Source organism: Lissotriton helveticus, chromosome 7, assembly GCF_964261635.1.
Source record: "Lissotriton helveticus chromosome 7, aLisHel1.1, whole genome shotgun sequence".
In the NCBI taxonomy this organism is placed as follows: Eukaryota; Metazoa; Chordata; class Amphibia; order Caudata; family Salamandridae; genus Lissotriton; species Lissotriton helveticus.
The window spans coordinates 479,712,163-479,784,251 of NC_136068.1; the positions used below are offsets into that span (position 1 = coordinate 479,712,163).

The following is a 72,089-nucleotide window of genomic DNA, read 5'->3' on the forward strand; positions in this document are numbered from 1 at the left end:
GGCATTGTGTAAATTATTATTGATGTGTGTGTTCCATCTCTTATACATAGTTGGTTGCCACATCTCTGAACATTCAGCCAGTGTGCTGTTGAGGGGATATATTATTTTGGGAAGGTCCGTTGTCCTGTTTTGTGCTGCCTTTGAGGTCGTAGAGGGGGAGGGGTCAGGAGGGGTGCTTGTAGTGGTGGTGGCGCTGGGTGTTCTGATTTTGTTGTGTGTTGGAAGTGCATAATTAGTACTTCTGTCACATATTCGTCTTTAAATATGGGTGTGAGTTGGATGTAATTCACGCAGTACATAGCCGACGTCATTACACTAGTTAAATGTTGATGTTAATTTGTTAGTGGTAAATGGAACTATCGCCTGTTTTTTTAGGTAGCATTGCAGATTTGCCTTGTTGTTGAAAGTATAGGGAAGTGGTGTTTTCTTGTTTTTTTTCTATAGGAACGCCTAGTTTGTATATTTTTAACGTTAGTTGTGGTTCTGGTATGTAGCGATTTTGATGGAGGAAGGAATCAATTGAAGAGTGGTAATATTAGCAGTTTTTACTAGGTTGAGAATGGGATGATAATTAAAAAAGATAGAAAAAAATATATATGGTTAATGAACATTATAATTAGGAATTATCATTTAAAAAACCTTTGAAATTCACTGAAAAAAACATAGGTTTCAGGCAGGTTATAGTAAGGAAGTAGCATTTAAAAACCTTAGCAATTCACTGAAAAAACCTTAGGTTTCAGTGGTGTTATAGTTAAGTGGACATTTCACTCATACAAAACCATTGAAATTCCTCCGTTATAGTTAGTTGTACTAACTGTAACTCCTGCGCCCGCAATCCACTGCTGATGATGTCACATATTACATCATTCATGTCATGGTTAGTGACATCACTGATGACATCATCCACGTGACAATTAGATACACCTCATCATACACTAGTATAACCTTTCATCACTCACTGTAAAATACAGAGTACCATAATTGAATCCATTGACACACCAATATAAGTTTCTAAAAACACACTCAGAAATTCCAAGATCTACACACACATCTAATCAATTACCTATAGATTCACTCATAGATGCTGTCAATGATCAATAGAACACTATCAAATATACTTATACACTTATATTGACATTACACACCGGCACACATCCTATTCACTTATGCAGTCATCCTACCCACTTATGCAAACAATGGATCATACTTACATTTACTCAGCTACACACTTATTCAAACACCACTTCATTTACTCATATAGATAGTAACTCATACTTAGTGTGTTATAAAATCACTATGACAAGTATACAGTTATCCATACAGTCACTCATGCAATCACTGAGTCTTATGTATACTTATTTATAAACAACAAATGTCACATACACTGCCTTTTATTATTCTAGTTTGTTGGACATGTACCACTGAGAGATACATTTGCTCATCAGCACACTCAAACATATTCACTCACCCAAACAACTATTATAACATGTAGTCTTAACGTCATATACCTACTGAATCAACTAATGACACATCTTTGGGCAGTCACACACCCCTCACCGAACCACACACACATTCACTCTCCCATGCAAATAATCAGTTAACTAATCAATAACTAATATAGACTTTCACGTAGCTAGTAACCAAATGGTGCAGCAGTTTACACAACAACTGACAAAGTAATATAGATATTCACACAGTTTAGTCACTATCCAATATATTTAGTGAGACACGATACATTAGTCAAGTAAACAGTCAATTACACTGCTACTAAATCCTCCACCCAGACACTTATACATCCACTCATTCTTCAATGAAGATTGCTATATATATAATACATATTTAAATATCAAACTAAACCGCATTCACTGGATGATGTCATCAGTGATGTCATCAGTGATGTCATTTGAGATGTCATCAGTGATGTCACTGACCATATCATGAATGATGTATGATGTGACATCATCAGCAGTGGATTGCGGGCGCGAGAGTTACAGTTAGTACAACTAACTATAACGGATGAATTTCAATGGTTTTGTATGAGTGAAATGTCCAGCTAACTATAGCACCCCTGAAACCTATGGTTTTTTCAGTGAATATATATATACTAGCAGCCCGTCCCGACGTTGTCCGGGTATGAAATGTTATGTGTGTAATGTTTGTAATAGTAAATCTTACGTTATTGTAAGATTTCACGGAATACAACATTTTTGGTCTCATTTGAATGTGGTTGTAGAATAAATTGATTTTGCACATTGCCAGACCTAGAGAGTGCGACATATAACTGTCCATGAGTGAAGCAGCCTTCTCGTAAGTCTACGCCTATTTTTGTATGTTTGAGTCCCGGACTAAATTTTAATTGTGAAGTGGCTTTGATCGTGTGGTACGCTGCCTGCCTTCAGTGTCCGCTGGAGCCATTGGAGCGTGAATGTCGCGGTGTTTTTTTTACCTGCAGCCACTTCTGACAAATCTTACGTGCATAAAGGAGTAAAGTTTTGTTTTGTTAGTGAAATTTTGTAGGCAGTATGGCAAGGTCCGTCAATGCGGCACCCGTTGGTGGTTTGAGACGGCTGTGTGAGAAGTGATCAGAACACCAAGGCGGAGCGTGAATGTGCACACATTGGTGGCGAAAGCCGCGCCCCTTTTTTTTGTTAATTTTAGTGCAGCCCCCTCTGACAACGCTGACGCCCACAAAGTTTGCGCCGCACTATATATCATTAATGTCGCGTCATCAGAACGCCAAGGTGGAGCCTGAATGTGCAAGCACATTGCTGGCGAAAGGCGCGCCCCTTTTTATTTTAATTTTGGTGCAGCCCCCTCTGACAACCCTGACGCCCACAAAGGTTGTGCCTCACTATATATGATTAATGGCGCCTGAATGGCAATGGGCGTGAATGCGGCGCAGCTTGGTGTTTGTAGACGGACGTGTGAGACGCGAAGGTGGAGCGTGAATGGGCGCGCACATTGATTCTGAAAGGCGCGCTACTGAAGTACGCGGCCATTTTTTGTTTTATTTTTGGCACGCCCCTCTGACAACGCTGTTGGGCCACGCTCCTCTGACAACGCTGCACGTCCACAAAGGAATAATGTAGTGTAGTTTGACACGCCCACGCCAACGCCCAAGTGTAATTTGACACGCCCACACCAACGCCCACAAGGGACTACTTTACCCCTAAGGTTGTTACACCTTTGTAATGTAAATGGTGGCCAGCTGTATAGCCTATGTCCATCTGCTGCATCTCCCCTTTACAATGCTGTATTGGGTGTTGTGATTGGTGCTGTACTTCTTGAGTTTACCCGCCTCAAAGGTTTCAGCTATATATATATATATATATATATATATTTTTATTTTTTATTTTTTTGGGACATTGAAAAAGCCGCGAAGGCGAAACGCGTCTGTCGAACTGGAGGGGAGAGGATACTAAAAGCACCGATTAAAGCATTTTAGCTTTATAAATCTGACTCCGTGTGTGCCTCTTACATCGTCAGCAAACCGATTTGCTTGCTAAGTACAACTACATATATATATATATATATATATATATATATGTATAATTTTAGTAAAAATCAAAAGGCCGTGGCTCCCCTAAAAAGAAGGACCCCCAATAGGCTATCAGTCAAAGTGAGATGATTGACACTGTTTAACAATGAGGACACATCTCTCCCCTTGCAGAGCTCTCCACTTACATCAACAGCTAGAGTTCTCCTGGCAGGTCTATTGGTGGTGGTGTATAGATGTTCTGTCCTTGGTACTGAAGTACGGGTCTGACGCTCCAAAGTCAGCAGTAGGGTGAAACATTACATACCTTGTATTTGGACAAATCATGTCCACCCAGAAGGGTACCTTTGCTCTGAATAACAGATATGTATTGTTACCCAACTCACTGGTACAATAGCAGTTTACTCTTATAGTGACACATGCCACCCACTCTCAGAGGAGTTTGCATTCCCAAAATGCACCATGTGCTTATTGACTTGGTATTACTGCTTTAAGGCATTTTATTAGAGAATCACTGCTGTTTGTCCTTGAAAGGTGAAGTTGATTGACCTAAAAAAAAAGCTGCCAGTTTTGTACTATTTTATGCAATTAAAGCTTGCACTGCTGCTGTCCAGGCTGTACCTGTTTTAGTGATGCCCAGTAAACTTATTTTCACCCTATAAAGCCAAACCCATCATTACTGCCAGTGTTTGTTTTCTAACTAGAGCAGAGGAGCAAAATCTCTGTTAAACTGTATTAAAAAAGAAGACACATTTTAAGGTATTAGAGGATTCATTATGTGATGAAGATCTGACTCAAGGTAACAGAAAAACCATCTCCACTACATTGGTTTGGTAATTTCTATATGTTTATTATCAATATTACATCATGATTGTCTTACACGACAAACATTGTATTTCTTGTCCTGCCCACTCTTCCTGGCCCCTCCCCTGGTCCAGATAACATGCGCTTCCTGGCTCCCCTCAGTCGAGTCTGAGCCATGGCCAAGACCCTGAAGGATCACCTCGAGTTCGCCCTGGAGAGCCTGGAGGAGGCGACCTTCAAGAGGTTCAAGAGGACTCTGAACGATGCGCAGGTGGAGGACGGCTATGACAAGATCCCACGGGGGAGGCTGGAGAAGGCTGACACCATGGACGTAGCAGACCGGATCATCAGCAACTACCGGCAAGAATACGGGCTGCAAATCACCGTGGAGGTCCTGGAGAAAATCAACAAGAAGGACGTGGCCGAAGAGCTCCGCAGCGCGGCGGGGGCAGGTAGGGCGTGCTCCGCTCAGAGGAGCCGGTCTTCACTTCTGGCGGGTGGGTGGGTGCTGTTGGGGGAGCCGTTGGCTCAAGGTCCAAGCAACCCGGGTCCCAGTCGCAGCTTCCAGATTACACGGCACGTGTCCTGGCCAATGTAAGACAGACTGGGGCTCCGTGAGACAGCCGGGGCACGCGGCTCTTTCCAGAGGCTTAGCCCACCGCCGGACCCCGTCCGTAATTGACCCGCGACAGCCGGGTCTCACACTCGTTTTGCTCAAATTGCACAACTTTTTTTGGCCACTGCTAAAATATTACTTATATCCAATGCATTTCGGGGAAGCGTAGCGTGTGTACCGAATATTGCCAGGAAGAATTATGAAGGTGCAGCTGTGCCCCGGCTTCTGTTCGAATTGCAGCCCCAGCGGTTCTAGGCTCCGCGCGACCCTGCAGGGGAGCCCCCCGACACTACGTCTATTTTACCGCCCTTTGCAGGAACGGCTGCACGGAGGAGGGGTGGGGGCATTGCCACATACACGTCTGCAGTTTGCTTTCGGTTTCTATTTCTTTTCACTCGACCATTTCCTGGAAGAAGTGAGGCGGGAGAGGGGGTTCCTATCGTCTGCAAATAGAAAAGTTCGTTGAGAGCCGTCACAAGAGGCCCCCTTTTATTTCTCCATTCCAGCCCGTCTCTCAGTCTCTGCCTGACCTGCGACCATCGCTAACTGCAGCGCGACCTGTCTCGTGCCTTGACCCTTTATCAAAGTTACAGGCGCGCATCTGATGTATGACTGACTCTGTCCCAGCCATGCCAGTTTTAAAGAGCGTGGGCATGATATGTAATCTGTAACGTTACAAGGATCTCATGGACCCTGATGCAGGCAAGGAAAAGGTCCATTCCATTGCAATTGAGCTAATAGAATGCTGAATGCAGCAATTACCAGTGTTCAATGCCCCCCTCAGGGATCTAGGGTCCGGTGCGCTGCACCTGTTGCACCAGTGGTAGCAATGCCCATGTATTTATTACCTCGTCCCTACTGTGATTCTAGACTAACAAATCTGAAACATTTCAAAAGCTTAATTGGTCCCACCGGTCCAAGGCTCTGGGCTACTACTTGACCAACTTTGGCACCACGCCAAGTGATATGTAAACAAACGTGGCCAGTGCTGGCAGTGTGCTTCACGTCACGAAGGACATAGCCAAGCAATCCTTTTTTGCAGCACTGAAAGGTGGGGCACCTACAGATACAACTAAAGCAAAAGTACATGAACCAAAATCCAATCAGTGGTTGGCTAAAAGACCCAGAAGGGGCCTATGGCCTAGATTAACATGGCCGCTATGTATGACTGAGTATCAAAAAGAAAGAGTATGCAGTTCCCCTGGATATAAACCTATTTAGACAGTTGAAACCAGTGGCGGCTGGTGACATTTGAAAGTAGTGGGCCGTAAATACTGAACTGTGGCGAGCGAGTGCAGCAAGCGAGGCCGAACCACCTATGGGAGGTTTGGGGGGTTCGGGGGGTTCTCCCACGAGAACATTTTGAAAAAAGAGTGGGCAAATTGTGCATTCTGAAGCACATTTGAGAAAGAGGTGGCTTGGCGAATACGTCTCTGGGAGTAGCCAGACAAGTCTCTTTGCACTTGCACAGATACATCTCTCTCCCTGCATTCACATAGGCACAGTCACCCTGCACTCATAGACCCATTACACGCCCTTCCCTGACACATCACTAAGCCAGCATTCACCCATCCACATCACTCACTCTGGACTCACACAGGTACACTGCTCAACCTGCACTCACACAGACATCACTCACCCTGGACTCACACAGGCACACTGCTCACCATGCACTCACACAGACATCACTCACCCTGGACTCACACAGGCACACTGCTCACCATGCACTCACACAGACATCACTCACCCTGGACTCACACAGGCACACTGCACTCACACACACATCACTCACCCTGCACTCACACAGGCACACTGCTCACCCTGCACTCACAGACATCACTCACCCTGGACTCACACAGGCACAAGGCTCAGCCTCTTGCAATACTCGCGGTCGTGCCGTGGGGGTCATGGCAACATTTTATATTTTATTAAAAGGGATACGGCTATTTTTTTTGACCAGTAGGTTACCAACAAAACGACGTTATTATGGGCAATCTTCGCAGAGGGGCCAAAAAATGAATGGGCATAACATCTAAACTGACGTGTCTCACGTATCTGAGCTGTTTTGAGGCACAATAGTACTCAGTGTGACAAACTGACACTTTCAGAATCTTCATTCAAAGTACCCTTTGTCTGCCTCATCTCACCTGCCACAAATCCAGATTCTAAACTTTTGAAGTAATTCTGTGCTGCGTTCCGGGCTTTGTTACAGCGCCTTGGGCACCCGCGGGGCACCTGGCTGTGACTCACCTCAGCATGAACTGCTGCAGGCTCGATTGTGCGCATTCAATTTACATCTGACGCACATGCGCTGAATCCTATGCGTCGCGACACAGAGCACCCTTCACAGCTAATGGAAAGTCAAAATTGCACGTAACCCACATGGAGGAGGAGCGGAAGTTAGTAACATGCTCTATGCAAACTTTACACGAGCCTATGTAGCCCGGGCAGCTAGAAAGACATCAAAACAATAGAAGCTAACTGTAACATTAAGTTGAAAACGAAATCCTACAAGAAAACTCTCATCCAGCCATACCTGAATAGAGCCGTAGGAAAGACAGTACTCAAGAAGATCCTTAGCAAGACTCATGGTACTCCCAATTGAAGAAGCCAATAGAAGATAGAAGTCACTAGCCAGGGTCGGCCTGTGCAGACTTTGCCACATAAAAAAGGAAACCTTGGAGCATCTATTTTTGTTGTTGTAGATTTATGTAGCGCAAACTCGACCGGAAGGTATTGGAGCGCTTTACATGAGAACTAGGTACGTTAAAGAAGGACACAATCATTTCTTGGTAGGCACGGAGAGATTCGATGATTTGCCCAGAATCACAGGAAACTGAGCTGACGCCGAGGGTCGAACCCGGTTCCCCAGCTCCAAAGTCGGCAGTTCTGGGCGTAAGGCAACAACCTCCCCCCAATAATGCATCCGCACGGTTCTTTCAAATGCTCAACGCACTTTAATACATTTTTATCTAGTGGGGTGTGCACATGCTCTGAAGCAAAATACCTACACTTCTCTGCGGAAACCCCAGATTTGGGAAATACATTGCTGACCTGTAGTTGGGGAAGCAGCAGGGACTAACATGTGGGCTGTTTTGGCTGGCACTTCACCCAGACACCCCCTTTCAGAGCCAGCTGGCAGGGTGCAGGCCCAGCTGCGCGCTCACACTGACTCCCCTAATCACCAAAGGCTGCCCAGAGCACCAGGTAGGGGCACGGAGACTGCACGCGAGAGAGATCAGCTGCCAAGGTATGATACAGCTGGAAGGTTAATGCGTCTGCAGCTGACACGTGTGCATAGGTGCCAGGTTCGTGATTCCAGTGAGGCCGACTAGGCCTTCCCTTCCCATGTGGATAAATTAATACCAGATTTAGAGCGCTAGAGGCTCGCCAGGGGTAGTGGATGCCATCCAAATAGAAAGCTCTGCTTTTCAAAGATCAGTTGGAGACCCGCGTGGACCACCTCAGTCAGGCACCACCCCCCACCCACTGCCACCCAATTACTTTTATCAGATTATAAAATCGCACAATAACCTGAGCAGTTTAAATGCACGCCGCAGCCTTCTCCCTTTACAAACAAAACGGGTCATGTCGCGCAGGGCCGGGGTTAACAAATAAAACATTTTAAGTTGTAAAACTTACCAGTCCGTGACCGCGCCCTCTGTGCTCTGGGGTCCAGGTCCCATTGCTGTTGGCGCCTAGCCGCCTACAGGAACTTCCGCCGACCGACGATCCCTCACAGCCAATCCTGACGCCTTTAGGGCACAGTTACTCTCTGCCCGCCCAGCCCATTAGAAGACGGAGGCTTGAGCCTTTGCTCAACATGCACCAGCCACAGCAGGCACTAGTGCGCATGCGTGGGCACGGAGAAAAATTCGCCCTCCGTCCCTACTCATGTGCACTTGTGCCCCATGTCTGACAATGTGAATGCCTGTCAGTTAGCATGACGTCGGGCCGCCCGCCCCCTCTGAAGGGGGTGGGCGGCCCGACGTCATGCTAACTGACAGGCATTTTCAGTTCTTCTACATAGGCAGGGCATCTCCGACCGAACTTAAGTAAACTGACTGAGAGTTCAGTTTACTTAAGTTCACAAGAGCCGAGGCAGGGAGCTGAGGGCACGGTAAGGATGGCTGGTGGGGCAACGCCCCAGCGCCCTTAATGGACGCACCGCCACTGGTTGAAACCAAAGTGAGTGAAGGCACACAGAAGGGGGATCCTCCTTTTCGGAACTAGAGTCCTCACACACCCAGCAAGCTAGGTGTCATGCTTCATCATATGGGCTCGCCCTTCGTCGGGTCGGCGGTGCAATACCCGACGGGCACCCATAAAGGGGTTCTTTAGCGGAGATCTTTTGTTCCTGCCGTATGGTGCTGTGGGTGTGAGGGCCCTAGAGAAAAACAATGAATGGTGTCGATGTGTGCAGGTGGTTAAAAGAGGTTGGGTAGTCCACAATGAACTTTTAATTAAGTGGTAACTCACCTCACTAAAAACAAAGAGAGTGGTTGCTTTTCGGGCTTAAGGGTCCGGGAAAGCAGAAACCTACTCTATATAATGATGGTCGACATGTTTCATGCTATTATGTTCAAAGTGATTCTATGCATTTCTTCAGGACCAAGTGAAACTATCTACACTACTGGGTGTTCATACCCTAATATTATTTAGTGTGTGCCGGGTCCCGCCTTGCTGAAACCTGGAGAGGATGACATAAACATAGGACAGTAGTGTCATCCAATATGTGCTCACATTAAGTACAACAACTGTCAAAAAGGAAAGGCTGTACGTATACCTCTCCAACGTAATTAATTCAAAGGTTAAAATGCCTGATGACTGGAATCAGGAACACAGATAGGAAGACATATTAGAACAATTATCACCGGGGAGGGGTTAAAATGTAACTCACCCGAGTTACAAGAAGCGTCTGCTTCAACGGATTACCCGGGCGTTAGACACCTCTCTGTAGATGTCCTGCATGGGAGTGGAAAATAAAGGGGGAAGCCACAGGGGGGGGGGGGTTTGGTTGTACAATGGAAAGTGACTGAAGCTGTACAAGGTTCGAGTACTAAAACCCCTCAGTATGGCCAAAGGAATCACCCCGATGTAGTAGGGTGCAGTATAACGTTACAGGCTGTTGTAGGGGCGGTTTATCACCCAAATAATTGTGGCAACACCAAACACAGTCAAGGGTAGCGGACGCTCCAATTGAAGATGCCCGGTCCCCTGTGAAAGCGGGGGTAACCAGCACACTGGCTGTTCACCCGCATAACCCCCATCGGGCGGGTCCCCAAGCACCACACCAACTGGTGGTTCGCCCCTTCAGAACTGGTGTTAAGAGCACCGTGTGTCCGGTAAAACCCACCGTCCTGTGTCAGAGAGTTCCCGAATGCACCAACTACGTCGCGCACCTAGTCTCGGTGAACCTCGGAGACTCAGCCGCCTCAGCCCCTCCCCACAACGCTTACCTGTCCACGGTGGGACCAACACCAGGTTCCTACCCCAACGCCTTCGCCAGGGATCCGGTACAATGCTGTGCCATGCCTGCATCCATTATAACCCAGTTGGCGTGCGGTTGGATCCCACGGCATTACGTAAATCCCACCAACGGACATGCAGAACGCAACGGCCAAGGGAGATGCGGCATTACGTCAGCCGGGTTGTCGGCTAGAGTGTCGGCCATCTTAAAAGAGTAAAAATAATAGGGAAAAGTATATGTCATGGCGTTGGCCCTACGTGGCACGGGGTACCAACTGGGCAATGGAGTCATTATGCCCATTGGTCAGTGTCATAATAGATGTATGCGGCCACGTCTGGAAATAAATGGGGTAAAGGCACCGATCATTTTTTATATAAAGAAAGAGGACGGACTTCACGCCTGTTTGAACAGCGCCATAAGTTGTTCAAGCGGACAATTAGTTAGAGGTAATCAGAAGTATTAAGGATACTTGAGAGCACCCACCATAGTCGGTGTTCCCAGTGGGCCCTATAGGGTGGTAGGTGATACAGTACAGAGATCCAATCACGCATATTAAGGCTTAGGGAAGGTCGGTGCATGCAGCCTTTGTCATTCTTATGGTGAGTAGGTGCATATGGGCTGTGTCATTCCTACAGTGGTCCATATGTGGCCCACCAAAACCTCTTCCTGGTGATCTACAAAGTGGGGAGAGATGTGCCTCATGTATGGATGTCAGCTGGTATTGCCACGGTGTTATGGTGGTAGATCTTAGAGATGCAGGAATGATTAACAGGCCAGAACAAGGATGTGGGTGGCAGACAGAGGCACATACTAAGATGTATGGGTACTAATTATTATGAAGTGTAGCCCAAGATATACTATCATTCAGGCCAGTGTTGTCTGTGTTGAGTCGATGTACCCATCTCAGCTCAATCCTAAACAGTGCTTTCTGCATCACCAAATGCGATGCAGTGCGCGCAACGAAATTCGATTTATTTATTTATATATTTACTTACCTGTAAAACACCATAATCCATACATTACTACCCAACACCCTGCCCCTCCCCCTCCCCAAGTCACCGCCCTGCAGGTCATCCCACTACCGACCGCTGCTGGTGCTGGAGCTCCTTGCAGAGTACATACAGCTTAGTGGTAGTCTTCAAGCATCTGACATTGCTCTTGTGTTCAGTTATACTTAGTTTAATCTGTCTCATTGTCATGCCAATATATTTCATGTCACATGTACAAGAGAGCAGGTAGATGCATTTTGTTGTATTGCAGTTTGTGTGTCTTTTTAGGTGCCTCTGCTATATATGACTGATATTTCTCCTGCTCTACTGGCCTTCTAGAGGTACGTGCTCGATATGCCGTAGACGTTTCCAGGTTTTCTGGCCCTCCAAGACATTTGAGGCACTGCCACTAAGTTCTTCCCGCCCTTTCAGGAGCGCACATTTAACGGCGACTGACACCAGTTCTTCTGGATTTTTAGAGAAACGTGCCTGGCACGTGACTGACTTCTGCTACACACAGGTCCTTTCAGCAGTGAGCAATGCACTTTGAGAGCGGTCCTACTTCAGGGGAGTCACATTCCTTGTCCATCCATCAGAAACACACACCACCCAAGCGCACGTGCCTCCAGGTCAGAGAACTATACTATAACAATACAGGGGGAGGGGTCTCACCTCAAGGACTACCTTCAGCAATTGTCCCAAATCCATGTTGACCTCCACGTGCAAGTATCAGGTTCACAGCTGAACTTATCTTCCCCTCACAATCCAACTCCGGAGACGTCAAGCTGTTGAGAAGGTCGGTGGTTAAAGAACAGCTGTAAGCTGCCCCCATGTCCTGAGGGTGAGTTTCAGCCAGAACCCGTTTTGTAGGAACCACCTCCTAGGACTTGACATGCCACTTTTTCTTTCAGAAAATCTGGCTTACAAGTGACAACATAATTGATGGGGTTGGCTCAAAGGCCAGGGCTGGCTGAAATCCACCCTCAAGAACTGAGTACAGTTTACAGCGTTGACCATGTGGGATAGGAGCATCATTGGGGTGAAATATAGTTGGGTCCAGCATGGGCAACACAATCACTGTGACCTCTGAACGTGACATATCTCTAGCCCATCTGCCACAGGGATGTCCCACTACATTATATATTTGTAGTCAGTGTGAAGCAGGAGGGAGGGAGCTGTTGCATGGCTGGGAAGGTGGGCCTGTGAAGGTTGGGGTTCACAGAGGGTATCAATGTGTTCAAAGGGATCAATTGATAATATTTGTTCTAACTACTAAAATCTTTCTCCACACAGTTGGCCCTGCAGGGAGCACAGCGCCACCCCTGAACCCCAGCACGGGGGGTGCAGGAGCCAGACCTTCAGGTGAGCTTCATGCTACAGAGGAGGATAAGGGAGGGTGAAGAAAGGTGCCTTAAACAGCATGAATGGGGGTCACTACTGGACCATGTGGGAGATTTTAGCCATCCCTATAAGTGAACCGTGTGACAATCTGGAGGCCTCTGGCCCCGTAGCGCTGGAGAAGATGCCTACAGACTCCATGGCACCTCCTTAGAGATGCCTCCCTCTTCCAGGGCGGGTAGAGGGGGAAGTTGTTCCCTTGTATCCTTAAAGAGGGTGACCGGTTCATCCCTTGCCTGTTCCTGTGCATAGGTGAGCATCAGGTGGTTTAGATACTGGTCCTGTGTTCTACCACAAGTTTAGTGTGTTTGTATTCGAAGGGCTGCTGGCATCTTAACAGTGTCCATTGGGATTTCGATGGTGTCTGTGTGGATGTCTATTGAGGGCTCAGGGCTGGAGCAGAGGGAATCCTAAATGGGATCTGACGGAAGGGGGTTCTCAGAGCCAGAGTAGCTGATTCTCAGAAAGAGTGAAATATGACTCGAAGTCCATTACATTTCTTGAGTAAGGATCCCTTTACTATAGTCTGTCCATTCCCTCAAAGGATACTCCTCCTGGGCCCACAATATAGAACTCCTACAAGTCTACTCCAGTGAGAAGTGTATCTGTGGGTTTAGCTTCCCGCCATGAGAGCTAGAAGGCACTTTGGAGTGAGCTACGGAGCGAGACCGATAAGGTCCTCAGGTCAGCGCCCAATGTGCTACCACAGGTAAACCCTCACAGACTCTGAGCCCTTAGGCAGTCCGATAGAGCTCTCAGAGGAAAGGAGGTCAGCAGGACATGGTGTGAAAACAAGTCTCCACATCTTCTGCTTTGGTTTTGTGAAGTCCCAGAAATTCTATGAAGCCAAGATGGCCCAAAAAACTGCCACTCATATTATGTATTATTAAACGTTGTCAATGAAACCTTCCTAATCCATAAATTCACCTGGTGGTTAGTTCCCAGTTATTGCTCGAGCTTAACATGATTGACAGGCTTCACTTAAATCCTTTGATATAGCAGCCAACACAGAGTAATGAGGAAAGTGACTGATTGGGTTCAGTTTCTGACTACTGATTAAAAGACACTAGTTTGACAAAACATGGTTCGAGCTAGCCTTTGCGCTACAAAAACATAGGTCACATGCTAGTCTTTTATGGGACGAGGATCCTACGTGTACCAAGATTTTCATACTTCGATAGAAAAACTTGGGGGCAGATTTATGATAACTGGCGCATCCCCAGGGATGCGCCAGTTATTTTGCGCCGCTGCTCCGCCACCCATGGTGCGCCGCATTTACAATGCGGCGCACCATGGGGCAAAAACGGCACAGATGCGTGACGCATCTGTGCCGTAAAGGTGGCGCATTGCTGGAGTTGCGTCGCAAGCGCGACGCAGCTCCAGCAAGGCTCGGGAGTGCGCCATCTTTACAATGCTGCGTCAAGACCTACGCCTGCTTCAAGCAAGCGCAGGGTTTTGACGCAGCATTGGCCCAGGACACCTACGGGTAACAGAGCGCTGTACAAATGTCAAAAATAAATAAATAAATAAATTTGCCAGGCGCCGGAACGCCCACAAGTGGCGCAGGGCTTTACAACGTGACGCATCTGCCTAGATGCATCACGTTGTAAATGGGTCGTAGGGATGCGCCACGTTTACGCCGCAGTTGCGTTACGCAAACGTGGCGCATTCCCAACATAAATCTGCCCCTTGATGCTGTTCCGAAGTGGTTTGGAAATCCCCCCCAAACAGTGGGAAGGGGGCGTAGATTAGTAGAACATAAAGTATATGCACTTGTCTGTTGACCTGATGCAGGACATCTCGAAGAAAACAAATACAGACCGAAACATAACAGTATCATTTTTGTCTTCCATCACAGGTAAGCACTTCGTGGACATGCACAGAGAGGACATTATCCAACGGTGCACTCTGGTGGATCCCATCCTTGACCGATTGCTCAGTCTGGAGTTGATAACAGAAGAGCAGTATGACTTAGTGCGAGTGATGAATACGACTCAGAACAAGATGCGGGAGCTGTACAGACTCATGCTTGGTTGGGGCGAATCTGATAAAGATCAGTTCTACCAAGCACTGAAAGAGCAGAATGGCCCCCTCGTCAGAGACCTGGGAGGGCGGTAAAGGGGTTTTCTGTAAAACGCAAAATCAAGGGACTTTGGTGAATAAGTGGCAACACAGGTTTTTTCAGGTTTATCTTGGGGTCTTTATCTAGGAGGGAGATAAAGAAATTCGTCCACTAACAATACCTTTGGTGCTAGAATGTTTTTTTTTTTTAGAAGTTGTTTGATTTATGTGTGAGTTTTTCATTAGCATGAAGTGTATAGCTCCTTAAAGTTGTTTTTATAATTTCAGTTTTTTGTAAGTAACATTATCAGTGCATTTTGATTTATAGTAGTGATTACTGAATTTGCAATACAGTAGCGAGGACGAAAAGGTGGAATAGGAGCTCTCTCTAATTAGTACCAGGAGTTAGTATACAACAGGGGGCTCGGTGATTGGGTGGGCAAGAAAAACTGGCGTTAGGAGTGTCATTAAAAAATTGGGCTGGGGACAGAGAATAAGCAGATTTGGTGCCAGATGTCTCTGGAAGTTCAATTTGCAGTATAACTGGAATCATATCTGGAAAGAATGTAAACTGGCACCCACACTTTTACTGTCTTTTAATTTTAAAACTAACATATTGGAATCCGCACAATAATACCACTTTTGTGGGACTTAACCACTAATAGGTAGGGACAGTCTAAATCAGTGAAAAAATGAGATAAGGTATTTGGAAATATTTTCGGAGTTCTATGGGAAACGAAGGCAAAATCTGTAAAAAAAATTACTGTAAACAATCCTATTACATTTTCTTAGACTAAAGTCAAAATTAGCGGTATAAGTGCATCAAATTGCAGTTGGTCTATTTTTAACATTCCTGCATATTTATGAAATAAGCAGATTTAAATATGTTGGGTGTCAGTTCTTCCCCGCGCATGTCTATCTTCAGCCATACTTTCTGAGTCCTGTTGTTCAAGGTCGTTGCCTCTTTTACACATCTCCGGTCTGCTCACCCCTGTCTGCAATCTTTCTTGGTCCTTATTACAGGATTTAAGGATATCTGCCCACCAGAAACGTTCCCTCAGTTCTCCCACGTATGAACATATCAATGCACACATGCTTGCTGCCTTAAGTCCTTACAGTTGATTTGAAACCCTGGAGGACAAAGTGACTTGGGCTTGGTGGGGAGGAGGGTAATTGATTGAAAATCATACTAATCAGATTCCCACTGCTGGGCCCGGCCTACAGTTCAGTTGTGATGCTAATAATAGTAAAGAGTGTCCTTCTTAATGCCTCTAGTGACATTAGTGCATGTTAATCGGTGTCACTCTGGCTCTGCCTCAATTACCTCATTCTTTCTTCTTTTTTTATGATACTCCAGTGGTTTGTTTCTGCCTGGGCATTTTTAATAGAGATAAAAATTATGCAGATACGTTCCAAAACATTAGAAGTTTGTAAAGTTTCCAAAATCTGCATGGAACTATGAAACCTGTGCAGATCTAAAACATTTGTATTTTCCACAGAAAAATTCTGCACAACCGATTTTGATTGCCGTTTCTTACAGGAATTGCTCCTAACTACTTTCTTGTTACCAATGTTTAAAATAAATTGAAAACATTTATTGTAGAAAAAGGGTGTGTTGGGGGTTGACAGGAAGGAGAGGGTGTTTTTCTATGTGTTAAATGTGTGTTTATATTGTAAATTTGGACCCCTACCAATGCTGTAAATTTCGGTCTTGCTTTGCATACTTTTATACAAAACTTAAGCCAAAATAAAAAGACATTTCGACAAACTGGTTCTCCTTTCTATCTTCAAAATATTTTGCAATGCTCACTATGGTTGAATCTTATTGGCCCTCGTCATTCTTCCTTTTTTATGTTAAATTAAATGCTACTCCAGCCTGAAAATTCAGGTAGAGATAGAAAATATGCAAGTAATATACAGAATATCCAAAATCTCCTCGAAGTTTCCAAATTTTCCAAGTACTGCTGTGGTGCAGTACGAACGTTATGTTTTATGCAGTCAATTCTGCAGCACTGATTTACATTGGTCCTACATTTTTGGTGTCAATTTTGATAAAATCACGTAGAAAAAATTTACACATTTATTAAATTATTGTAGAAAATGATGGGGCATATTACCAACAACTTGCGATAATTATCGCTATGTTGGTTTAGCGGCGATATTTTTATCGCCGAGCTGCGGCGATTTTTATCGCTTAGGAACCTTGCTATTATCAAGGTTTATCTCCTAAGCGATAAAAATCGGCCGAAATGCATGAATATCGCTGAAAAGTCAGCGATATTCATGCATTAGCGAGCTAATGCTCTTAGCCATGTTATCTACCTACCATTGGATAACATGGCTAAGAACTGCTCAGGGGCAGGTGTTAGCTTTTGGAGATATTCGCGCTTAGCGCGAATATCTCCAAAAGTTGGTAATAGGAGATAGCGATGTTAGCGACTGTTTCCAGTCGCTAACATCTTGGCACGCCCACTTTGCATGTCATTAGTGATAAATATCACTGACATGCAAAGCGGGGCCCAAGATGGTCGCTATCTCCCACTAGCTGTCGCTAACTGGTGTTAGCGACAGCTAGGTAATAGGGAGATAATTTTATCTCCGCTTTCTTGGCTGTTAAAGCCAAAAAAGCGGAGATAAACCCCCTTGATAATATGCCCCGATGTGTTTTGGAGGTGAAAGTAGTGAGGCAATGTTTTTCCCAATATGTTAAATACGTATTTAGATTTTGTTATTTTGGCCATTTCCATAGAATGACTCTTTACCACTGCTAATGCCATCGTCTGTCTTGCATTAAAATGTTTATACAAAAATGCAAGCAAAATAAAAACATTTGTGCAAACCGGTGCTCCAGTCTGTCTGTAAAATGTTTTTCAGTAAAATAAGTATTGACAAGAAGATGAGTTTTATTTTTGGCATCTGGCTGTAGACAGTCTTAGCTGTCTGTTTTCAGACACTAATGAGTGCCGTACATTACAGGGCCCACAATATCCTAGATGGATATACTATGGTTAAGGAGTCGCCAATGTCCCAGGAAGGTTACTACTTATCATTACCCAAACCCTATGACACAACAAAGCACAAAACCATTTCTTATTTCTTTGGGATAGGGGTTGTAAGACCCCTGGCTGTATTTATTGTCATTTCACACACAATAAAAATCACAATTTATAACCTTTTTACACAGTAAACACATTATTTACATTTCAGCTTAAATTTGTGACCTAGCCTTAACAGAGACTCTATCTAGTACATGGGAATCATTCATACAATCTTTATTTCGGCTGTTTTGCCATAAAAGAGTGCAGTACAAAAAACACTATTCATATATGATAGTTCGATTCATAATGAATACACATTTAAATGATTAAAAACATACATACTCTAGAGAAACATGATCAGTAATTCCGCCCTTGTCTACGAATGGTTTAGTATCATTCGTTAACAATTATGAGCCTACGCTTGTGCCACATGGCTGCCAAAAACTGAGAGACAGCAAATACGATATGTCTGGCCGTATCGGTTTTTAAGACTCTAAAAGCATACATGCACTGTACAAAGCCCAGGTTCTTGCATATAGGTACAAGCCAGTACTTCCTGGACCTGCTGTAAGCTGGGCAGAAAAAGAGGACGTGAAGTTCATTTTCTGTATCACAGCTACACCCAGGACAGTTTCTCGCTCCAGAAGCGGACCATTTACTAGTAAAGGCTCTTATGGGCAGAGTACCATATCTCCATTATAGATAGAGTTTTCTAGCTAAAATAAGGTAAATATCATCCATGAATTGCTCCAAAAAGTAAGAAGATTTAATCATTAAAAAGGAGTTAGTCAAGGTGCCGGAATGTGGATCAGACAAAGCAGCAGTAAGTTTGTTATCAACAAAAATCCTTGTAAGGGACTTGCGCGAGACCTTTTTGCAACTCCTCTCGGGATCATGCCATAAAGCAGGCAATCCCAGCCTTACCAATTCATTCTTTATGTACATGAACCAGGGAATTTTACCTGCGCAGTGATGGGTTTGTATTTCCTTAAGTCCCTGCCTTTAGTTTTGTAGCTCGGGCGTTGTCCAGAGCCTGCATCAGAACCTGAGGGGTTTGAGCGCCAGTTCGTCTTCAATGGGTCTCAGGCCCAAGTCTAGCCTTAGGGGGAGGAGCGGAGTGCTTGGTGGAAGGGCCAGAAGCTGTCTTATGAATTTATTCTCGATTTTGGCAACTTCGGGCCTGCATTGATAGCCTCACAGCTCACCACCATACAAGATGGCACCCCTCGCCTGAATTTGATATATCTCCATAGATGGACTGACGGGTTTAAGTGTAGATAGATTGGAAAGCTTGAGGAAGCCCCCTGCAAGCTGTGCCAATTTCATTTGTGACTTTATTTGCTGGGGGCCCATGACAGGTTCTCATTGATGGTTACCCCCAGATATTCAAAAGTCGACACCTTTTCTAGTCCAACTGGGCCTAGGCTTGGATTTGGGCAAGTAGTTGCAGGTGGGTTAAAGGTCATAAATTTCGTTCTTCCAGCATTTATCTCCAAACCCCCTCCTCTGCAGAATTCCTCAAAACCATCCAGTTTGCGGTGTATCCCCATGGAAGATTTAGACAGCAGCAGGGTGTCATCAGCGACCATAATCGCCGGCACCCTGCTGCCTGCCAACTTTGGGGCGTCATTGTGGAGTACTCCATCCAGATGGGCGATTACCCCGTTGACGTAGAGGCAAAACAGGGTAGGTGCCAGTACACACCCCTGCCTTACCCCCCTGTCAACGGGGAATCTAGATGACAGCGCCCCATTCTTCCCACACCTGACCTGCGCATAGTTCTTCTCATGTAACCTCATCAGAATGGTTAGAAGTTGGGGCGGGATACCCAGCTCTAGGAGCACGAGCCACAATTTCCCCCGGGGAACTAAGTCAAAAGCGGAACGGAGGTCCACAAACACCATGTAGAGCCTGCCACCCTCAATCTTCACCGTTTTCCAGAATAATAGTGCAAGGCGGAAGATTTGGTCGATGGTGGAGGTGTTCCTCCTTAACCCCGCGTGGTACGGGCTGAGAATTGCGTGCTCCTCGATCCAGTCCTGAAGGCGATCTAAAATAAGCAGCACAACATTTTTGGGCGGGACATCAATCAGGCTGATGGGCCTGTAGTTGGTTGGGAGCAGAGGGGAGCCCTTCTTAAATATAGGGACGATTTCTGCTCCCAGCCAAGTACAGGGAACCGCCATGCCCCTCAGGACTGCATTAAAAAGTATTTGTAGATATGGGCCCCAGATCTTCGGCTCGTGTCTGAAAAGGTCTCCCGGAAGTTTGTCAAGCCCCGGGGCTTTTCCTACAGCCAGTTTACCAATTGCATTACAAACTTCCTCTATGGTAAACTCTAGCTCATCAGACTGGGGTGTGGGAACTGAAGGTACCAGAGTGCTTTCCGTACCTTGCTCTTTGGAATATAGCGCCTGGAAGTGATCTTCCCAGACCCTGGCATCTATATTTGGTTCAATGGCTGATTTTGGATCCCCACAACCTGTATTTACTATTGACACATCCCTTGTATCGAGGGCGACGGATAGGCTCGTGCACTTTTCGTGGTCCCACTCTTGCTTTGCATGTTTCATAACCTTTTTATACTGTAGTCTCCTTTCTCGAACTAGGGGTTTGTTGTTTCCAAGCTTTATGGCCTGTACTAACTCGGTCTTTGCCTTTCTACAGGCTCCATTGTACCACGAGGACACAGGAGCCCTTTTCCTCTTGTTAGCCACCTGGGGGTTGAATACCTCCACTAGATTGGATACTAGATCCATATGGATAGCCAAGATTGTATCATTATAATCAGGAAGCGAAGGCTGGATATTTAGGGCAGCAACCTCTAGAAATAGAGGAACAATTCGTTTATAAACATCGCAGAGTTCTTCTGGGTTTGCCACTATTTTTTCCCACTTACCCTGCATCTATCATTTGAAAGCATAATCCTTTCCCCTAGATCCTCCGAGTTTGCCGTACCAGGCTCCCCAGGGCCAGGGGAGACCATCTCCAAGGTTAGAGCGTTATGGTTGCTCTCGGTTCTTGTGTTTACCTTAAAATTAATGACCGTGGGCCACAACCGAGTCTCCACCATAATATAGTCAAGACATGACTCCTGTCCAGTTTTATTAAAAGTGCACCTAGCTGGAGTGTCAGAGGGCGTGCGACCAATACATGCCCTAATAGAATGGTTTAGAGTTCGGGCCTTAATTTGAATCGCAAGAGGAGACCATGACTTCGGTGATGGAGACTGGGTTGCTGGTATGGCCCAGTGATCATCCTCTGTCATAAGATGGCCTTCATTCATCCCCAGTAGGGGCTCATAGTGGCAATTCAAGTCTCCCCCGCACCAGAAAATGAATGTCACTAGTAAGGGTGTTCAGAAAATTCGACAGCTCCTCAATGGTACTTGATTCGCTAGCTACACTTACAGGTCTCGAGTAAACATTAACAAGAGCAAGCTTAAAAGCATTGGGCCACTCCATAATTACGCACTGGACATCATCTGAGTGGGTGGTCAGAGTCTCAGCAGTACAGCCCAAGTGCGAACCAACCCAGGTGGTGAGGCCTCCTGACGGTCGCCCCTTCCCTCCCCAACGGGCCGGTTCGTGAAAAGCGGCATAGCCTACTCGAGATTGTACCTCACGAGCCCAGGTCTCTTGAAAGAGACAAATATCATTCTTGTCCACAAAGGATCCCCACTCTGGGCAAGCTGTTTTATTGGGTAGGCCTGCAACATTCCAAGATAGTATAGTTACAGAGCCTGGTTTACCATCTTTGGCACTGGTGTCGCTACTTCCCATTAAGCCTCCTTCACTCAAACTTGTCAACAAGGGGTCCAATACACAGCCAGGCACAGTTCTACCCGTGGACTGGTCACTGCTACTTATAATAGTGCCTGGAGTAGGCAAATGCGAGTCTGAAAGGTCCTGGATTGACTGGCTACAAGCTACCTCAATAATTCTCTCATAGGGTACATTATTAGTTCTTTGGGAGATCCCCTGTGAGCCCACCCGGACATGGTGCAGTCAGTCTACCATGTCCAGGCAACTGTATCTGTTTTGGGTGCGGATATGGCCAGGGGTGTAGGGTTGTGCAAACCTCCCCCTATCGGCCCTACCCACTCCCCGGGGCTCTACTAAGGTCCAATCACTTTCCAAGTCTAATATGTGGGACGGAGGGTAAAAATAGGACAATGGGAGGGGTTGTATAGTTGACCCATGAATATGTTGCGTCCAGTCACAAATGTGCGCCACTATCCGTGTATCCCTAAAGTTAACCAGCACACAATCACCCTTTATAGACTTTGGCCTGTGCCCCACCCATGACACCCTACGAACCATCAGAATTTCACTGGTAATGTGGCCCGGTATCGGTCTATTTTTGTTAAGCCAGTCAGTAACTTTGTTTTTTAGTGACAAAATGGATTCCCTGCTAGCATCACTTATTTTGGGGACCCCTGTTAGGACCACAAGATACCAGCTTGATTCTGGGGGCAAATCAATTCTAACTTCCTCAGGTCAGCCCCTAGCAAGTAGGTTCTGGGAGACCTCATTAGGGTTTGCACTGTTGACCCCTGTTGGTACATTAACAAGGGAGTCCGTTGGTGTTACTTGCTTTGTGGTAGCTGCATTAGAGGGAGGCAACTTAGATGATAATTTAGAATTTTGTAGTGCAATCCCGCCCTGGCCTATATTAGGTTGAGCATTAGCCAGAGCCACATTATTAGACTTTTTAAAAAAAAACTTTATTCACAGCTGGTTGGCATCAATCATAACATTATATTGGTTATTCCTAGTGCTACAGCCGGGTTTTATATTTTCTCCCCAACTCAGATCTCCATCTCTTACAACAGTAACTTTCACATAGTGTATCATAATGTTACATATACATTTGTCTCAAATTGCTACGATAGTCACTGTACAAGGTAATGAAATATCATCAAACAAACAACCCCCCATCCCCCCACCTCCCCCCACCCTCTTCCAACAAAAAACTAGTCGTCTCCCGGCCATCCATCAGGGGTAATCATTGAAATGAAAAGTTGAAAATGGGTCCCTTCCCGGTAAGCATGGGTGCTAATATGTGCCATTACGTGCCATTACGTGGGTCACTCTACCGTGCAGTAGTGGTTAACGTAGGGGAATGTGAGTGGGGTCTCGGCACACTGTTGTGTGCCAGACGCGGTGGAACTATTCCCATCTAATTCTCCTGTTCATTGTCTCCCAGTTGTGTTTGGTCTTCCCCTTCCAGTGTAATGAGCATAGCCTCCCATTCCAAGGAGATAGGGAACTACCTAAGGCCTCTTGCTTCTTCCCTCCTAAGTATCGTCCCCTCCACCCTCCCCCACTTAAGTACTTCTGAGTGCCAGAGGTGTGCCCCAGGTGGCCTACGTGACTTCCACCTCATGGTAAGTGTTCTAATTGCTAGCAGCAGTGCCATATCCAATAATTTCAGCTGAGCCTTCAGTTCTTTCGGCCTTCTGCGCAACCCCAAGAGGCAGCAGTGTGCCTCCTCCGACACCGGAAGGGTCGTGATCGTCCTCAGTGTCCGGCACACTTCCATCCAGTAACCACCATTATTAGACTTTCTACAATCCACAGTCAGTGATGTTAATTGTTCAATGTTGGACAATCGTAGCTCAATCTGCGCGAGTTTGGCTTCAAATGGTTGAAGTGAGGACCTTAGTAAAGTGGCCAGTTTTGCAAGAAATGGGGCCTCCATTGTGGCTGTTACATTAGTGGAGATAGCCGCTCCTGGGGTGTTTGCAGCTAAAGACGGTGGGCCGTTTTCATCCACAACTTCCAGGACCACTGGAACCTGGTGCTGGGTATTAGTATCACTGTTGATAGTGCGCTTTGCAAGTTTGGGCTTTCTGCCAGCAGCAGCCCCTCGCTTCCTTTTGGGTATCGCCCCCTCGCGTCTCCCCGTAGCTGCCGCGTGTTTGGCCTTTCGGGGGTGCTACCTGTTGTTAACGCTGCGGTAGTCTCTGATACTGCTGGTAGCTAAGACTCATCCGCTAGGGAGGTATGCCCCTGATCCTGGGAAGATTCTGAACTGTGTACAGTCACGGGCACTTCAATAATAGTGGGCCGCCGTGCAGGCTCTGGTGAGCGAGCATTTGCTAGATACCCCAGTGAGGATCTCTTTGCTAGGACGAGATCTTGGGAAAGGCGATGCTCCATCTGGATTATCTCACGATCAATGACTGAATTAGCTCCGATAATAAAATTGTCCAGCGTCCCTACTATATGTCCACTTGAGGTCGCTGCCTTGCTCCTACTTTCTCGCCCCGACATTTTGTTAGCACAGGTAATGAATTCAGGAGAGTACTTACAGGGCGATCGGAACAATGAAGATGTAGGGCAGATGAAAGAGGGGTGGCCCGGTCCGGTCTCCTCCGGGCTACAACGGGCTTAAACGGGCCCGGGCTTTGCCGGGCGCGCGTCCCGCGGGGCGGGAGATCGTCGTGGTATAAATACACTGCGTAGGAGGTGGGCGGGAAGAGGAACCAGCTGTGGGTGATTTTAGGGCTGCGGGTCCTCGCAGTCCAGGTAGCAATCCTCAATGCAGGCAAGAAGCTGCAAAGTCCACACTGCTGCGAGCGGCTCCCGCGGATTTGGGGCCGCAAGTTTTTTCTGGAGGCAGGAGGAGGGCGGGATGCGGAACCAGCTGGGGGTGATTTTAGGGCTGCTGGTCCTCGCAGTCCCGGTAGCAATCCTCAAAGCAGGCAAGAAGCGGCAATGTACACACTGCTGCGAATGACTCCTGCGGAGCGGGGGCTGCGAGCAGTTTTCTGGAGGCAGGAGGAGGGCAGGAAGAGGAACCAGCTGTGGGTGATTTTAGGGCTGCTGGTCCTCGCAGTCCCGGTAGCAATCCTCAATGCAGGCAAGAAGCGGCAAAGTCCACACTGCTGCGAGCGTTCCGCGGGGGCCGTGAGCCGTTTTCTGGAGGCAGGAGGAGGGCGGGAAGAGGAACCAGCTGTGGGTGATTTTAGGGCTGTTGGTCCTCGCAGTCCCGGTAGCAATCCTCAATGCAGACAAGAAGCAGCAAAGTCCACACTGCTGCGAGTGGCGTCCTCGGAGAGGGGAGCCGCAAGCAGTTTTCTGGAGGCAGGAGGTGGGCGGGAAGAGGAACCAGGTGTGGGTGATTTTAGGGCTGCTGGTCCTCGCAGTCCCGGTAGCAATCCTCAATGCAGGCAAGAAGGGGCAAAGTTAACACTGCTGAGAGCGGCATGGGAATCAATTAACCATAACTAGCCTGCTCCTGTGTAATCAACAAAATTATTCCGTAACCGTTTCGAGTAAGATCAATACTGGCTCTACCCCTTCTTTTACCCCTCCAGGGGCCCTCCTTATGGGATGAGCCCAATTTCTCTTTCCCCTCTCTATGGGGAGGTCTCCCACCTCTGAAAAAGTCTTGTGCAGGGGGCCCGTCTACCCATAGGATACCTAACGTGGACACCCCTTACACCCTGGTTTTCCTTCCCACAAGGGCCAGTGCTAGGTTGTGCCCAAATGCGTCAGCTCGGGTGGTTGATAGGTAAAGAACCGCGTGCCAGAGTGCGTTCCAGCGTGCGTGCCAGCGTGCGTGCCAGCGACCGCCCAGAACCCCCCACGCCCCTTCTACCTCCTTCTGACCTGGTGGTAGCAGCCCTTGGATGGTCCATGGATGCAGATGTTAAATTTGGTAAAAAAGTATTCTGTAAAGGCCCCAAGTGTTCCCCCAAACTTGACCTCACTGGCCAGGGGCCAGCATAGTTCACAGACTATCTGCCCCCCCCCCCCCCCCCCCGGCCCGACCCGACCGGCACTGCACTCTGGCCTAGCCAGCCCAGCAAATTTTCCCAAAATATTGCAGTACCTTCTTTAGACAGGTGCACTACATCCTGTAATAGAAAACGTTCCCCTTTGATGCACCCATGAGGTACGGCTGACAACGTATCTGTCCTAAACAACTTACCAACTTTCCGGTTCAACCTTTTTACTGACTCTTTTATGACTTACCACCTCACTGGTTCAACCTCGGGACCATATTGGACCATGTAATTGCAGCATCTGGGAATTTCTTTGCCAGCCAACACATTTCTGAAACAATTCAATCAAGTCTCCTCCTGACCACAGAAAGTCAGCTGATATCCATCCTTCCTTGCTTGTGATGCATAGTCCCCTGATAAATAAAAACTCTTTGCACACGTCACATGGGAATGGCCCAACACCAGCACTTCTGTAATGTCCCTTGCTCAAGACTAGACTGGAGGCAACAAAGCATTCAGCGGCTGAATCCCCTAACCTCTTAACCACCTGCATTTTACAGGAGAATAAGGTATGGCACTAAAACAAACAGGTGGTACTCACAACATGTTCAATCGCTCACAGCGCTTGTAGCAATCAGACTTCCACCAGCCTATGCTTGGAACTGTCTGTCCCGCCAACCCCATACTTGCGCAGTGGTTGCTGCGCCAATATGAAATGAATGGGAACCATATTCAGCAGGATCCAAACCTGCAGCCCCCAAAGCCCCCTTGAGCACCTTGATGAATTAGAACCATGTGAGTGGTGTTCCGTCTTGATGCAACACAAAGGGCCTTCCGCTTCTTGTGCCCGGTGAGCCAAAAAGATTCCAGATTCCCCAGGGGACAACAGTCGTTCGCCAAGGCTCAGAGTAGCAGTATGTGCTACCCCTACCCACTTGTTTAGTCTTAGAATGGGAAATTGTGATCGCTATGGAGCCATTTGGCCATTGTATGGCCGCACTCTGTAGGACACACTTCAAATCTGTTTTGTTCTTTGCCACCAAATCGCTCACCCTTAATGCCCCATAAAAATGCCATGGAGAATGTGACCCTAAAAAAGCGAACTTAATCTGATGATCTACACACAACCTCCATAAAGGCAATGGTCTTTGCCAGTTTCTCTGTGTCTATGTGTCGCATGGAGTCTGATCTACACCCCTCCAAATGCTGCCAGCCCCTTGGAGCCCTATGCACCAGAAATATTCTAGTCGCACCTGTCCACCCCAGCGTTGTTACAAAAAATAAAATTGCCACGATGTGACGTTTGGAATAGGAGACAGGTCTCCCCTCCGCTCTCAGGTACCCTAAGAATGATATTACTGATTCAAGGGAGATCCAACCCCCCTTCTCCTGTACTTCCTGAAACCTGTGATATGTGCTATATACCCCTCATAGGAGTGCCTCACCCTGGGTGCTAAGCTGGCCGAAACAAGGTCTGGTAGACTGGGGCTCCAAGGTCCCATAGATGTTCTGGGAATGGTGAGGGGAACTCCACTGCTTCTGCGTGGTGATAGCTGAATGCCTGCATCTTGAAATGAGGTAAAACATCTGCTGCATTGTTCAGTACACCAGGCATGTGTTTTGATCTGAAATCCACATTTAATATCAAACACAGCTATATAATCTCTTTCAGTAATCACAATATAATTTTACACCTGGCAGCTTGTTGATTAATGCATTCTACCACCATCATGTTATCTGACCAGAACCCCACTGACTGTTGCGAAACTGTTCTGGACATATTATGAAGGCAACCAAGATGAGAAAAAGCTCAAAGAAAACCAATGTTTGCCACCTGCCCAGACTGAAACCATTGCTCTGGCCATCTTTTCATACACCAATCTGATCCCAATCTGAGCTAGTGTTTTCCTTCAGAGGCCACTCTGACTCCGCATTCTCCAACTTCCGCCTGTGCCTCAACAACATCAGTGGTTGGATGTCTGAAAACCATCTAAGACTCAATGCAGACAAAACAGAGGTGCTGTTTTTTAATCAGAAAAACTCCATCCCTTCCTCCTGGTGGTGGCCCACGGCACTTGATCCCGCTCCCTCTCCCGTCCACTCGGCCCGTAACCTGGGCTTCCAGTTTGACGACTCTCTTTCATGCAAGACTCAGATTAACAAAGTGACCTCTGCCTGCTTCCTGAAGTTGCGCATGATTCGAAAAATCCTCCCCTATCTCCCTCTGGACTCCCGCCGTACAGTTACCCATGCCCTCATTACGTCCCATCTGGATTATGCTAATAGCCTCTATGCTGGAGCCCCCCAATACTTGATTGACCGGCTACAAATTGTTCAGAATGCGGCGGCGAGGCTGATTGGCAATATTCCCTATCGTCAATCAGTTGCCGCATATCGTAAGGAACTGCACTGGCTACCTGTGGCCAGCCGCATCCAGTTTAAGATCCTCACTCTGACTCACCGAGCCATCAACGATCGTGGACCAAACTATTTGAAAAAACGGGTTTCAATATCCCGCTCCATCAGATCTCTGAGATCCAATGACCTATGCCTTCTGATCTCTCCCCGTTTCAGACTATCCAGAATGGGTGGCAGAGGGTTTAGTGTCATTGCGGCAAAACTATGGAACGCGCTGCCAGTCGATCTTAGATTCTGTCCCTCTGAATCCATCTTCCGGGCCAGACTCAAAACTTGGCTCTTCTCTGGACTCTGATTTACTACGCTACTTCCCCTTCTTGCTCCTTTCCTCTCCTCTGAGACTTAGGTTCTAGCGCCGGGACACCCCTTCGGGGGTAGCTGTGCGCTTTATAAACTACATAAAATAAAATAAATAAATAAATCCCAGAATGGCCTCAAAACCTGTGCTGCCTGCGGCATCTGTAAATGAACCCAACTCCTTATTGGTCTTGGCAAGGCTTGGCCATACAACCGTCTCATTAAAATCCCCCCAAACTGATTCCCATATTCTCATGTCTTGGCGGACCTCACTTGTCAGCCTTGCATGAGAATGCTTTGACTTCAAACCTGGCATAGCCTGTGCAATAGACGTAAAAAATGGGCGACCCATGGCTATAATGCAGAGTGCAAAATTCTGTTGCCCCACCACCACCTGTAGCTGATGCAGCGTCACATTTGGTGAGCTAATGCATTCTTCTAGTGCCTTTGTGAACGCTCTTACTTTCTCATGTGGGAGTCTACCCCTGCCCTGGAATCCATTTCAATGCCAAGGAATTCTATTGTGGTTGTTGGTCCACAGGTCTTAGCTAGCGATAGTGGCACCCCGAATAGCTCCATCAAGTCCTGGAAGCAATGCAAAGCCCTTCCACAGCTCAGGAAATCATCCAAGTAATGAAGTGGGCAATGGGATCCTGATCTCTTTCTAAATGCCCATTCTAAAAAGGTACTATACCTCTCAAAATAAGCACAGAAGGTTTAGCAGCTCATGGGCATACATTTGTCAAAATACAAAGCACCCTCAAACTGAAAACCAACAGATGAAAGTCCTAGGGATGAACCGGTAGCAGCCGGTAAGCCGATTCTATGTCAGCTTTTGCCAACAAAGTCCCAGGTCCCAGCTCCTGGAGCATTGCAATTGCTTGATCAAAGGAGGCATACTTCATGGAGCACAATGCCACATTGATAGCCTTCTTGTCTGATTGCCCCTAAGGTGTTGAAATGTTGTGAATCAGGCGAAACTCCCCCAGGTCTGCCAGTTAACCAAGGAGGGGGCCTAAGCCAAAGACTGGAGATTACTCATGTTTTTGGGGGCCCCTATCTTTTGTTTTCCTGAAACACTTGGGGGCCCATTAGGATGGCGGGCGGATTGCCCCTGCCAGGCAGGCGGTAGCCACCGCCAGCCTGGCAGGCGGTAGCCACCGCCAGCCTGGCAGGGGCAATCCGCCCGCCATCCGCAACTATATTCCCCCCGCCATATTAGGATGACGGGGGGGACCGCGGCGGAAGGAAAGACCGTCTGCCGTTTTTCCGCCCCGGTCGCAAGCTGACCGGGGCAGAAAAGGTTTAATATGGTGGCGGTGTCTAATAGACACAGCCAGCCATATTATGATGGGCTGCTTTAGATGCCTTTACGTGGCGGCGATGCCACCACGGAAAGGCATGCGGCCTTCACTCTGGGGGCCCCCTGCGGGCCTCCAGAGTGAAGGAGAGGTGGGGGGTGCACACGGGGGTACCTGTGGTACCCCCCTGCATTTGCATAGGCAAAGCGGCAGGCACCACGTTGTGCCTGCCGCTTTGTCTATGCAAATGCATTAATGCATTGTTCGCATTGTGGCGGGCGGTGCCGCCACAATGCTAAAAATGCAGGATGTGCCCGCCACTGTGGCGGGCACATCCTAATACCCCCCACGGGACCCCCGCCCTTATGGCGGGTGGTCCCAATCCCCGTGAGGATGGCGGGCGGGCAAAGTCCGCCCGCCATCCTAATGACCCTCTTGGACTCTGAAAGTGAAGATAGGCTGGAGAAAGAACAACAGTGCTTGAACATGCATATGCCTGGGGCTCTGGCGTAAGACTTCCTATTGAAATTCCAGCATGCCCCCTTCCTTGCCCCACCCCCTGAATTACTGCTTGCTCCGGGGCCCGCGCAAAAGGGCTGGCTAAGGCCAGTCATTGCCTACTGTGGATACATGTAACACAACCATGCGTTCACATCTATCTGATCCCATTCCAAAGTTGGTCTAGTGGCCTTGATACGCCTGAATTCTTTGTCATATTCCCTCCAGGCCATACCTCCAAACTGGTCATGCGCACAAGCTATCCTATTTTGGTAACAAGCTAACTGCTGATTGTCTGAATAACTGTGAAACCTCTAACCCAATTCATGATCTTCTCCTCCACCCTCCTCTTTTATGGCCAAAGCCCGCATTCCCTAGAATTTGAACGCTCCTTGCACCGTTTGGCTTCCTCCCTGTTGGGCGTATCTACGATCAACTCACAGATATCCAAATAAGCACCTTTCCTAATCTCTTTAATGTCAGGATGCACGTGTCTGCCCAACTGGTCAGGCTCTGTACCCACGTCCCCCAGACCCACAATCGGAAAGGGCTGTAGCATACCTGACAGAGTAGTTTCCTTAAGGAGAGATTAGGGGCCAGTTGCTGCCAGCACCATCTGAGGCCCACTATATGCTTGTGAGGTCATTTGCTGGCGACGCCCCCACCGTAGGGAAATTGCCCTGGCCTTCCCCAACACCGATTCTACCTAGAGGCACCACCTCTGTGGGAACACTACCATGTATACCCCCAACCAGCAATGACTTTGGGGCGGCCTCCAAATTCCGACCCCTTCTGCCATCCTGCCCCTGCCACGCCCCCTGACCGGAGGGAATGCTGCCCGGAGTGCTACCCCAGGCCTACGAGGCCTGTCCGGCACTGCCGGCTCGACTGTCTGAACTCCTTGAGGGTCTTATGCCTGCAACTATGCCAGCCTTTTGTCCAGTGCCTCCGTCCTGAGCATCATCTCTTCCACTCTATGCCACTCTATTCTACTCTGCACCACTGTACTCTATGCCACTGCACCACTCTACTCTGCACCACTTTATTCTACTCTACTGCACTCTAGGCTGATCAACTCTATGCCACTGCACTTTACTGTGCACCACTCCACTCTACTCTACACCACTTCACTTCTCTCTTCACCAATGCACTCTACGCCACTACACTCTACACCTCTGCACTATATCCTGCACACTTTACCATAAACCACTCTACTCTATGCCATTGCACTCTACTCTGAAAACAATCTACTCTATGCTGCTGCAATCTACTCTGCACCACTCCGCGCTACTGCACACTATGCCACTGTACTCTACATCACTGCACTCTACACCAATGCACTCTACACCACTTTACTCAAAATCAATGCACTCTATACCAAAGCACTCTAAGCCAATCTACTGTGCACCCCTGTACTTTATGCCGCTCTACTTCACTCTACAGCACTACACTCTAAAATACTCCATTCTATGTTGCTCTACTCCATTAAACTCTACTCCACTCTAGGCCACTCTACAACACTACTCCACTCTATGATGCTCTGTGTAACTTCCTTTATGTCACTCCATGCACTTTACTCCACTCTATTCTACAATACACTACTGAACTCTGCACCACCAAACTCTGCACCACTCCACTCTATGGCACTCCTCTCTATGACACTCTATGCTACTCCACTCTACACGACTCAACTCTACAACAGTCTATTCCACTCTACGCCATTACACTCTCCTACACTACTACACTCTATGCCACTCCACTCTACAACAATCTACTCCGCTCTATGCCACTTTACTCTGCCACACTATACTCCACTCTACACAACACCATCTATTCCACTCCACTCTGCTCTACTCCACAACACTCAATGCCACTCCACTCTATGCCCTTCAGCTCTGCAATACTCCACAACGCTCCACTTCACTCCACGACACTTCATGCCACGCCACTAAGCTCTACTCTACTCTCTACACCACTCAATAACAGTCCACAATACTCCACTTTACAACACTCCAGACCACCCTCCTTAACCCCACCAAATGTTAGCTATGGGGAACAGCAGACACACAGGTGTACAACATGGCTAAAACATATTGGCGAAGCCAATAGCTCTTGCACAGGCAAACTCTACTGGCTTTGCCAATGCTTGTTAGTATTTCCCATGACTCCAGGCGGGTGCTGTATGCCGGCTCCAGTGCATCGTAGTTCGGCTGTTCCCGTCACTCATCAAAGAGAGACTGTTTCATCACAGTGGCCCGAGGATGGGTGTTGCAAAAGGTAAGAGCCCATAAGGTACCCAGACTGAGGACGGTTAGAAGTTTCAAGTCTTCCAAGGAGCGCTTATGATAAGCTATGACAGACAATGCTGTGGTTTGTGAAGGATGACTCAGTGCATGCCAGCTGTATTACTTCTGTTTGGAGGGAGTGGCACCTTTCCAGTGAAGGGACTCTGCAGTTCAGCCGGGAAATGCAACACTCTACTTGAGGGCAGAACAGAAGGTAAGAGAGACAATTTATAGGGACCATAGCGGTTCTATGGCATTGTTGGATTAGTGCTCTTTCAAAGCCTTGTTTTCTGTTAGTTAATGCTATTGGGTGTTATTTTGTGTTTTTTGGTGATTATGGCATTTACCCTTCAGGGAGTATTTAAGGTATGCATTTCAAGATTTCTGTGTGATAATAAAGGGAAAAAGAAGCGCACCTTAGGTGCTACACCTGGGGGATAGCAAGGATAAGGATGTGGGCACTAATTCTGCTAGTGAATCAGCATCTGACAAACCTAGTACATCTCGGGACAAGTATGTTTCCAGTGATGAAATGGTGTCCATTTTGTTCCATATTGGGAACAATTTAGGCGTTGATCCACCCCTGGAGGGTGGCCCTTCTGCTTCACCCCACGATCAAGGATGCAATTTTTAGGGAATGGAAAGCTAGATCAATCTCAAATCCCAAGATTTCTCCAGAAGTCTTACACTCTCGAGGAAGCAGATACCTCACTTCCTCAATCTATAAAAAATGTAGTCATTTTTGGCACATTAATTGGGTGATCCTCTTGAATCCAGATGATCGTTTGCCATTGGACGAGCTCATATGAATGTGGACAATGGACTTAAAAAATGTTTCAGAGCAGCAAGTTTGATGATAAGGGTCACTTCCTATGTTTCATTGACTTTGCAGGCATTGATCGATGATTTCAAGCCTCATGTAAAGGATATACTGGATAGTACAAATGTTTCTGACATCTTGGTGCAGATGAAGCAAGAATCTAAATTTTTTAGTAATTTTTCTTCTACATCATTAAAGTTGCATCACTAGCATTTAACCCGGTGATTATGGCTAGAAAGAATCTATGGATCAGGGATTGTAAGGCTGACTTCTCTGTGATGGCCTAATTTCTGAAGATCTGTTCAAAGACAAGAAGCTCTGTGTGGATCATCTATATGAGATGATAAGGAAATCTTTTCACAAAAAGTAACATTCCTGGCCACATATGGCCTCTTCTGGTAGGAATTCCAATCACTGGAACAGAGATTCTTGGGAGTATTCCAAGAAAGAGTCCTATTCTGCCAAAAGATGCAAGTAACAAACAGGAAAGTCAGGAAAATCATATGAGGTGTCTAACAAAGTTGGATCATCTAATCAGCACTCTTAACTGTGCTAGTCCTCTGGCCCTGGATGTTGTGGGAGGAAGGATCAAGAAACTTTTTCATACCTGGAAAAAAATATGTCATAGATAGATCGGTGCTAAGCATCTTTTAGAACAGTTACTTTATGGAGTTCACAAAATGGAGTATCCTCCCTGAGCTCCAAATATATCAAGATACTGAGTATTACAGATACAATATAACAATCAGAGTAAGAACAAAAAATTATTAAAGTATCCAATTAATTACAAAAAAGGAAAAATCTCAGTGACGTGACCATTAGTAATGGTCACTAACATTCAAAGTCCATTTCTCTAATCAGAAAGAGATATAGTTCATTTGGTGTCCCAATATCTTATCAAATGGTTAAATACAATCCACACGATGTCTAATCCAGAATCAAGATCTTCTTTATTTCTTTGCTTGATGATTCAAATACTTCATTACATCCAAAAGCAGCCAACGCAGCCAACACGTGTTTCGTCAGGCATCCAAATGTGCCACAGACTTCATCAGGGCTGCAGTTCAAACATAAAAAATTATACATATCAGAAATTAGTAACCTCAAAATTAAAGAAAGTAATAGTCCATTATCCCAAAAAATATAGAGAAAAAATATAACCAGTATCGAGTGAAAAGTAATAGATTCCATAATGTGCTATAGTTCATTTAACAAGAGAAATGAACAAAGTGACAGTAAACCGCCACCAAGATCGCGAGGTCACCAATGTGCTCATCCATATTGCCAAAATATAGAATATGTGGCAGCTTTGGTGGAATAGAGCATTATCAATAAACAATAATAGGCTTGGCCAGTTCAGATATTGCAATTTTGAGTCATTCAGTTGTTCTCTATTCCCCATTCTTTTGATTTTTTCATTCATTGATTCTATATGTATGTGATATTTGTTTTCTGTTATGTATTACTTTATTTGTAGGATGTTGGATGTTCAAATATCATTTTGACACTGTTTTGTTTCTATGTGTATCAAACCATTTGTATATAAATTGAATGTACAGTCCTTATTTCAGTCTATTGATTTTAAAATATATTTCTAAAATTTAAAAATAATTGACATTGAATAAGCATGCCTGGTTGGGATGTAATAAATATTTTTCTAACCTGAAAACGTTTTTCGTTCAAGTAAGAGTGGTTGAGGCAATTTTCATGTTGTATGCCTAATAAAGGGTCTAGCCTTAACCACGTTTTCATAGACCTATCTCCTTTGGGTTCCAAAATATAGAAATAATCATAAACAATATTCACCTCAAAATTCAATAGTAAATGAATTCTTCCTCTATAGCAGGTACTATCCTTCCTTCTATAAACATGAAAAGATGTACCCATAATTAAACAATTACAATTCAAGAATTACTTGTTGTAATTATATATTCAGTCAACCTCTTATTAACCCTGCCAGTATCAAAACTCATGGATTACGATAACTGATTAAAGGCTATCCTCAACCGAGTTCATCATGAGCCACTCGCTGTATGGTTGCATTAGCCCAATCTTAGTGAACACTCACCACTATTAGGTAGTACCTCAATATTGAAAGGTATAACTCATAGAATAATTCTGGTTGCATACGAAATTTAATACGTCATGTAAATCTGTAATGAGAGAAAAATATTGTGTAAGACTCTATAATATCCAAGTCATTAAATATAGACTGGTACTAGATATCGGCTAGACAGTCATCTCACCTCAATAGTCCTCCAATCACCAAAACTGGAAGGTATAACTCATAGAATAATTCTGGCTGCACGCAAAAAATAATATAACATATAAATCTATAATGAGAGAAAAAACATCTTTGTATCAGGCTCTATAATATCCAAGTAACTAGATATAGACTGGTACTAGATACCGCCTTAACATCCATCTCACCTCAATAATCCTCCAATCACCAAAAACGTATTTCCTCTAAATTATCCACAGTCGTAAGTATTAATGAATCCTCATTTCAGCTATATCTAAAAAAGAACGAAAATGTGTTTCGTATACACTAATAATGTTATCAGTTGCCTCAGATCTTTGTAAGTCAACCCGGACATCGAAATAAAGGGGCTCACCTCAGCGTGAGCACTCGTCTATTCCACCACGCTGAATGTGCTGAAATAATAAGATATAAAAGAAAACCACTGTCAATATGCGCATTAGATAAGAGACGACTAACGGTGATCCCCAATAACACGTAAACAAGCTCACCTTCTCCAAACAGCTTCTTCATATCCATGAAGCGGCGTGCAGCACCGTCGCCATGTTTGTATTCCTATTTATAGGATAAAAGTCTAAGCGCCATCTTGTAATGGTCAAACTCGTACGTTCCAAACCTAAATTCTCATCATACAATCACCATCCACATAAATTTATAAATACATAGCTCACTATATTATTATATCTCCAAATATGTGGTTCGTGGTCGCTCCTATATAACTTTCCAATCCAACATTGTACGTCCTATCTCTATCTCTATAGCTGATTCCTCATTCTCCGTGTAAAAAACAACGCTACTGAAATCCCCGAGCTAATGCAATGTCAAGCGATCATGTTAATATTAAGTTTATAAGGGTGAAAATATAATTCCCCTGTATTGTACCGAGTGTTATGTAAACTGTATCGGAATACCCATCTAAAAGATAATATATTAAATACAAAAGAAAGAGCAGCAGTCTCGAACCGTAGGTGCCGCCTATGTTAAGCGAATCATCATACGTTACACTATCGTTAATTCTAGTCAAAGGAAATAGTATTTACCTCTGTAATAGCGAGGTTTATAGCAATCGAATCCCAGGCATCTACTAAAAGGGAAAATAAGAAAGAAAAAAATTGCGTGTACTAGCACGGAGTATATACAAAAGTTCAAATTATAAAACCCATAGAGAGAATGTAGAAATTGTGAGATCCATAGAGAGAATGTAGAGTAGAAAGGGAAAGTCAAGTGTAAAATACAGTTAATCCTGAATATAATCTGTGTACCTTAATACAGATATTTACAAATTATCAACATTAGAGATATCCTTGTTTACATACTTCAGATATATAAATCATCATTAATGCAGTAAAATTTGTCACAAATCAACAGTGTGTGAGAATATGCGTACCAACAGAAATAGGTCACAGAAGAATACCCCTATAATACATGCACAACATGGGTGAAAAGATGAGGCACAGAGCATTGTAGAACAATACCCATTCAGTTGTAAACATACAGTTCAGTGCCCCAAAAAATACTGTAATTCCGAATCCAAATTCAAGCCATCTTCCACAGCTCTCAATTTCATGATCCACATACATTCCCTACGTCTCAATCGTAGGGTTCTGTCTCCACCCCTCTTATCAGCCTTCTCTACATCTATCCCATGGTAACTAAATTGGTGTTTATGAGGATCATCTTGAGTTCTAATGTAATGAGCAGCTATCGGATACCTAGTGTCACCATTCTTAAGTGCTCGAAAATGTTCAATCATCCTGTCCCGTAGTCTCCTAGTAGTGCACCCAACATAAATTTTAGTGCAGGAACAAACAATTACATAGACTACATGGGTAGTTTCGCAATTGATAAATGAGTTAATTTTAAAAATGCCCATGTTGTTATAATTAAACGCAAAGAAATAAAGAAGACCTTGATTCTGGATTGGACATCGTGTGGATTGTATTTAACCATTTGATAAGATATTGGGACACCAAATGAACTATATCTCTTTCTGATTTGAGAAATGGACTTTGAATGTTAGTGACCATTTCTAGTGGTCACGTGACTGAGATTTTTCCTTTTTTGTAATTAATTGGATACTTTAATAATTTTTTGTTCTTACTCTGATTGTTATATTGTATCTGTAATACTCAGTATCTTGATATATTTGAGCTCAGGGAGGATACTCCATTTTGTTCACTGTTTGATCATACCTAGGTGTGGTCACTGAGGGTTGTCTGGTAATCACCCCCATTCTCCCTTTGTAGCACCTGTTTGATTAGTGTTGCCTTATTACTTTTATCCCTTGGACTTGTGTAGAGCGCCCTTGTCTTGCCTGGTTACCAGAATTCTGTCTTGCACTTTATGGAGTTCCACTCACTGCCTTCCAACTTGGGGTGCATACCTTCTCCCATCCCCATGGATCCCATAAAGATAGAGGCATTCTGGTTAGGGATTTCCCCCTTACTTTTCAAGAAAGCACTTGTACCTGTGCCTTAAAAGAAAAGGTGGCAAGTAATATGTTTTATCCTTTTTTGGTTCAGGGGGTCTCCAGAGAATTTCGGACAGTGCTGGACTTAAAAAGGCTCAGTTGTAGGGTAAAGACAATTCATTTTTGAATGGTAACTTCCCAACATATCATTCCTTTCTGTGACAAAGACTTCATGGCCACTATCCATTTACAGAATAAATACTTGCATGTGTCTATCCCTCAAGATCATTAAAGACTTCTATACTTTGCTGCGGAAGGCTAGTATTTCCAGTTCCTGGTTCTCCCATTTGCATTGAAATCCGCCCGATGTGTGTTCACATAGGTGCTGGCCCCATTAATGGCACTGCACCATCAACGAGGAATCTGCATATAGCCTTATCTGGACGATTGCCTAGTGTTGTCCACTTCCATGCAACAAAGAGCAGAACTTGTAGACAAAGTCTTGCAGATGTTGACAGATCATGGATTCCTGATAAATGCCAAGAAGTCTTAGTTGCTTCTGGAGCAGGATCAGACTTTTTTTTTATTTACTTTTTTTTAGACTTTGCGGTCAGACTAGAGCAGTGCATGGCAGGGGCACAAGTTCTAGTGAGCTCTGCTAACTGTAACTGGTGAATGTATGTGTTTTTATTTAAGTTCAAAACATTAATGTTGAAACTGGCATATTCACCTAACAATAATGATACTTAAACCTTTGTTTTATTCAGCGAATTTCTCTAATTTACAAGAAACAGATCATTTTATCACACCTAACTATAATGTTACTTTAAACTTTGTTTTTTTGAAAGAATTGTTAAGGTTTTTTAACATAAAGTAGGATTTAAGTACCACATGTAAGTGCAACACCCGACACGCACAGCTTTTGGCAATGTACAGCGACAGGTGGAGCAACCACAGGTTTCCCTGCCTTTGTCGGTGCGGGCAGGGAAATGCTATGTCATGGGTTGTGATCCTCGGGACATAGCTACTGAGCCAGCCCCTGATGATGGGGTCTCCATGGCAATTAATGGCTCGGAGAAGGGGGGCCTCTCCATATTGTTAAAATTTGGCCCGGGATGGGCTTCCCTGGCTCTTTTAAGGCTCGTGGAGGGGGGCTGTGCAACCAATCTCACCAAATAATCTAATTTCAGACCCAGGGGTTGGCTCCCTGGGGCCTCTGGAGTCTCGAGGAGGGTGCCACACAGCCCCCCTCTCCTTTATGAATACACCCCGGTGTGGGCTCCTTAGGTCATAAACATAGTGAATGCAGCATGGCGCCATTTGGTGATGCACCGTTACATCGCAACTTTTACAACGGGAGGCTTTTACAACGGAACTTTTACAACGCAGGATCCATTACATCGGATGCCATTACAACGCATGGCATTACATAGCAGATGCTATTACAACGCATGGCATTACATCGTAAGTATAGGTAAGTATTTTTTTTTTTTTTATTTTATTAATATTAATTATAATTAAATATATTTATTTATGTTTTTTAATATTATTAATTTATTATTTATTATATTAATTAAAGTAATTTTTAAAATGAGTACAGGTGTACAGGGGTGTTTTTAGGTTTCAGGGTAGGGTTTGGGTTTTGGGGTACAGGGGTGTTTTTAGGTTTCAGGGTAGGGTTTGGGTTTTGGGGTACAAGTGTGTTTTTAGGTTTCTGGGTAGGGTTTGGGTTTTGGGGTACAGGGGTGTTTTTAGGTTTCAGGGTAGGGTTTGGGTTTTGGGGTACAGGGGTGTTTTTAGGTTTCAGGGTAGGGTTTGGGTTTTGGGGTACAGGGGTGTTTTTAGGTTTCAGGGTAGGGTTTGGGTTTTGGGGTACAGGGGTGTTTTTAGGTTTCAGGGTAGGGTTTGGGTTTTGGGGTACAAGGGTGTTTTTAGGTTTCAGGGTAGGGTTTGGGTTGTGGGGTACAGGGGTGTTTTTAGGTTTCAGGGTAGGGTTTGGGTTTTGGGGTACAGGGGTGTTTTTAGGTTTCAGGGTAGGGTTTGGGTTTTGGGATACAGGTTTGGGTTTTGGGGTACAGGGGTGTTTTTAGGTTTCAGGGCAGGGTTTGGGTTTTGGGGTACAGGGGTGTTTTTAGGTTTCAGGGCAGGGTTTGGGTTTTGGGGTACAGGGGTGTTTTTAGGTTTCAGGGCAGGGTTTGGGTTTTGGGGTACAGGGGTGTTTTTAGGTTTCAGGGCAGGGTTTGGGTTTTGGGGTACAGGGGTGTTTTTAGGTTTCAGGGTTGGGTTTGGGTTTTGGGGTACAGGGGTGTTTTTAGGTTTCAGGGTAGGGTTTGGGTTTTGGGGTACAGGGGTGTTTTTAGGTTTCAGGGTAGGGTTTGGGTTTTGGGATACAGGGGTGTTTTTAGGTTTCAGGGTAGGGTTTGGGTTTTGGGGTACAGGGGTGTTTTTAGGTTTCAGGGCAGGGTTTGGGTTTTGGGGTACAGGGGTGTTTTTAGGTTTCAGGGTAGGGTTTGGGTTTTGGGGTACAGGGGTGTTTTTAGGTTTCAGGGCAGGGTTTGGGTTTTGGGGTACAGGGGTGTTTTTAAGTTTCAGGGTAGGGTTTGGGTTTTGGGGTACAGGGGTGTTTTTAGGTTTCAGGGCAGGGTTTGGGTTTTGGGGTACAGGGGTGTTTTTAGGTTTCAGGGTAGGGTTTGGGTTTTGGGGTACAGGGGTGTTTTAGGGTTCAGGGTTGGGTTTGTGCTTAGGGCTAATTAAATTATATTTACCATTTATAAATTAATTAAAATATATTTATTAAATTAAATTAATTATATTATATTAATTACATTTTTTAATTAAATTAATTAAATTAAATAAAATATTTTAATAAATTTATTTTAATTATAATTTTTAAAAATATTTAAATTAAATTAAATAAATAGATTTAAATTTATTAAATTAAATTAATTACCATTTTAAAATGTATTTTAATTAAATTAATTAAATTAAATTAATTAAATTAACTTAATTACATTTTTTTTTAAAAGATATACTTACCTATACTTACGATGTAATGCCATGCGTTGTAATAGCATCTGCTATGTAATGCCATGCGTTGTAATGGCATCCGATGTAATGGATCCTGCATTGTAAAAATTCCGATGTAACGGAATGCGTTGTAAAAAACCGCGTTGTAGTGACACCAATCCGCGCCATTTTGTTCTTTTTTTTGTTTTTGTGGATCCTGCAGGAGTTCCATGGACTCATGCCAGTTTTTGCATTTTTTATATTTTTGGCTCAGGGAGGGGATTCTTCTTGGCCCCCTATTGGGCCTAGAGGGTTAGGGTTTCCATACCCTGTCCCTTTATATTATTTTTCTTTAAACTTCAGGACAGGAGACGTAGTCCCAGAGTCCTTGCATGGCTGGAAGGTACATTTTTCTCATGTTGCTTGGCAGTCAATCAAATTTCTCACTCCCACTGGAGTCTGACTCCTGTGGAAGTGAGATGCCCCAGGGGAAATAACGTTCCCTAGGCCAATAAGAACGCTCTGTTTTTAAATTCCCACTACCGCAAGAGTCTCTCAAGACTCTTGCAGACCCAACTGTCCAGATATACAATTATTTCTCAACTTTAATTTCTCAAGAACTACTAAACAGATTTACACCAAATCACAAAAAGCACAAACTGCAGACCAAGATCTAGCTTCCTGCCTAATTTGCTGTAATTCCGTTAAGCAGTTTTTGCAGTAGCCTTGTCTAAAGAACTCTATGAAAAATGCAAGGGGATTTTGTGTTTGCAGACCCACCTTTTTTCTCAACCCCTCGTTTGATGGCTCTCCCTGAAACTTTCAATGCCTGAAACTCTTTAGCTAGACTGGATAGAGTGGGGCGTAGAGGAGGTGGCCTTGGAATCCTTTATAGGACCTCCCATACCTGTCATACCATTCAACTCTCCAGGCCCTCCGACCAATTCCAAGCCCTTTATTTTCTCATAAAATCTCCCTATGCCGCCCCTTTTGTGGGTATCCTGGTGTACAGACCACCCGGGCCCAGGACAGATTTCAGTCAGTCTCTTCTTAACATTCTAGAGCCCTATTTCGGATCTGCCAATCTGACAGTCCTGGGTGACCTAAATTTTCACTTGGATAATCCTGAATCTAAAGATTGCTTGGCCCTTCTGGACTCACTGTCTGCATGTGATCTCTTGCAACTGGTCAAACATCCTACTCATCAGGCGGGTCATATTCTGGGCGCGTTTTTTTCTAATGACGATAGGCTCAAAATAGACGATCCCATCCCTTTGGTCTGGTCCGATCACCTTGCCGTTCCTTTGGAGCTCCGGGTCGCACCGATGCATGCGAAGACTGGTGTCCCTAGCCAAACCAAATCCAGGAGGAACCTCAGGAAGATTACGAGCGCCTCGTTGGCCCCTCTGATGCAAAATCATAAAGCTGATCTTTTTGAGGATGTCAATCTAGCCGCTTCTGAATTGTCCAAAGCCATTAGGGCAGCAGTAGATGTGCTGGCTCCCCTTTCTTCTTGCTACTCTGCGAGAAAGAAACCTTCTGCACCCTGGTTTTCGGAGCCTCTTAGGCTCATGAGGCAGGGGTGCAGGAAGCAAGAAAGGCTTTGGCGGGCGAGTTGGAACTTTAAGGAGAGGGATAAACACAAGAAACTCCTGAAGGAGTACAAGGTGGAGGTCATTAGAGTGAAGCAAGAATACTTTGCTAACTTGACAATGGCTCTTTCCTCCCCCAGGCATCTTTTTAAAATAGTGGACTCCCTCTGCACGTTACAGATGCCGGACCCTATAGTAAGCTCCCAGGAATTCTGCGATAAAATCGCAGGATTGTTCCACTCAAAGATTTGCGGACATTTATTCGAATCTTGAATTACAAAGGTCTGTTACCCCTCCTCCGCCCGTCCCCTCTTTTCTGCCTTCGGAGGAGGTTTTCCCTACCACCTCTATGAGTTTGTCCGAGTTTCCGCCTCTATCCTATCAGGAGCTTGACCTGCTTTTAAATGAGACAAGGTCGGGGTCCCCATTGGACCCATGCCCCCTTAAAGTCCTGAAGGAGTGCAGAGACTCCTTACTGCCCTTATTGTTGGACATCATGAATAGGGCTATGAGAGAGGGCATTTTTCCATCTCAATGGAAGAGTGCGGTGGTCAAACCCCTCCTAAAGAAGCCTACACTAGATCCCGAGGTGCTTAAGAATTTTCGCCCCATCTCTCTGCTTCCAGCTCCGGCGAAGATGCTGGAGACCCATCTTAATCAACATCTGGCGGCATTTCTTGACTCCTCGGGTCTCTTAGATCAATCCCAACACGGCTTCAGGAGGCACCATAGTACCGAGTCAGCCCTTACGGTCGTACTGAACAAAATCCGCATGGAGGTAGACCAGGGACATACCACCGTCCTGGTCCTTTTGGACTTGACGGCCGCCTTCGATACCCTATCCCCTTCGGTTTTAATATCTCGCCTGAGGGATATAGGGGTGGAAGGGGCGGCTTTGAGTCTGCTGGCCTCCTTTATGGACCAGAGGGAACAGAGGGTTAAGCTGGGAGAGTTCCTCTCTCCATCCCTGCCTGTGCAATGTGGGGTTCCATAGGGGTCGGCATTAAGTCCGACCCTGTTCAACATCTACGTGACCCCGCTTGCCAGGCTGGTTAGATCTTTTGGGATGGAGGTAGTCTCCTATGCTGATGACACACAGATCTTGGTGTCCCTCTCCCATTTGGGTAACTCGTCACCGTTCAACTTTAGGAACTGCATGGAAGCAGTGTCCCAGTGGATGATCTATAATTCACTAAAGTTGAATGGTGAGAAGACTGAGATCTTGGTGTTTGGCCCAAACAATAACATCTGGTCACCCGAATGGTGGCCGCCTTCGTTGGGGACCTGTCCTACTCCTACGGAGTCGGCACGGAACTTGGGAGTACTGATTGACCCTGCCCTCTCCATGACTTTGCAGGTGAAAAGAACAGTTGCTACCTGCTGGGGTATCATTAAAATACTTCGAAAAATAAAACATTATTTGTCTCCTCAGGCGCGGAAGCAAGTGGTGGTAGCACTTGTCGCTTCGCGACTTGATTATTGTAACGCCTTGTACACCGGCATGAATAAGAGCCTGATACAGTGTCTTCAGACTGCCCAAAATGCAGCAGCCAAATTTGTTCTGGACGCTCCTAGATTAGCGTCAGCAACGGCAGCCAGGAAGGCCTTACACTGGCTTCCTATTGAATCGAGGATCATCTTTAAAACGCTCTGCCTGACTTACGGTGCACTCTCCGGTAAGGGTGCGGGGGGTGTCAAGAAACTGCTGCTACCCTATGTACCGGGCAGAGACTTACGCTACTCCTCAAGGAGCCTGCTGGTGGTACCTCGCTTCCGTAGGAGTAAATGGGGCGGTAGGGCTTTCTCTTCAATTGCCCCTAAGTTATGGAATACCCTTCCTTGTGAAATTAAATCTCAGTCTTCCGTCTTGCTGTTTCGGAAAGCACTGAAAACATGGCTGTTTGCAAGGGCGTACCCGTAGTTACTGTTCATTTGTTTTCATGGATTTGCTGTTAGGAGCCTTGATGCCTTCGAGCTTAGCTACAAGATTCTTTTCATTTCATTTAATCTCATTTCATTTCATTTCACAAACTAATCAAAAAGTAGCACCTTGGGGGGCGCAGCTTGAGCGGCCATCATGGTGGACGCAGCTTGATCGAGCTCTGCGCGTCTGCCTCTATAATCCTGCAGAATCCTTCTGATACCATCTCGGTATACCTCCATCTAGATCATGGAACCGTCCCTGCACAGTGAGGCGAAATTTAGGTCATTGGAGGCTGATTCCCTACGGCTGCAGAGGCTGGTTGCGAGGCTGCTTGGATCGGACCTGGTATCACAGACTGCAGCAGGCCCTCCGTGAGTGGCTGTGGGGACTCGAATGAGAGCCTGGCCTGAGGTGAGGAGGCGGGTGGCACATGGGAGCCAGGGTGAGCGCTGCGGGTGTGTCCGCTCCTGCCCTGCCGGGGTCCGTTAATGCAGGACGTGCTCTCTGCGGCTGGGCACTGCTTCTGGGGGAGCCTCATGGGTCTGCCTGTTGTGGCTGGGGCTGCAGGGTTGGTCCAGGTTAGGGCTCGGCCCACGGTAGGCAGCTGATTCAGTCCTTGGCTCTGGGATACTGGGGTTGGGGCTCCTTGTTGCGGGGCCTCCTTGGCTGCGTGCTTGGGCTTCGCGGCTGGGGGGAGGTGCTATGGGCGTTTGAGACCTGGTGCCCGCACCTGCCCGTAGTTGGATAGCAGCGGCGCACAGACGGTCTCTCTACTGATCTCTACAGTGGCACCAGTGGACTGTGAGCCATTCATCTGAGACCCCCTACGTGGCATTACAATACTGCCTGACTGGTGAGAAGCAAAGGCCACACAATACAATACCCGGCTAGCGTTGTACCTAGGGTGAGCCTGACCTCTGTGGGACAAGAAGATTGCCTTGTGGTGTCGGCCTGCTGGGGAGGAGTGACAAAAGCACAAGGCTGATGGTCCGGCATGGTGGGTCCCGTTAGAGGGGCCAACTTGGTTTCCAGCTGCGGGTTGCGGAGGTAGCTGGGCTAGGCCTGGTGCAGCTTGTGACTTGGCAGTGGGGATTTCCGTTGAGGACTGGCCCCTCGCGTCTTCTCCGGTGCCCCCAGTGTGGTGCATCAGTGTGGTCGCGATCTCGAGACCAGCTGAATACTGTCCGGAGTCTCTCGCCGGTGGCCATGCCGCGATTCTGCGATTGGGAAGGACAAACCCACCGCCTTAAGTCAGAGACAGACTACCCTAGACCAGCATGCCACATCTGCGGCTAGTGGTTCCCCATCTGGCTGTATGCTAGATAATGCAGCCTTGTTGGCGGCCATCACAGAGGCGAAAGACTCGCTGGAGGCTAAGATTGGTGCAGTGGGTGCGGAAGTCTCCTTTTTTTACCAAGACCTGAAGAAAGCTGTGGATCGGATCACTGAAGCTGAGACGCAAGTGTCCATGGTTGAAGACAATGCCACGACCCTCCAGCAGCGCGTCAGTAAATTAACTGCGATATCCTAGGACCTAGCCACTCGGGTGGAGGATGCAGAAGGCCGGGCATGGTGCAACAACCTACACTTCCTAGAAGAAGACGAAGGTAACTCCATGAATTGCTTCCTCACCTCGTGGCTGAAGAATCTGCTGCCTGCCGAAATGCTCTCCACGGGCTTCGTGGTTGAGAGGGCACATCTGGCGCTCACGAGGCAGCCCCCGCCTGGAGAGGCGCTGCAGCCAGTTATTGCCAGGCTGCTCAACAATGCAGATAAAGATGCTGTGCTGCAGTATGCAAGGTCGCTGAGACAAACTCATCTTTGACTCCAAGCCTATAATGATTTTCCCAGACTAAACTCACCTGGTGCAGCAACAGTGGCAATCCTTCACGCCACGAAGAAGCATCTACAGGATCTCAATATCTCTTATATGCTGTTATATCTGGCCAGACTCCGGGTAGTGTACAATTGTAAGACACTTTTCTTATTTCTGAATTTCATCCACTAGAAGGCTGTCTCCTTATAGGGGAACTGGGCGCTCACATAATACAAGTTGACCAAACACTGACTGCACATTCCAGCACGACCCTTCACAAGACTCGGAGGGCATGGCAGGATGATATCCAGGAATTGACTGGCAACGATTGGGCAGAGGCCATCGCCAGCCTAGGGGCGCTGCGGTGGCCTCTAGATACCGACCTATTCAGTTTAAATTTGTCCATATGGTGTACTAAACACGCCTTCATCTTCGGAAGAGGATAGGTGTTATTGCCTCCCCACAGTGCCTCCATTGTGATCGGGAAGAGGGGTCATATTTTCATATGGTGTGGGGCTGTCCTGCTATATAACGCTTCTGATGTAGGGTTCAGACCTGTCTTAACGAGGTACTGTCTTGAGACCTCCAGCTCTACCCCCGATTGTTCCTTCTCCACAGTACTGATGATATAGGGGGAAACCGCTGTAAGCAACATTTACTTTTCCTAGAGCTCTCGATTGCCAAGCGGGATATCGCTCAGCTATGGAAAGGAACCTCCCTGGAGATGATGGGAAAGTGGCGAGGGGCACTCGATACTTGCATGGGGCCAGAAATGGTAGTCTTCCAGGCACGGGGATGCCCACAAAAACACAGAAAAATGTAGTCTAGATGGACTACCTACCGGGGTATAGATCTTTCCCCGCTTCCCTCGCAATCCCCTTAAGAACCTATATTTACTGGGCGTTACTGGCCATCTCCTCTGCACAGCTGACCTAACTATAACTAACTAGTGGTGACTGCTACTTGGTAATATATTAATATATAAGACTTTTTGAATCTGGGGAGGCAAATATTCACGTTCCCCCTGGGGCTTAATTATATTGTATCGTATGAGTTGGTAACATAATGAATAACCAAATACCCTTGTGATGTATACCATTGGTTTATATGATATATTCATCTGTATTGAATTAAGACTTTACTCAGAGGTTCAACATGTATTTGACGTCTTTTGCTCATTTAAAGCAAAGGAGCCTGTAATGTTAAGTGTTAATCGCTTACCATTTGGATAAAGGCGCAGAATGGGGCTATCTTGAAGGTCGGATATGTGGACAATAAAGTTTTATGGCAGCTTTGAAAACGTAGCTTGAACAAAGGTATAAATGTTCTGGGTTTGACTGCATTATTACGACAATGAAACACAGAACGCACATTGATTGTTACTGTAATTTCATTTATTTAATTTTATTAGTTAAAAAAATATATTTGCGAGTGAGGTAACTCGCTCAAGTCTTTTCACGATGTTCATGTACCACATGATTGTTTATTTAAACCAACAAACAACAGACATGCTTTACTCGTGATAAAGGGGTACTCCCCGAGTGTGTCAGAAGCCTAAATAAACAACCGCTTTGCAACAGATTTTGTTTATGGCGTGCTGTTTTGATTAAGAATACCAGCATTTGCATCGATATCGAGGGACTCGCCGTCCTGCCGTAGACGCCGCCGCAAGAGGCAAGGGTGAGGCGACTGCGTTGCTTAGCAAAGCTCAGCTGAGGGATATATATATACACATACATATGTATTATCTATTTAAAGTTTTGTACAGTGCAAACAAGACCCCGAGGGGTATCAGAGTGCTTCACAATAATGGAAGGAGAGAACAAGATAAAAGGGGAACATTGTTGAGGAAGTAAGAGAGAGTAACTTAATGAGCTAATAGAAATGTACAAGGGTATGCACAAACATTGCTTGGTAGGGTACGGTAGACAATACTGGGTTTTACAGTTTTTAGGCCAGAAAAAAAAACAACACGTGTAAAGCAAACAACCAATGGTCATTTAAGGCATGAACCTGTTCATTACAATTGTTTTTACTTCGTGTTTGAAAGCAGCAGTGTAGGGAATTATCCGGATTTCAGGAGGGAACGAGTTCCAGATCTTTGGTGCCGAACCAGAGAAGGCTTGGCACCTTTTTCTTTTTTTGAGAAAAGTCTGGGGTTTCAGTAGTAGAGAATTTGCACTTCGTGATATCTGCCCCACCGGACAGCTCTAGTGTTTGAGCCAGGTACCAGGGGTTTTGAGGTGGAGGGCTTTGTGCGTCAGATATGCAATCTTTAGTTGTATTCTTGCTTCGTAGGGTAACCATTTTAGAGATCTTAGGGCTGGGGAGATGTGATCAGTTCTTTTTTGCATAGGTGATCAGCCTGGCAGCAGTATTCAACAAAGCCCTGAGTGGGGCCAAGGTATGTTTGGGGAGGCCACACAGCGTCGCACTACCATAGTCTAGTCTCGGCAGGACAATCGCTTGAACCACCTGTTTGAAGTCCTCTTGAGGGAGGAATGGTTTGAGGTTTCTAAGAAGCCTCATTTGGAAGTTTGCACCCTTACATATCATACTAGTCTTTTTCTTCATGTTCAAGTGCAAATCTAGGGCGATTTTAAGAGATTTGGCTGAGTCGATGATAAGAGGGGAGCAGTTGAAGGTAGTGAGGTGTGTTATCCAGAGGTCAGTCTTGGGGGTGTGCTTAGGAGGAGATATGAGAAGGAATTCGGCTTTGGCGGTGTTGAGCAGGAGATGGTTCTCAGTTAGCCAGGTTTGGGTAATCATCAAGGAGGAATTGAGTGAGATGAAGTCTTCTGAAGAATTGATTTTCAGGTAAAGTTGTGGGTCTTCCGCATACATATGAAAATGAATGTTCATGGATTTAAGAGCGTTTGCTAGCGGTTCCAGGAAAATATTACAGAGTATGGGAGAGAGTGCAGACCATTGCAGGACCCTCATGGAGACTGTAGATGGTTGGGATAGTGTATGGTTCACCATAACTCTTTGGGATCTATTGTGAAGGAAAGAGGCGAACCATTGCAGTACCTGACTGGAGAGGCCTATCCTGTGTTCCAAAAAGTCTAACAGGATATTGTGATTAACCTTGTCAAATGCAGAGGAAAGATCAAGGAGGATTAGTAGGCAAGATTTGTTATGATATTACATTTTAGGATGTCATCCATGATGTGAAGGAGCGCAGATTCTGTACTATAATTGCTCCTAAACCCAGATTGAGGTTGATCCAAGAGATTGAAAGTCTCAATGTGCGAACAGAGTTGAGATTGGAACCATTTGTCAAGGAGCTTAGTCAGTGTAGGGATGTTGGAGATGGGACGAAAGTTGTTGAGGTCAGATCTGTCCGCATCAGGTTTTTTGAGAATCGATGAACCCTGAGACGCTTTTAGACATTCTGTGATCTTGCCTTAAGATAATGAGGCGTTGACAATCTTTGTCAACATGGGGATAAGGACCACCTTGAATTCTTTGAAGACTGCTGAAGGCAATGGGTTGCTGGAGTGATTAGAGGGGTTAATGTTCAGAAGAGTTTTATAGATGTCGTTTTTACTGAGGGGAGCAAAGGAGCTCCAAGTGGCCATGTACTTGGTGCTAATACTAGGTGGCTTTAGGCTCTCAGAGAGGGCAGGATCAGTCACACTATCAGGTGAAGTAAGGAGGGCCCTCTTAAATGCAAGCTCAAGATTGATGAGTTTATTTTTTTCCGTAAAGAAGATAGCCAGATCATTGCATGAGGGTGAATTATCTGTTGAATCAAAGTGATTGGGTGCTCTTGCTGATTGCTGTTTGACAATTTTAAAATGTTTTTTGGGGCGACTTGAGACTTGAGTAAGTTGGGCTCTGAAGTAATCTGCCATAGTCATTTTGATTTTTTTATTCTAAGAACTCCTACCCGATCTCTGGAATTTTAGATGATAAACGGAAGGTTCGGATCTCCGTAGGCGTTCAGCAGCCCTTAGGTTGCGGCGTTCAGAGTTTAGGTTGTCGTTGAACCAGGGTTTGGAGATTTTGGAGGAGGCATTTTTTTGCTGTAGAGGAGCTATTGAATCCATGATACCAGAGATAGTGGAGTTATAGAAGTCAGTGAGATCATGTACATCAGATATGTCAGTTTAGGAAGACAAGGCATTTTTACATTCGAAAGCTAGACAGTCCATGTTAATATTCCTGATATCTCTTTTACACTATTTAATTTTCTTTGGTTGCACCCTTTTCCGTATCACCTCCTTGTTGATAAAGAAGAAGATGCTGTAATGGTCGGACCAATCACATGGGGTATTGTCCTCCAATGAGATGGTTTACCTTTTGAAATAATGAGGTCCAGAATTTCTCCTTTGCTGTGAGTTGGCCTGTCACAGAATTGGATAAGTTCCAGATCAGATAGGAATGCGTTAAGGCAGATCATCGCTTGGTCATTAGGTTTAGACCGAGGAAGATTGAAATCGCCAAGGTAGATTTGGGATACTGATGGGTCATCATTGGAAGATATAATTTCCATTAGTTGTTCAATGAAGAGGAAGTTATCACCCGGAGGGTGGTAGAAAATATGACGTTTTCATACAGGGATGTGGTCACTGGAGATGTTGAGGCAAAGGTATTTAACTATAGGTGAGGTGGGGGTCTCCATGTGGGAGACATATAGTGTTTTCCGGTATAAGCAAGCTAGTCCACCACCCTGTCTCATTGTTTGGTCTAGGTGGATTATGTTGTGACTAGGAGGCACTAGGAGATCTAACATGGGGGTAGTAGAAGAATGTAGCCATGTTTCCGTGAGGATGATAATATCTAGCTCATTATTTTGGATGAGGTTGAAGATATCTGAGGCATGCTTGTTAGCTGATCTACAATTGAGTAGTGCACTTTTCAATTGAATAGGCATGTGTGATGTAGGAGTCTGAGAGATATTTACTTGCTTGAGGTTGTGGCTATTTACAACTCTGTGGTTGTTAGAGGGTTCCCTGTGTGGGTTGGGGAGAATGGTTTGAATTTGGGCCATAGGGACCTTGTCATTTTCTAGAATGATCGAGTAAGAGAGGAGTAGTTCCTCAATCTCACTGGTTGCAAGTTCGACCATCATTCTTCTAAAGCCCGAGGGGGTGTGAGGGAGGGGTAAGGTTGTAGAGGATAAGGAGCGAGGAGTGCTGTTCAAGGCCAGAGGATGCACTGGCAGGGGCTCTGAGTATCTTTCCTAAGGAGCTAAGAGAATTGAGCATGGGCAGATGACTGAGCGAGAGAGCTAGCAGTTCATGGAATTCATCTGTGAGAAGGTTCACTTGGAGAGATACATTGTCCAGAAGTACACCAGGTCCGAATGTTGTTTTAAGGAGAGGAACTGAGGGAAGGGGTCCTGTGGAGTGGGGGGACCTTGAGTGATAGCTGTATAAGGTAAAATGGGGATGCGAAGGTCCATGGGAGGGGATGCATTCTTGAAAACTTGTGGTAGCCCTTATTGATTGGTATGAGTGGCAGAGGATGGAAGGTTGGTGGGAGACAAGTAATGAGGTGTAATAGGGGTGCTCATAAGGTGAAAAGGTGTGTTAGGATAAGGATGTAACTTTGATGGTGGTCTTGTGTGCTCTATTGGTGATGAAGGGTTAGAAAGTGAGGCACTGGATGTAAGAGCAATGGCAGAGTAGGGAGGAGGTATGTCTTGGGAGGGCGTCCCAATGAGAGAAACACCAAGCATCTGACACCAGCTGACAGGGAGCTGGTGAAGCATTAAGTCTGCTATCCGGCAGGGACAAGAGTCGATTGGTGTGCGAGGCTATTGTAGGGGATTGAGTCACTCCGAAGACATCTATGGGGTGGGGGGTATTAACCAGTCTAGACGTATTTCAAGAAACATAGGGAGAAGAACAGCATAGGTCCAGTGGGGTAGAGTGGTAAGTAGGGAAATCAGAGGAGGTAGCAGTCACAGCTTTCTTGAGGGTAGGGAAGATATGATCCGTCTTAGCTAGATTGGTCGTAGAGGCTTGTATGAGAATGGTACCATTATTGTAGAGAGTGATGGTGGCATTTGCTTTGAGAAAAGGTGATGTCGAGAAAATTTATTTGAGACCATGAGAGGTTTTCCTAGAATCCTTTAGTCGAAGCATGGAGAAGATGACCTTCCGCCATCATGCTCATTTTCTGGGGTAGGAAATGAGGTAATTAGAGAGAATGCCCTTTTTTGGGCAGGTGTAGACGTCGGAGATTAGTGTTTCAGGTTTAGATTTGAGTAGTCGATGTGTGTGTTTTTTGCAGCATTTTTGGAGAGGTTAGGAGGATAAATAATAGTGAAGGCAGTGGGTCCTGTTGGGTCGGGAATTAACTCCATTCTGAGTGAGGTTAGCGAAGAGAATTGAAAGGGTGGGACCAATTTTAGTATTTTCGAGGGTGAGAAGGAGTTTGAATCAGAAGGCAGGCAGTGGTCAATGGTGGAGAAGGCACAATAGACAATAAGCGGGAACTTCAGCTTCTCACTCGCTCACGTCAGGTCGTGACTGCGTCTGCAACCTGCAGCCCAGCAGCAGCCAATAAAATTAGATAAGGCTGTGACGGGCTATAGTTGAGTCTTGAGTGGAGCTGGTATTTACACACACACACGCACACACACACACGCACACACACACACACACACACACAAACACACACACACACATATATATGTGGGAACAAGACATGGGTCAAGCCCCTACTCCTACTTCCTCTGCAAAGACACTTGGAGTTACCCTGAACAGTGACCTCTCTTTAAAAACACAAGTGGGTCAAGTGGTCTCCAAGTGTTTTTTCCAGCTTAGAAAAATCCGGAAGGTGCGACGCTTTTTTACCCCAGAGGCCATTATCCAGGTGGTGATTACCACGGTACTTTCTCACCTGGATTATGCAAACTCCATTTATCTAGGCCTACCCTTATACCTACTGAAGCGCCTCCAGATGGTCCAGAACTACGCGGCCAAACTTATCACTGCTCAACCCAGTTGGCACTCAGCATCTCCCCTGCTCAGGAACCTTTATTGGCTCCCGTGGCCCAACGTTGTCCCTTTAAAACTGGCTGCATGATTTTCAAATCTCTCCACTGCAATAGCCCTAAATTCATAGATAATCTCATCCTCAGACATATCCCCTCCCGCAATCTGTGCTCTGCCCACCTAGCCCTACTCCAGACACCTGCCTTCAAACGCAAACGCTCTGGTGGCTGCAGATTTGCCGTTCTTGCATCTCGTCTATGGAACACCTTCCCTTTCGAGATCAGGTCCTGCTCAGATCTTTTGTCATTCAGGAAAGCTTTGAAAACATGGCTCTTCAGACAAGCATATCACTAATCTCTTCTTATTTCACGTTCCCAGGTTCCGGTCTTCGTCTATCTCAGCGCCAGGAAACCAATCGGTGGCAGTGCGCTTAATAAATATTTTTTAACATAACATAACATTTTTAACATAACCATTTCCATCATTAAAAACAACTACAGTGCTCATACTCCTGTTACTAAAAACAGTCTAGTTCATGCTTCAATCATACATTTTAATTCTTTCCATCTTTTGTTGTTCAAATCAACAAGCAATTATCTCCTTATACTGAACATTGAGCAAATTTCTGTAAAGTATGATAATCCATTTTACATAAACATATTGATCAGTATTTAATCCTTGTGATATTGGTATGATCATGACTGTACAAGCAGTGGGATTTATTTATAACTCTTAATTATCTTTCTCTGACTGAAAGAACTTTCTTTCAAATACACTTGCAAGCTCACACATATAATTTTCAGTCTACTCTCCATTCTAATGATTATACTGAGATTCCAAAACAAAACAAGGAAATGCTTGGGCATTATTCCTCAATGCTTCACAAGGATGCTGATAGTCCCTGTAAGATAAATTTTCTTGAAGATTCTTTTGGTCACACTTGTTATTCTATCCTTTATGACGTTATTACTGTTCCATTACACATATCATTCTTAGAATTGCATCGCCAACTGTGTATAACATAATTCTATTACTATTATTTTAAATAAATATGCAAACCAAAAACTTTTTGTACCGGTTTCCAATTTTTTCACTCTTGTCGATACACCTAATTTACAGAGAAATAGAGCCATATGTTTTAAAGTGCTAATGATTTTGTTGATAACATAAATTTGGTATATATATGTTTATATGTGCTAGCATTTAAGGTACATTTTGTATTTCAATGATTCCACTCTCAAATGACTTATACATTTGATCCTAAAATGCCAGTGTATGTAAACATGGATAAATTGCTATCCCAAAGATACCCCAATCATATATTGTACTTACCCCTTACTCCAAATGGAAAAGAGCACACACACACGAGGACTGCTGGTTTAGGGCTTTTTTATTGAATAGAGCCTCCTCCAACCCAGCAGAAAAGAGAGATGCCTTTTGGCTGACTCAGCAGCCTTTCTCATTCTAGATATATCAGCTACTGTCAATTGCCAGTAGGTAGTTATAGTTAGGACCTAGTTTCCATGGGAAAAGCATTTTTGTTTTGCCAATAACTTTGGTGCGTTCGACGAATCCTCGCAAACTATTCAAAACTAGCTTGCCACTCACTTCAGCTGGTCTGTTGAAAATTGTGGGGTGATGCGTCAAGAGGGGGCAGAGAAAATGGATGATCATAAAAGATCCAGAAAGTGTGCTTTTTGATATTTGGCATCAATCCATTCAGTAGTTTTAGCAATATTACCTGTAAGCCAAATGTGTATATCTAGGGACGCAGACCATTCGCAAATCCACCTGTGGTTCTTCCACTGATCCACGCGCCATAGCAAGACCCTGATTGACTGGCCGTACCCTGAGAGAAAAGTTACAGCCGCCATTTTAAATCTCAGGAAACAGTCCCCGAGGCTGAAAAGCTGCTTGCATACTGATTGAAGCAGTCAGGTGAGAGCTTTCCTGACCCCCTCCGCATAAATCCCTGACAGATCCACAGAATTAGCATGAATGAAAAAGAAAATATAAAGATATATAAAGATATTCTCACATCCTCTCACATACCCATACAGACACTCAAACCCACTCTGATACCCATGCAGACACTCTCACCTCCCCTCTGACATGCATACAGACACTCTCACACCCACTCAGACACTTATGTAGACACTCTCATAAACACTCTTACACCTTTCACACCCATTCAAAGTCACACCCACTCTTACACACATAGAGGCATGCTAACACCCACTCCTTGAAACCTCTATGAAGAGCTATAATAATAAAGAAACCCATTTCAGGCGTTGCTTTTATTAATTTGCGATTGGCTTTGATAGTATTGTTATGTTATGTTATGTTATTAATGTTTTTTATATAGCGCAACGGATACTCAAAAAGAGTGTCCCGGCGCTTTAAGTAAGGGGAACAAATTCAGAATAACATAACGCAATTAAAAAAGAAAAAAGAAGACACCACACACACAGAGAACAAGGAAGAGCGGCTAGGGAGGCCTACTGGGTAAACAACCAGGTTTTAAGACCTCTCCTAAAGTCCAAAAGACTGGTCGCTCCCCGAAGTGAGAGTGGAAGCGCATTCCACATCTGTGGGGCCAGCAGACTGAAAGAGCGGCCGCCCAGACGAGCTCTCTTAATACGAGGGACGGCCGCCATAAACAACGATTCAGACCGCAGAGAGCGGCCCGGCTGGTAAAAGACCACTCTCTTTTGGAGATGTTTTGCTCCTACTGCGTGGAGTGCCTTATAGGCCAATATCATGGCCTTAAAAGCGATCCGTTTACGGATCGGTAGCCAGTGCAAAGTCCTCACTAGCCCGGAGGCGCTGGCGCGTCTGTTTAGACTAAAAATGGCCCTGGCCGCCGCGTTCTGCGCAACCTGAAGCCGCTGCAGCAGGTACTCAGGTAGGCCCAGGTAAAGAATGTTGGCGTAATCCAACCTGGAGCCTATCAGGGCCTGCACTGTCAGCCTCCTATGCTCCTCCGACAAAAGAGGCAGGAACCTCCGCAGCATTTTTAAAAGACCGAAGCAGGTGCCGGTCACCCCAAAAATCTGGGATTTCATTGACAGTCCCCCATCCATCTTAACCCCCAAGTTCTTAGCCATAGGGGAAGAACCGGACGGAGGGAACATGTCAATGGGCCACCAGGCCTGCCAGCTAGGCTCCGCATCGCACCCGAAAAAGAGTACCTCGGACTTATCGGAATTTCACTTGAGGCTGTGCAGTTGGAACCATGAAAACACAGCCCCAAGGCAATTCCGGATACTCTCCCCGTCAAAGTCGGCCCCTCTCTCGCAAGAGAAGAGGAGCTGGGTGTCGTCGGCATATGACACGATCCGGACACCGAAAGACTCCACGACCGCCGCCAAGGGGGTCAGAAAGATGTTAAAGAGGGTCGGGCTCAAAATAGAGCCCTGGGGGACCCCGACTCCCAATGGCGGCATTACAGCGGTGTCAGGCGGCGTCCAGATCGTTTGCCGGCGGTCGGCAAGAAAGGATGAAAACCATTTGAACACCGTCCCCCGCAGGCCAATCTCATAGAGTCTTGCGAGAAGGCCATCATGGGGGACGGTGTCAAAGGCCGCCGACAGGTCCAACAACACCAGCATGACTTTACCCCCGGTATCCAACACTCCCTTGATGGTTTCAGAAACCTCAAGGAGCGCGGTTTCGGTGCTACGATTTGTACGGAAGCCAGACTGGGAGTCGTGCAACATCTCATGAGACTCCAGGAAATTGGAGAGCACCGACTGGACGTGCTTCTCCAGGATTTTAACGAGGGCCGGCAACAGCGAAATCGGTCTATGATTGGCTGGGACCTTCGGGTCGAGCCCCGGTTTTTTTAGCAGCGGAATGACCATTGCCTGCTTCCATCCTGGCGGAACCACTCCCTGACTCAACGAAAGATTGAGAAGAGGGTTCGCCAGTGGGTTAACCACCTCCGCCAACTTACCCAAAAGCTTAGCTGGGCATGGGTCAAGTGGCGACCCAGATTTTAAATTGCCCATAAATGCTAAGGAGGCAGAGGCCGGCAAAGATGGAAACTCGGCCAAGACGGCACCCTGCCAAACGGGAGGGGAAAGGCCAGCCGCGGGAGTAGGCGATGTTTCCTCAGGCGCTCCCGATGGAAAAGAGTCCTGTATAAGCTTTATCTTGGCCGTAAAAAAACAGGCAAGATCCGCCGCCCAGGACTCTAAGGGCACCTCATCCGACATGACGGTCCGAGGAGAAATAAATTCTCTCACAATAGTAAAGATCTCCTTACTAGAGTTCGAGGCTGCGTCAATTCTACCCGCAAGATAGATTTTTTTTGCGAGGCGAATATCCCGATGGTAGGCATTCACCACGAGTTTATAGGCAGACCTGTCCACACTGTCATAGTGTGCCCGCCAGGCCCTTTCGGCTACCTTGCACTGCTGCCGCGTAGCCCGCAGTGCTGCAGTAAACCAAGGGGCCGAGACCCGCTTTGGTGTTAAGCGGGGAGGCAGCAACGGGGCCAGATCATCAAGCCTATCCACAAGCCACTCCTGCAGGGACTCCAAGTCTCTCTCCAGGTCCCCGACAAGAGGACAGGGGTGATCCACAGCGGCCTGAGCTAACATCTCAGGGGTCACTCTATTAAAAGCTCTGGCAGCACCTACCCGTTGCTGAGGGACAGGGATGGACGACCTGACAATGCCAATGATAGAAAATTTGGCGAGGCAGTGATCCGACCACAAGACCGGAAGAATCTCTTTCACCACCAAAGGTGAAGTGGAAAAGACCTGATCCAGCGTGTGCCCCTTGTACCAATCCAAAGCTGTAATACTGTGCCTGGAGTGATAAAAGATTGTGTCATTTTACAGCTCGGCGTGGAGGAGACTGTGCTAATCCTATGCTTAAAGATTTTGCTGTAGAAATGGCAAAAATACGTTGTCCATTTCTATCTCTGCATGGATGCCACTGTGCTAATTTTATGCCTAAAATGTTTGATAGAAAAGCAGAGAGTAGGGTGCTCTATACAGGAGCTGCTCTGTATCTAAACATGGGAACTACCCAGAGTTCTCTTTTTCTTTTTTTGCATAACTTATGCTTCACTCTATGCCTGAAAGAAGAATATTGTTTTTATATATATATATATATATGGACAACACCATGTCTCTTTATTTCATCTTTGTGAAATAAATATATACTTCACTGGATAATATCGTTGCTGCCTCTTTTCATCTGCTTTGATTCTGAAAAAAAGTCACGCTAAGAGGTCCTTACCTGATCGTTCTTTCACCTCGGATTGGTGAAACAGGCACATTTGTTATATATATATATATATATATATATATCACGTATCACCAATTGCCACAAGAGCTTGCTCTTTTTCCAGCGCCACCTGCCGCAGAGTTGGACACACACCCAGTTTCGTGCTTTAAAGTGAATTTATTATCTGGCAAATGTCAAGACGCGTTTCGCAGCCTCAGCCGCTTGTTCACTCGACACACACACACATATATATATATATATATATATATATATATATATATATATATATATATATATATATATATATCACACACGAAAGAGTTGCCCCCTTGGAGAAGCATACCCACTGGGGTTTTAACATTGTCTTCACCTGCAACGCCATGAGCAAACTCACGAGAGGAATACTTGGGTGCACTACTGGGACCATAAAGCTCTGCGAGGAGCCAACGCCCACAGGGGCGGGAGCCAGGTTGAAATAAAAGTGCACAACGCTGCCTTGCGTTGTTTTGACATTCCATGCCTATGAAGAAGTGCTAGGAAGCACGAAACGCGTTGGCGATATGGGAATAATCTTTTTGCAGGGTGTCACACTACGCTGAGCTGTTACTTCCTTGAATAAACGGAATAAGAAAACCTGCCTTTGTTGTGGCTTCTCCAAGGGGGCAACTCTTTCGTGTGTGATATATATATATATATATATATATATATATATATATATATATATATATATATATATATATTCATATATAGATATACATATACATATATATATTTATGCTTTCTAGACCAAGACCTACCCTTTGGCCAAATTTGGTGTAATTCCATTCAGCAGTTTTGAAAATTTTGCAAAGATTCGTCAAACGGCGCCAAAGATATTGGCAAATCAAAAAATGCTTTTCCTATGGAAACTAGGTCCTAACTATAACTACTTACTAGTGACCGCCAATAGGTTATATATATATATATATATATAGTGATTTTGGTCTTCTAAATAAACACGCTGTTTGCAGGATTCTGTGGCTGTGGCATTGTCCTTTTCCAGAGAGGTATGAGAAACGATTGAATTGGAGATTTGGGGTTCGTGACCCCAACGCAGCCCACCGCTGAAAGAGGCTTGGGTGTACTCGCGAACAATTGGTTGTGCATATATATATATGATGTTAAGAGCAAATTAAAAAAGTTGGAGAAACTGCAAAAGACTGAGCTCACTAAATGGTGGGAAAAAAGTCCCCAGAAAAGTATAAAGCGGCCGGTAGAGTACCTTGGGGGTTGAGGGTTCTCATTGCTCCATCTTTTGAGAACCCCAACCCCCTCATGTTGAAGGAATAGGCAGCCAACAAATTGGCGGGTCAATGAATATGGTGTGTATTCTTATCAAATACGCAGAGATTGACAGATTGATGTACTCAATAAAGAACTTGATGCATTGGAACAAAAGGATTATATTGCAAAAACAAGAGATGAAATCAAGAAGCACCTTGAAAAACATGAAAGTACCATTAAGACGCGCAAGGTCTACAAGTTTGCTTGGGATCAAACCGATTACGAACAGGACCCATTTTCACTTTTTCAAAAAAAAATTAGAATATAAAACGACAGGCATTAACAGCAAAAGTCCCATCAAGTTCAACATTGTCGGTACAATAGGTTGAGCATTCAGAAACCTCCAATACATATTTGAGTTCTGTCATAAGCAGTGTGGATTCAGATGATAGTAATTCATTGGCAGGCCAACAATCTGTAACTAGTGGATTCACCCCTTCCGAGGAGTTGGTGTTTATGATAGAGGACAGACGGCAAACATTGAGGCCGAGAGGTCCTCCATCTACGAAAACCGGCGCCAACGAAACAAATGCCGCAAAGAGAGGAGGAAACAGAGGAGGCCACATGAAAAAGAAGAGAGGAAGAGGAGCCGCTCAAATGAATTGACTTCTGCCACGTCCTCTAATATTGTAAACAATAACAATGTTATCAATCTTACTGATCTAGATTTAGACACAGCAGCAACCCAACTCTTGGCATTAGGTTTATCATTTTGCCCTAAGAATAATTTTAGGTACATTCAATCTCGTATTGAAGTTTTTAAGTTTATACGCAAATTAAAATTGATGAAGTTCCATAAATTGAATAAAGTTACCAATATTGCAAATACTATGATCACTAATTCTCTACCCAGTTAGAATTTGCTAATTTCTGATGTCCCGATTTTAAAAATTATGCGTGTGATAGTAGATTCTGGTAATGAACCTCTTGCATCCACTCAGGCAGTACTACATTCTATGGGGGCTGCTAGTAATAGTGTAGCCACTCTGTCCTCGCTCTACATTTGTTCCCATGATGCCTAGAGATGTGATAGATGTGTTAAATGATCGTATGGTTGAGGATTTGAAAAAGTTAAACAAATCCATCGCCCGTAAACAAAAACGTAGAAGTTATGCAGAGATTCGTTACTCCATCCTCATGCGTAAAATCAACGATCATGCCAACATTATCGTAAATAAGGCAGACAAAGGGGGAAATATTGTTTTATGGCCACGAGATATGTATATCAATGAAGCTGAGAGGCAGTTACATGATCCTTTGTGTTACAAGAAGGCTTCCTTTAAAGACCTAATACACAAACAATTGGCTCAGTGGAAAAGGGATGGTCTTATCACTAAGAATTAATATTTATTTTTGAAAAATGACCACCCTATAACTCCTATATTATATCTACTGCCTAAAGTTGATAAGGGAGTATCTCCCATACCGGGGTGCCCTATTATTTCAGCTCAAAATGGGTTACTCGAACCTATTTCCAAATATGTTGCCATCATATATTAGAGACACAGGCAATGTTTTAACTAAATTGAAGGAGGTTACTTGGAGTCCAGATTACCACTTCATTGTAATGGATATCTGTTCTCTGTATACTTCTATTAATCATCAAGATGGGTTACATGCTATTCAACATTTTTTATCAAGTAGGGACATCAAATTCTATGAACACAGCAAGATGTTAGTGAAGATGATTGATCTATGCCTTTACAATAACTTTTTCCTTTTTAATATTGAGGTTTACCAGCAGTTACGGGGCGTGGCCATGGGTGCATGCTTCTCCCCCAGCTATGCGTGTTTACATGTAGGCTGGTGGGAGGAGCGTGTCCTGGGTCACGCCTCGGACTGGGTAGGTAACCAAGGCACTGGAATCATTCATTTATGGCGTTTCATAGATGATGTGTTTTTTATTTGGCAAGAGACGAGAGAAAGTGCAGAACAATTTGTGATCAGTATCAACAACAACACGCTCAATTTAGAATTTACAGCTACCATCAGCAATGAGAGAGTTGAGTTTTTGGATGTAGAAGTATATATTTTAAATAATAACATCCAGACCAGGCTTCACAGTAAGAGTACAGCTGGAAATTCAACTCTCCAAGCTTCCAGTGCCCATCCCCGCCATTTGATTAAGAGCATCCCCTATGGGGAGTTTTTAAGAATTCAACGCATTTGCAACAATGAGAGGGATTTGGAAAACATGTCTTAATGAATCATTTCAAAGATTTTTCATTTGTGGTTACAGTGAGATTGATCTTAATAATGCATTGAAAAAAATGGTTTTAAGTACTAAAGCTCCTCCTCAGGTGGACCATACTGACAATGTGCCTCCTATTGTTGAAGTGATACCTAAAAAAGAAGACATGAAGGTTAGATTGATTACTACTTATAGTAGTTATGAAAGAAAGATTCGTAACATCCTTAAATCTAACTGGCTGATCCTTAAGACGGATATAACTTATGGCACAGATAAATATCCATGTGACGACTACATGAGAAGTAAAAAAATAAGAATTTTATTTCTCCAATTATGAGCCTATCGAAGGCTTTTTTTTAAATGCAAAGACTACTGCTACTCCGTCAGTCTTTCTTCAGAAACGTCCACGTTCACACATTGACCTTTGAGGGTTGGCGTTCCTACATTCGCAGCGGTATGCAGCCAATCAATGTTCAGAGACCCGAGTAAATTCTCTTCCAGGTCTGAACTCGCACTCCACCGTTACCTGGTTCCGAGTGGAGTGTCGTGGGGATACGTGAACTGACATTAAAAAAGGTGAGACCTTCTGGCGGCTGGTTACTCGGTGCAGCCCACTTGTTAGGGCTTTGTATTAAACTCTATTGCACGTATGTTGTTACAGAATACCATTGTGGGTATTTTAGAATTAACGAAGTTCGTTTATTTTTGTAGAAATAATACTTGAAACTTGACGATTTGATCAGAAATCCTGAGGATTCACCCACGACCCTGAACTTTCCGTCATACCTGAGAAAACGTGGAAATTCACGTTATCCTAGGTTATTACTAATTAAACTGGAATCTTAACTCTTAACGCAGTGGCTAAAACCAGCACTTTTTTCTCGTAATTTTTATATTTTTTCAGATTGATTTTACGCACATGACCGGAAACTAGCAGTGTTTTATCCACACTAACTTGTAGCACTGGTAAGACACATCTGCCCTTACGCTTCCCGTTTGCAACATCATAAGCGCTTTTGATTTAAAATCAATGCGTTATTATTACAATCCATTCCTCCCCCTTTTTTCTATTACTTTTTTAGCCTTATCAGAATATCCAGTACACTTCACCTATTGCCATCAGCCCAGCCGGGTTGGAATTATCACCGGCTGAGCGGTAAGGTTTCTAGTCATCTCAGGCTTTCTCTCTCATACTGATATCTATCCTCTAAATACACTTGGATTGATTCTCTCTCGTTCTTCTTGATTTTCTGGTTTTCTGTCTGACACATTTTCGGTTATTCTGTTGTCCTTCCACTTCTACTTTTCGTCCTAGTGATCTTCTTTCTTTGTCTAAAACTTTTCTGATTACCATTTATTCAATCATCTGTTTTATCTTTCTTTGCGCTTTTTTGTGCTCTCTTTTTTCTTTTTTCTTTTCTGTAACAGCAGACACAGATCGATAGAATATACTACAGGTATCTTTTTTAACTTTACTGTTTTCTCAATAGATATTCGTTAATCTTTCTTGCATAGTTCATCCTCTCACTAACAACACTATACACTTATCGCCATGTCTTGGTCGTTTTGATAATTTTAGTATTTGACCGATCATCCCATTTTTTGGAATGGACACCACAAATCACGTCTCTGGGGAGAACACTCCGCTTTGATGTAAAGTAACATATCTCACCGGAGGTTGGTTGGGTTTCCACGTGTGCATATATCCCTTTATTTACAACAAAGAGCTAACGTTGTAAAGCCCTTTATTTAGTTTATTCATTTTAACAAATCGATACTTTATTGCCATTCATTGTAACCATTCCCAGCCCTGAAGAAGTTGCGGAGCAATACTCCTTGTGCAACGAAACACGTGTCAGCTGGCTTGTTCTACGTGCCTTTTACGCTTGAAAAGGAATAAGAGACTCAACTTGAGTGAACTACACATTGACATTACTTCAAGTCCTTTTTTCATCGATCTGGATGATAAATTGTGCTTTGTTATATTGCTACTTACATGAACGTTACTCTCTCCTATGTGTGCCTAGGCACCTGTTTTCTGGTTTGCTGTGTGTGGGATTTCCCGTACTATAACAAAGGGTTGCCTAGTTTGCACCATATCTTGTTTATTTTGTGAATTTACACACTTTAGCGTGGATTAGCTGAGCGTCTGAACAAATCCCTGACTTCTTAAAAACCCTTTTCTAAGTGCAGTACAGACAGGCAGCCAACATGTGTTTCGTAATAAAGACTTTTTCAAGCCTGAAAAGATATTGGCAGGCAGCAGTAAAAGTAATCAGCATGTAGGCAAAAAGTACCTCACTGAAAAAGACCTGTGTGCTAACAACCAGCGTGATAAAGACAACGACAAATGTTAAAGTGCATGGTCTTTGATGAGTCTTCGAAGTGTGCAAAATGAATGCACTCAAAGGAATGGGTTAAAAGTAAACAAAGCAGTGCAGTACCTTGATAAGTCTTGAAACGGTAGTATGACCTCCCGGGTGTCTTGCTGTAAGAGAAAAGTTGAAAAAGTCTTTATGATGAAACACGTGTCGTCTGCCTGCTTGTACTGGACATTACGCCCTGATCAAAGAATGTGAATAACTGTGGAAAGAATAAATCACATGCAATAGAACTTCAACTTTGCACAAGTAGATTCTTTCATTTGAATGCATATCATGCTTTTGGATTTCCGTGTATACTTCGGTATTTTATTCTGATTTTGCATACCAACCAGGGCTTCCTTGGTTTTGGCTATCACGCACCAAGTGGCAGGGAATACATACCAGAAAATAACCAGCACAGAATTGTGTTTGCTGTTTATAGTGGCTTCCCAAAATGTCTTTGTGGGGCTTAAGATGTGCAAAGACTTTGGTGTAGCCACCATCATTCTGTGTACTAGTTAACAGGTACTTCAGGCTATCATTTTTCGATTGTTGACAAACTCCTGTATGGGGTACCTATGTTTAAAGGATGTATTCCATATGCAGAAGTTGAACAGGACCCCAGATAAAAATTGTTTGTGAGTGGTGAAACACCGCTGTCCTATAACAAGGGAAATCTTACTTGTAAGATGAACAGGGATGAAAACAAATTATAAAAGAATTGAAGGCAAGGAGGGAACAGATTGCAAAGGGGTCATTAAAAAGCAACGCTACTAGTTGGGAGAAATAAAAAAAGGAGTTGAAGGATGCAGGAATACACCCTAAATTGAGTGTGGATATAGAAAAGAAGTTAGGTTTTGTATAATCGAAGTGATGGGGTAAGAATGCACTACAGATTGGATGGTGTAAGAATGTACAAATAGGGGCAGACAAGAAAGAATATTTTTTAGCTGGAAGGGAGTCTGTGGGCCATTGAGTGGATTATATATGTGCGACCAGTGCTTATGTTTTTGTTGTCTTCAAACTGAATAGGTAGTTGTTATATGGGGTCAGTGTTTCCGAACGTGTATCATGTAGATAAATAATAAAACAAGAGTTTGGCTCCTCATGGGAGATCTGTCTTCAGTGCATCACAATTAACACATGAGATTTTTAGAGCTTTAATCCCTTCTGTAGTGCAATTTTGAATGATGTGAAAATTAAAAAGTAGTCCACTTTAGTTGATAGGTTGGCAGCTTACACCGCAGGAATATTAATTGCAAAAAATTCAGAATTAGTAGCAATGAGAGCCATGGTTCTTCAGACAGGCTTTCTTTCAAGATTTTGCTTAAAAAGAGAGTGGAGTTTGTAAAGTTTTCTGTATCCAACAATGTTGCACTTGAGTGCCACATAAGAGCAGGGAGATAAACAGGTATATGTAGAATATCACAGATCTATTAAAATATTTGAATCTGTTAGAAGAGACAGGTGTATGGGAAGCAATTGGGAAATATTTTTCTGTAGTAGGAGAGTGGCTTAGTGGGCTTGGTAGTGGGCTGTTAGGTGCTATATTAAGATCTGTATTGATAATTGGAGGATGTGTGATCTGTTTGTTTTTGACGATAAAGGGAATTAAGCTAGTAAAGATATAGAAAGGTTCAGATAAGAAAGGTGAAGGGAAACCAGCTCATAGCAGGGGAGTGAAATGAAACAGGGAAGAAATAGAATTGCAGGAGATACAGTATTTTATTTATGCAGAGTTTAAAGTGTAAGAGGAACCTAAATGTAAACAGCAGCGAACACAAACAATTTCTGATATTGTCATGAAATGAAAAGTTGCATATTATGTGTGCTGGCTGCCAGAGCAATCAGAGCAGAGAACATGTGGTGCAGTGTGTTACCATCATTTATTTGTGTGTAATGAGATGTTAATCAGTAATGAGCATTACCTGTTTTCACGATTTACACATACATTATTTGTTATTTCATATAATACTCAATACATTATGGGCTAGATGTAGGTAATTCCCATTTACAGACTCTTAAATACCGAATTTTACCGATTCGGTATTTAAGAGTCTGTAAATGGGAAGGGGGCATATTTAGGTCATTTTAAAATCTGAATTAACGAATCTGTAAAATTCGGTATTTACCGATTCTGTAAATACAGAATCGGTATTTCCCATTGATTCCTATGGGCTTTGAAGCCCATAGGAATCAATGGGAAATACCGATTCTGTATTTACAGAATCGGTAAATACCGAATCCTGCAAGGGTGCAGGGGGTGTCACTTTGACACCCTCTAGCACCCCAAGTACAGGCTTGTGTGACATGTGGCACACATACATGCCCTAACAAATTTTGTTGCATGCACTGCATCCCCAAATGCGATGCAGTGTGCGCAATGAAATTAGTTGTATTTATTTATATGTTTACTTACCTGTAAAGCTCCGTAATCCATAGATTACTACCCCTCACCCTGCCCCTCCCCACGTCACCGCCCGGAAGGTACACCCACTACCGACCGCGGCTGCCTGCAATTGCATTGTTCCAAGCCCAACTCTAGCTTAGATTATTTACTCCTGCCCTCCATCCCACCACTCTGTGGTGCCTGGCCAACTGTATGTTTATGTGCCTGGTGACTAAACAGCAAGTGAGGCAGTGGAGTATCTTTTTATGCTTTGGGAGGAGTGATGGGGAAGAGCTAGGAACCTAAACTAACATAATTCATCTAAGCAAGAGTTGGACTCGGAGTAATGCAATTAACAGTAAGTAAACGCTGCATTGCGGTTGGTAAACTACCTGACTCAGTCAGGTGCTCGCTGCTGACAATCTTGTATGCTCTGGCCCCTAATGTAATCATGTCTGATGTGGTCACTCTTGCAACACTAATAATATTAGTAGCTTTGGATGATTTTCATTGAACATAAGTAGCTCTTAGTACAGAAATGTTGGAGACCCTTGGCTTCGATCAATATTGGTCTCATAAGAACTGGACTCGACTATGATTGGAACCAAGCTTAGATTAGAACTGCTGAAAGCTACCGACTTTAAACCTGGGGACCCAGGTTCAAGTCCCAGCAATTGCTAATCATCCTATTATTCTTGGGAACTCATGTAATCTCCTTGTGCCTAAATAAAAAAATCAGACCTTTTGCAATGTAATCTAGTACTCATGCAAAGATCTTTAATGCCTTTGGGCCATGTTCGTTTTATATAAAAGCTGCAAAAAAATAAAATAAAATAAATAGAAGATGACAGATATTTAACCTGGGCTCATTTCAGAGCAGGACTTTTATCGAAGAAGATCTTCTGCCAAGTCATATCTGTTTTTTATCAGAGTTCGAGGTTTACAGGATTTGGTGAAAAAAAACTGTGAGGCAGGGGGCTCTGACAGTGCTGCAGAGCTCGCAGTGCGCACTAATATTCCCACTATATCCAGCTGCCACTGAGACAACTTTTGACTGCGCTCATGTGGGGGTTGATATAAAAAGCGGTAGTTAAGAGATTTTTCATTTTTCTTTATCTGCAGGCCCCTCTAATACCTCATCATACACTTAGGACAATCAGCCTTTTCATTCAGAAAAACATCTCTCAGAAAAAAAACTCCATGACTGTGCCATCCCCTCATTTCTTAACCACACGCCTCTATGCATAGGCCTAGAATTTTAAGTCCAGCTCTACATTTCACTGGTCTACGGGGATAGGCCGAGAAAAGCAGTCCCATCGGAAGCTGTTCCTGAGGTACCAGAGGTAGCAGAAATCAGGTCCAATCTGAGGTGGCATGATGTGCAAAATAGCTATGTACTGAGATGCAACTCGAGTGATTCCCAGTGGCTGAGATTAATCCAAGCATTCCACCCGTCACGTATTTGTATAATTTAGTGTATAACCCTAAATGGGATGAGCATGCCCAGATGTGGGTCCTGTGTACACTGTTTCATTGAAACCAAGCTATACACAGTTGATGAGCGCATAACAAGGGGGTAACCGATCTTGGTTTGCTTGTGTTCATGTTCACAGGGTACTTGGCCTGGCAGTTTTGGTTTGAGCTGTTAGCTCTGGAGTAGGGTCAAGACTGGTTTGCATATGGGCTGGGTCCAAACTGAGGTGGCATGTTGTGTAAAATAACGTTGGACTGGAAGGCAGCCCAGAGTGATTACCAGTGAGTGAGATTAATTCAAGCTTTCCATCCATCAATATTTGTACACTTTAACACTCCAGAGGTGGCACCATTAGAACCACCAAGAGTGGCAACATTCGAGTCCTTGCGGTGCATCTGTCCAAGGTCCCTTGAAGCCCAACAATCCACCTACTATAAAAAAAAAGTCAAGACAGGACTCCAGAGACCCCTTGGTTCACATTAGTTTGCAGGTTGGACAACAAGGCCTAAGCTCATCTGGAGGTGGTACATTGCGGTACAGTCCAAGACAGCACTACCATTTTAAATACATTGTAGGTTGTTCAGTCATGGGGTTTGCATAAACAAAAATGGGTATTTCATCCTTTCAAGAAGCTCACACAGTAAAACTAATGAAAAAAAGCAGTGGCAAAGCCAATAGGTCTTCATTGGCCGACAGCCTTTTAGCTTTGACAGTGCTTGTTTTGTTTTGTAATGTTTTTTGTGAACGCCTATTTTTGCGTATCTTGCGTATCTTGCGCAGGGCCTCAACCAATATAACAAAATTGCTAAAAGCGATTTGATTCTCGTTTTCAAAAAGCACACATTGTCATAGTTGTTTGTTGCACTGAATAAAACTTCTTTGTGTGCAGATGTACTCCTTGCAACATAGCTAAATGCCATCAGTCACACTGAAATTAGCCAACAGCTAAAATGGGATGACCCACTGCATATGTTATGTGGGAAAAAGAAAAATGTGAATGCACAGTACCATACAAATGGCTGAAGAGGGCTGACTGAAGGCCACTATAACAGGGCCGAACGAGGAACCCAAAGCAGCCCTGGTATTTTTTTCAGACCAGGTCCCTGGTGGATGTAGGGTTGGGAGGGGTGCAAGTGTGAAGCACTGCTGCTTTTGTTATTGGGGACCGATATTGCAGCACTATTGCAAAACAGGCCCCCAGTAATAAAACCGGCTTCCACTTGACAAAACTGCCCCACCCTTCCAGCCTCCTGCGAAAGGCCTGATGCCTGCTACGACTAGTCCAGCCCCAGCGCTATAAGATTACAGGACATATGTTGCTTTAGTAAACCATTGGCTCCTGGTTGACTCAGTCCTAAAATGGTCAAACTTTATCTAAATCTCATGATCCGGTCAGCATGAAAGACAGGCAGGGGCGCAACTAGACCCAAAATTCGGGGCTGGTGGAGCTACCACTTCCAGCCTGGGCTGGCCCTAGGACTGGTCGCACACGGTGCAACATTTTTTTATGGGCGCCCCCTCCCCATTTCCTCTTTTTCCATGATATACCTCCGTACCACTCACCAACAATTTACCTCATCTCTTTATAGCACCTTTCTGAGAAACGTTTTGTTTTTTATAGCGCTACTCATAGTACACTCACACTCATTTCTGTGATCTGCATGGTACACGGTCTTTGTAGCAGGCACAATAATTCTCTGCGCTGTGTGATTGACAGTCATGCCCATGTGAGTGCATGGTGAGTAATGTGACAGTCTGAGAGTAGGGTAAGAGGAGTGACTTTAGGATGAGTGAGGTGACCGTATTGTACGGATGTAAGCACAGAGTGGAATGAATGAATGCAGGGTTAGTGATGGGCTTGAGTGAGATTGCAGATTAAACAGTGATGGGACAGATGGGTGAAGTGTCACATGAGTGCAGGTGAGTAGTGTGTTTGTGTGACAACAGAGTGGGGTTGGGTACAGGGTGAACAGCGCAAGTGCATTGTGAGTGCAGAGTGATTGCCGTGAGTGCAGGGTGAGCGGGTGAATGGTGTGAGTGCATGCCGATCAGTGTGAGTGCATTGTGATCGCTGTGAGTGCAGCATCAGCGTGAAAGTGAAGGGCAAGAATGAGGAGTGAGTTGTCTGAATGGAGGGTGCATTCACAGACACATGAAGTAACTCGGCATGCTATTGATGGTGGCATAGAGTTTCAGATAAAAGTTAAACTATTGCTATTATGCAGGGCTTTAAGTGGGATGAACAACTGGGGAGTGTAGGAAGCTGGGTTTCTTTTGCAGTAACCCCCCTCCTTGTGCTAGATTTCTAATGCACTTTGACTTGATGTGCCCTGGGTCCCTGCCAATCAGGTTCCCAGGGCCTGAGTTCTTTCCCAAAACTGTACCGTTGTACCCCAAATTGGAACCTCTCTGGTCACATGTAAGTCCCTTGCAAAAAGTACCAAGGGCACTGTGACTAGGAAAGGCTTCTAAGGGCTGCAGCACACATTGTGTCACACTTAAAGGTCCTGTACCTTAACACACACACACACTGTCATTGCAGGCTGCGTGTTTTGGGGCAGAGAAAAGTGAAGAGTCTGCATGGCACATATTCCTGTGTGCCATGCCTGAAACCCAATGCCTATGGTATAGGAAAGACACCCCTCTAGCTGGGTGCACAATACCACTGGTGAGGGTACAGTTGCATGAGCACTGTACCCCTACGGTGTCTATGTCCAATTTTAGACTTTGTAAGTGCAGTAAAGCCATAAAGAGTATATGGTCTGGGAGTTTGTCATTATGAACTCCACAGCACCATAATGGCATTACTAAATTCTGGGAAGTTTGGTAGAAAACTACTAAGCATAATAAACCCGCACTGATGCCAGTGTGGGATTTATTATACAATGCACTCAGACGGCATTTTAGATATGACACCTGAAAAAGGACCAGCCTCTGGTGTTTTCCCAGACTGGTACACACCAGGCTGCCACCACTAGACATGTTTCTGGACCCCTGGGGTGGGAGCCTTCACTGCCGGAGCCCAGAAATAAAGCCATCCCTGGGAGGAGGTGGTCACACCTCCCCAGGCCAGGAAGAGCCACCTGTGGCAGGGGAGCTTCAAAGGCCATGCTGCCTTTGTAACACGACCCCCAGCCTCTGCTGCTTTCAGGAGTAGGCCCCCTTCCTCTCTCCCCTCCATTTCTGTGGGAAGACAGGTGGAAAAATTAGCACAGCCCAGAAGATATGCCCACCTCTGCCAATCCCACCCCTCAAGTGGGGAGGCGAGGTGAATCACACTCTTTGGTGATCGCCCTCTTGCAGATGGAATGCACTCTCCAATAAAGGATTAGGGATTGTTCCCACTCCCCCATGTGGGGTGAACACACCAAGGATGTAGTCACCCTAAGGTCAGTAGCAAATTGGCTACTGACCTCGAGACCACTAAAACTTCCCCTAAATTAAGTATTTAGGGGACAGCACTGAACCAAGAAGACATTCCCGCAACCTAAGAAGAAGAAGGATGAAAGAAGATACCCAGCAAAGGAGACTGCAGAGAAGAACCGACTTTGCCCAGTCCTACCAGCCGTCTGCAGTTTCCAGATATCCTGCACCAAAAGTCACCTTGTCCTGCAGCCAGTGACCTCAAGAACCCTTGGGAGGCCTGACTGCCTTCAACAAAGACCATATCTCCTATGAACTGCAGCTCTGTTCAAAGGAAACTCCCAGGATAGACTCTGAGCCTGCTGAGGACAAAGAAACCTGATGCCTGGAACCACCACTGCACCCGATGCCTACAACGCAGCAAGGTCCCCCAGCACTCCAGAGTCTTCTTAATCCACTGTTGGTTGACCCCCTCCAGGACTCCCCGACATCACCTGCAGCCTCTGCATGGAGACCCGCCCAACCGCGAGTGGCCCTGTAAGGTGAAATCTGACCTCAAAAGAC

At 45.0% G+C, this 72,089-nt stretch overlaps 1 protein-coding gene across 1 annotated transcript; it reads left to right on the top strand.

The window, feature by feature from the left end:
* The first annotated feature begins 4,352 nt into the window (after positions 1–4,352).
* Positions 4,353–16,602, top strand: LOC144768645 (apoptosis-associated speck-like protein containing a CARD). Its single transcript, XM_078652455.1, has 3 exons — positions 4,353–4,752; positions 12,669–12,737; positions 14,632–16,602. The coding sequence occupies exons 1-3, from the start codon at positions 4,476–4,478 to the stop codon at positions 14,889–14,891; spliced, it is 606 nt and encodes a 201-aa protein (XP_078508581.1). The 5' UTR covers positions 4,353–4,475; the 3' UTR covers positions 14,892–16,602.
* The last annotated feature ends 55,487 nt before the right edge of the window (positions 16,603–72,089 follow it).

What these genes read in the sequence shown, in the direction of transcription:
- LOC144768645 (XM_078652455.1), top strand. Translation starts at nt 4,476, where the DNA reads ATGGCCAAGACCCTGAAGGATCACCTCGAGTTCGCCCTGGAGAGCCTG. An exon ending in CCGCAGCGCGGCGGGGGCAG is followed by an intron (nt 4,753 to 12,668) that starts GTAGGGCGTGCT and finishes TTCTCCACACAG; the next exon opens with TTGGCCCTGCAGGGAGCACA. An exon ending in TGCAGGAGCCAGACCTTCAG is followed by an intron (nt 12,738 to 14,631) that starts GTGAGCTTCATG and finishes CTTCCATCACAG; the next exon opens with GTAAGCACTTCGTGGACATG.